The sequence below is a fragment of the Magnolia sinica genome, chromosome 4 (assembly GCF_029962835.1).
Source record: "Magnolia sinica isolate HGM2019 chromosome 4, MsV1, whole genome shotgun sequence".
Classification (NCBI taxonomy): Eukaryota; Viridiplantae; Streptophyta; class Magnoliopsida; order Magnoliales; family Magnoliaceae; genus Magnolia; species Magnolia sinica.
Window position 1 is genome coordinate 3074754 of NC_080576.1, and position 65544 is coordinate 3140297.

A 65544-nucleotide genomic window follows, 5' to 3' on the forward strand; every position below is an offset into this window, starting at 1 on the left:
GTGTGGTAGAATAATACATTATAACAAATTACGTGGAAAGATGGATGGATGCAAATTGAATCCATGATCATTCATTTTGCAATGTAGGCTGCGTAAAAATATCCATCTAAGTTTATTTTTATTTGGGGTGTTAAGCCAAATTCGTCCATGTAAATATGACATCCTGTGGTTGAGATCAACTGTCATCCATACGGATTTGATATAGTAGATCCACACGTGTGCAGACTGTACGGTCTTTGCCTATGGCTGAGATCATGTGGTGTGGCCGCAAATGAACCAGTAGGAAGCGTGCGGTCATCGGCTTGACCTGTGCACTGTATCACACAGTATGTGTGATTGCTTTGTTGAGATTTTTTAGTCCAACCCGACTGTTGTGATCCCAATATCCAAACAGGCATGGGATGGGATCACAGGTGGATTCATTACATCCCATGCCACATCCAAACAGGAGGACCACCTTAGACCGGGATATCGAAGGTGAGCCAAACAGAGGGGGTATATTTATCCCCGGATATGGCGATCCCATGGATCTAAAAGCAATTCGCTAACATCGCCATCATTGCGTTAAAATCCATCCCATCCCTCCTAATCCCATGGGATCGGTCTAGCCTTTAGGGCCTGTTTGATCCTTGGGATTGAATGGTATTGAATTGTATTAGATCGGATTAACACCATTATTAGACAATAATTGCATGTCAGGAAATAACATGTTATTTTAGCCATCCGATCCTATATTTGGAATAAAATTCTTACTATTAGGAAAACACTGGATCAAACAAAATCCTGTTTGGTGGATCATGGAATCATAGTCAATGAGCTAAAGTCACAATGGATGCTAGTCGCTTATATATATATATAATCAGAATATCATGTATAAAGGGTGTTTATAGATGGATGACATGAATAAACACATGCATTAATGTGAGGCCCACATCTGTAGTGGATTTCAAAATCCGCACAAATTCCACGTGGGACCAAATGCAATTTTATCTCACCTAATTCCAACCTTTCCTATCCTTCTCAAACACTTAATGGAATTTGTACGGGACCAAATGTAATTCCATCCCACCTAATCCAATCTAATACCATGCACGCAACGCCCCCTTAGGGCCCGTTTGGCCGGGTGGATTTGAAGGGATTGAATGGTATTAGGGTGGATGCCATGGATTTCTAGGTAATGATGGTGTTGTCAGTGGATTGTCTTGAGATCCATGAGATTGCTATATCCCATCTGTTTGGCATGCCCTGCCAATCTCGAGATTAAACCTTCTCATCCCTTCCAATCCCTTGAACCAAACACGTCCCAGGTAAATTTGAATGGATTAGGGTGGATTTGGCCAATCCCGGGATTTAACTTCCAATCCCTTCCAATCCAACCGGCCAAACGGGCCCTTATTGCCATAGCCCAAAATGAGGGGATTGAAAATTAAAGTGGAACATCCACCATTGAAACCTTTATGGCCCCTTTGATGTTTATATGTCATCCAACCTGTTCACAAGGCAATTCCCATTGGGACATGGAGAAAACACAAATATCAACATAATCCATAACTTCTATGGCCTTAGAAGATTCCAATGGTGGGCGCTCAATCCCCATTATTGTGGCCTCCTTGAGTGTTTAGTGCAGCTCATGTTCAGACCCTCAACTTCAATGAGCCGGCAAAATTGTTGAACAGATTGGATGTCAAATTGGACATTGTGGTGGAACCACAAAGCTTTGGAATGTAGGAATTGGGAGTGGATAAGGTGCGGCTTGCCTCACTCAACACAGCGTCGCTTTGACTGTGGGGCCCACCTTGATGTGTGTAGGACATATATGTTGTCCACCTACTTTTTCAACTCATATTAGGGCCTGTTTGGCCGGGCGCATTGGATGGGATTGGAAGGGAATTAGGGTGAATAGGTTTTTTGAATCTAGCAGCGTCTATATATGAGGTTTGTTTAGGCGGTGCAAGGGTGAAGAAGGATGGGATTAGAGGGTGGATTTGGATGGATTTCGTACTGGATTTGGGATTTCCTTGTTGGATTTCTCATGGGATTGGGGGTATTTCACTACTACATGCGAAATCCCATGAAGATGAGTGCCTATTTCCTGGCCGATGATATAAAACCCCATGTGGAGCCCACTGTGTATATGTATGTAAATCCATTATGTCTATCAGGTGCAAACTTGTATCTAAACCTTAAATACTAAATATAGATCTAATCAAAGATTCCTATTGGTCACACCAATGGGAACGATTCTGGTGTATCATATGGGACATGTTGCAATTCCATGCCCGTCCAAACACGACAGGGGCTGGATAGGGCAAATCCTGTCCGCCCGTCCAAACATCCCAACAGGTGACTCGTTGCATATAACAATCCTATGGGATTGCAAGCAATCCACTGATGTAGTCATTGATTTCTCGAAAAGGGTGCAATCCACCGTAATACAATCCAGTCCCGTGGGATTTGCCTGTCCAAACACGCCTTAGGGTATAAGCCAAAAATATAAAGCAAATAAAAACCACGGGTGGACCACACTATGGAAAATAGTGGTGACTAAAGGCCCATCATTAAAACTTTGTGGGCCACTGCAATGCTGATTTTCTACCAACTCGTCGATAAGGTCACAAAAACCTAAATGAATAGGAAAAACAAATATAAGCATGATCCAAAACTTTTGTTGTCCACAATAAGTTTTTAATGGTCAATCCATTGTTTCCTATGGTGTGGTCCACCCGGGATTTTGATATGCTTCATTTTTTATCTCATGTCCTGAAATGACATGTGAAAATGGATGGGCGTTATGGATATACTATCACACATTGAGGTGAGCTCCACAGTTAGGGCCACACTTGATTTACTCATGCACAAATTTTTATTATTTACTGTGAAACTCACTTTTCATTGCCTGTTAAGCCATTTTTTGTTTTTTGAGGGAGTTTGGGAGAAACACTATATTTACACTTCGTATGTTTGTTAAAAAAATAAGCATGCTCATTTTTTCACCTCCACTTGAAAAAATAACATTTTCTTACACGGGGGGAAAGTGAATTTCAAAGAGGCTGAGCCCAAATATACCATCATTCATCTTCAATCACCTTATGTGTGCTATACCTGTCAATGTGCCAAATGGATTGCCACTATGTTGCATGCCATCACGTGTCATTGAGCATCTTCTCTTTCAACCACACGTGTTAACATACCATGTGTATATTATCAATCTTCTCTTCCACCCCACATGTGTTAATGTGCCACATGTACCACCCTTCATTTCATCTTCACGCCCATGTATGCAAAGTACTCCACACATGCCAATGTGCCATATGTGTTATTGCACATTTAAAATTACTAAAAAAATATACCATGTGTCAATGATGCCAATGTGCAAGGGTACCATTGTCTAGCTTCAAGTGCTAATGTTTAGGGCCCGTTTGGCCGGGCGGATTGGGAGGGATTGGATGGTATTGGAAGGGATTGGATGTTAAATCCCGGGACTGGCTGGGCGTGCCAAACAGACTCGGTGAACTGATCCCGGGATATAGCAATCCCATGGATCTCAAGACAATCCACTGGCAATACCATAATTCAACCCCAACACTTTCCTAGCATGTTCATCTTGCATGTGCTGATATCCACCTTCAAGCGTATAACATGTGGCACATGTGCTAATATAACACACGTGAGTTGCTACTTAAATTTTTTTTTTTTTTATATTAACAAAATATTTTATTTTGCCCAGCAACAAATTTCAAAAAATAGATACAGAAAATTTCGAAAAATTCATATGCAAGAGCAACATTTGCTTTTGTGTAGCTTCTTGGAATGGTTCTCTTGATGAACACTATTTCCTTTATTGTGTTTTTAATGAATCCAAGCAGCAAGAGGAGACTCCGATCCCTCTTTACGAACGCCAGGCAGCGTAGCGTTTCAATCAGGACCGTCCACCTGGTTTCACTCAACGTGAATGATCATTGATTAGAAACACAGATTATTTAAATGATTCTAACCATCCGATCAACAGCCATCAAACCAAATCTAGAGGGTTCAACGGTCGATATTCACCGTCAGACAATAGAGAAAAGAGATTGGTACGAGTTAGGTACACCCTTGATGGATATCACTAGATGGACGGCCCCTTTGATCCATATCCCTGCCATGTACGCTGCAGATGGATGGACCCACCCTACTATGTTTCATCCTTCTGTTCTACGAGGAATTACGTGTTGCGTGCACATCGACCGTAATTCTAACCATCCTTCTGATTCCGACAGGTGAGGCCCATCTCGCAGGACTCGGATTGCGTAGGGTAGCTCGCAACACCCACGCGTGTTATGGTAAAATATCCGTGGGCCCTACAATGATGTATGTGATATATCCATGCCGTCCATCCATTTTCACAGATCATGTTAGGTCATGATCCCCAAAAATAATCCAGATATAAATCTCAGATGGACCACCCCACATGAAACTGTGCCGTGGTCCACCTGAGAGTTCTATCTGCCTCATTTTTGGCACTATTTCCTAAAATGGTCTCAAAAAATGTATGGACAGCGGTCCCGACATCGGCGGTGTGCTATACTACGCAATCCGACTACAACAAAGAGATGGCTCTCCTGCATTCCGGCTCTATCGCTGTTTACCCCTTTCCCTCGCCCGATCCAATAGAAGAAACTCGAACCTCAAACGCCAGTAGAAGTAAAAAAGGAAAAAAATTTCAGATTTTCTCTCAACTCTAGAAAGATTGGTCCTTCTCTGCTAGGGTTAGAATCCTCCATCCAGTCACCTCCACGCCCCTCCTCCCAACCATTCACCTCCGCGCTCTTTCAGAATCTCCGCGTCGCATACACATGCTTGTTCCGGTACAATCTCATCCCTCGATACTGTTCTGAATTCCATTCCAGCTTCCATTGAAGGATTCTTTCTTCTTTTCAAAAGTACTACCGTTTATATGTCGAATATGAGTATTCTGTAGCATGACAATGTCTTTTTTTTTTTTCCTGGCATTGTGGTTTATGATTTGTAAAATTTCAATTATATTTTGTTGCCTTTCTGTATTTTTTTCAGTTCTTGTTTCAATCGAGTTTCGTTTTCCGAAGCTTATGTGCAGCAATGCGCTGATATTCGGTTTAAGCTTTGATTTTTTATGATGCTGAGATTCACTTGTTTCAATCTATGCCCTATTTTTTCACGAGTTTCCGTTTCGCTGATGTTATGATTATGAGGAATTACCGGGTCCTGTCATTGGCAAATGTTTGGTGTGTGGATACACGGATTTTCTACATGTAGTGTGCATGGTTCGGTGATCCAGTCGGTTTGATGGGTCCTCTCCGTGGATGGGAGATGGCTGGAAGATCTCCTAGATTCAAGATATTAGACCTTTGATTGGTGTCCAGCTAGTAAATGATTAAGAGAGGAATTTTGCACGGTCCATATTCAGAAGGCAAAAAGGGCAAATATTGAAGGGCTGGCATCTTCCAGTCTGGGAGATTCCAGGGCTTCTCCCACCTGTGGTGGAGCCCATTAGATAAATGGTTTGGGCTGCGCAACATGGGACCCAGATGTATAGAATGCTGCACTAACAAGCTTTAATGCATTCAAATTCAATGAACAGAAACTACATGCCAAAATAGGGGCTATACATACTAGATTGAATAATCAAAACATCGCAATCAAGAGTGTAGGAGGATTGATGCGCATGAGCAACACATGCAAAGATTCAAGGGGCAACACATGCCACCATTGCAATTCATGCAAAGAAAACAAATTGTTAACTTTTCTCAGTACTCGAGCCCTAAAAGAATTCACACGTTCCATTAGAGATTTTTGTAACCCAGCAATGATTGAAATCCTTATAGAAGGAAAAGACTAAAGCACCCCTACTATAAGCATGGGACTTGCTGTCTACACCCGAAAGAAATCAGCCTCAAGTTATTGGATAATGACGGAACTTCCACAATGCTGCTTTGACATCCTGATTCTTCTTCCTTGGCTCTGGCTAATGTCGGTAGGTAGTTGGTTGTTAGAGTTCCTCTAAATCTAGAAAATGCCTTTACTTCCTCTTTCCGTGCCCTTGAATGTAAATGTTTCTTGATGGCCAACCTTCTTCACCGGCAGTGGCTCGTTGTGTCCTGCTTTCATGCCTTGGGCCAACTGTATGATTGTTGTTTGTTTGTTTGTCACATCTTTTGGCAGCTTAGCATGTGTTGTCTTGTTAATGCTTGGAACGCACTCGGTTGTCATAGAAACATTCTTCATGCCTTCTTTTGTTCAATAAATACTCCTTTTCACTGGTTTGAGAGTGATTTCCTTTCCACCAGGCATAAGACTATAGGTGTTAGTAAACTCACAACATTACATGCGAAGATTATATTGTTGGGTGTGTAAAATGGAGCGGAAAGGACATGATATGTGTGGCTACGATGATAGTGAGAATTGAACCATGGATGAAGTTTAAATGGGGAAGAACTCTAGTGATCCCTCAATCCAACCATTATGTGAAGGAAATGCTGCATTCACCTTTTAGATTCAATGGCTTAGATGGGCCAGGGGGATCGGCCTTGATCAACGGTTGAGATTGAACGAGGAAGTTGGATTAAGGTTTTTCTCCTCTTGCTCTACGCATGAAGGTTCTTTCTCTTTTTCTCTAGGTTTCGGTGAAAGAAGCATCTCAATATATAACATGTAGAAAGAATCTTTTCACGAAGAAATTTTCTGCTCTAAGGAGAAAATTAAAGAGATATTTTTCAAAAGATGACTCCCTCTGGGAGAGAGAGTGCCACATGTACCCTGTGGCTAACCCACTAGGGGTTGCACAAGTGGGCCCCACAGTGGCCCACATCCTGCATTATATTCTAGAGTAAATTGATGTGTCCAGGCTGATGCTGGATGAGCAGCTATGTCCTCAGTTGCGTATGTGAGTGCTGTGTGTAGTCTCATGTATGCTATGCTGTGCACGTAACCTGATATTTGTTATGCATTGGGATCAATAAGTCGTTACTAAAGTGACCCTGATGATTATCATTGTAAGCCGTTAAGTAAATCTTCCAATGCTTTAGGGGGACAAGAGATCTAATTCTATGTTGCTGTGGCACTGAGCTTAGGTTGTAGGAATTTTCTGATGCCACTTGATGAGATGATTTGTATGAGGGAAAATCAGCTTCATGTTTCGTGTTCCTGTTGGGAGGAGGTGCAATTTCGTTGTCCAGTAAGAAGCAGTCATCGTTTGCTCTTTCATTCATGGAAGTTGTGTATATATCTTGTCTGCTATGGTTCAAGAACGTATTTGGATTCAAAGGTTTCTTAGTGCCTTGGATAGTTTGATGTTGTGCCCAGTGCCGGAGATCCTCACTCTATGAGGATAGACAGTAACTCTGCCATAAGGCTTGCAAAGGATCTTAAAAACGTACGATATTAAAGCACATTAAGATGAAGTCATTTTTTGTTTGAGATTAAGTGAGAGGAGCATATTGTGTTAAGTTACATTCACATGAGAGATGTTGGAAATTCTTTGGCAAAGCCCATTGCAAGAGATATATTCATAGTTCATGTTGAGGATATAGGTTTCTGAAACCTATAGATTCTTTAATGGGAGCGGGAGCTTGATTATAAGGTACCAAAGCATGTGCTACCACCTCTGGTCACTTTCATGATTAGGGATGAAACTCTTTTTGTGTCAAATTATGTACTAACAGTTGAGTTGCCCTCCGGACAAAGCATATTCACCTAGTTTATGGCCAGGTTTAGGGACACTAGCTAGACTGCTGCTTGTGAGCAACCCGCCTATTGTAGTTACAACGATATCGATTAGCTCTGAGCACTCCGCAAAGCTAAAAGTTCTGTGAACATTTTTAGATTCATAACCTAATGGAAGAATCTTTGCTTCATCTTGGCCTTCCTCATTCCCCAATTTGGAATAGGTGGAAGGCCATAACACTGCAGATATCTATTTACCTAGTTCCACCATTTTAGGTTGGTTCTTTAGTTTCAGTACAACAGACTGTATCTTAACTTCTTCAACCATCGTAAACCATTCAAAGTAATTTTGCAACTTCTTTATCTAATTGTAGAAACCATTGTGTTTTTGATGTAACTGAACTTTTCTATCTCCACTTTTTTGTGCCTTGTTGGATCTTTAGCACAAGGGGTCTGGACGTACCTAGGATGATCATGATGAGAGCCGACTGATGCCCAAGATCTTTGCCCAGGGTAATGGGGCTGCTAATACCATGTACAGATATCATGCTCATGTCTGTGATTTGCTTCACTTCTGCACGTCATTTGTAACCCAGGTTGCCTAGGAAACTGGTTTCCTGATTCTTGATCAGGGTTAATCTGATGAGCTGTAACACATCTCTTACCATAGCCTCTAAGGTTGTCACTTGAGTGTTTGTCGTGTCTTGTTCGCCCTGCTTCTTGTAGGCATAAGCAATTGATATCTATAGGGGTAATAGATTTGCATATCTGGATTTGGAACTTGGGGTGGGATCTAGGAAAAAGGGGACATCGGGATTTAGTGAGTGAGTGAGTGTGTTTTAATGGGTTCTGCGTACAGGGATGGTTAGCAAATTGATGGATTTGTAGACTTGGGGGTGGATGGTTATTATTATTATTTTCTAATTTTTAAAGTTTTGGGGGAATGGGTACGAGGGCTTTGATGGGTTTGGGATGGAAATGGTAGGGATTGGAAAAGATGGGTTTGGGATGGAATGGTAGGAGATAGAGAAAGCAAATGAAAAATACCTTTTTTTCAAGTTCCCAAGAGGATAGAACTTGCTTTGATAACAAATAATGCATTTAGATTCAGAGCACAAAAGCTAAATGCCAAAATAGATGTCTATGTATTTGATTGAATGATCAAAAGATCATGATCATGAGTGTAGTAGTGTGATCCACAGGCATGAGCAACACATGCAAAGTTTCAGAAGGAAAAAGCTTCTTAATTTTTCTAAATATTCAAGATCTAAAGAAAAGTCACACCTCCCAATTCTAACCTAACAATGATTAAAACCTTAATAAAAGGAAAAGAGTACAACACCCCTACCTTAGGCATTTGTCTAATTGGCCCTTAAGTGAGGGTAGTTTAGACTTTTTACATTTATTTTAAGGCATGAAACTATAAATGAAATAAACAGTTGCTCCATGTGGACCCCATGTTAGGCTTACGTGTGATCATGTGGGACTCAGACTTGTGGTCCACTCCAGTGGGATATACACGTGGGACTTGTGATCTACTTGCATTAAAACTATAACTTGTTGATGAGTACCCAAAGTTCCTCATAAATATTAAATCAAGAGGTACTGTGCACTTCGCATGCTTGGAGAGTCGGCTGTACCTATCTCCCATCGTCTAAGGAAAATGGATGGGATCCCAACATGTTTCAAAATAGGATTTGAAGATTCATTTTGGAGATACATACCATATTCTCATCCACTGTCTTCGAATGATGGGAGATATGCATTCGTGGATTCTAACTAGGCATGATGAGACTTGTTTACTTTATGCCGGTGGCGTTATGCAAGTCTTTTCTTATAGAGAAGCTTCTTGAGGACCTCCCATTGTGGAAGGAGATTTGGCAAATGCCCTTGCTTTGGGCTTTCGTTACAACCACTGCTCCTTGGAAGAGAAGTTTTAATGTAAATGAGATTTACTGCTTGGTCCAGTGTTTATAGCTCTCTCTTCGACAGGTCCCAGGAGACAAATTCCATAGTTGATGTGTAAGTGAAGGAAGGTGTCTCTAGATGTTCACATAGTTATGGAAATGTATACGCATCTTCTCTTGATGACTCTTTCCTGATAAATTCTTTTGTTGCCTGTAAAAGGACTGGGCTCACCATTTCTCATTGTATGCTGCTTGCACTGAAGTCTGACCCGGCAATATATTTTTCTGTGAATTTCAGGTATTTATAATGAATTTATAGATCGCTCCAAGCATATTGTTGAAAGCAAAAGCTGCAATGTATGCAAGGAGATTCAAGTGCAGAAGTCAGAAATGGACTTCCATTTTTCAACAGTTCCATCATTCAAATAGGCTACACCACTGTAGATTTTCCCATTCTAGATCTCATAGCTGGACTAAATCCTCAATAGACAACCAAACACACAGGACTGCGATTAGGAAGTTTCAGTTGGATCCAACTTATATTGGGTTTCATGGGAGTTATAACCCAGGTTGGACATATAATACATTGAGGTTTTACAGCTCAGAAGGTGATGGGCGGAATGCAAATGGGGGTAAACATGCACCCGTAAAAGATGCAGCTAACTTTGATAAGGAGAAGATGCCGCCACTGCGAGAAAAGTTCACGGCAGATGTGAGGCGTTGTGAAGAGCATGCTCGGCTTGGGGAGCATGATCAACAGGAGTGGCTCAATAATGAGAAGTTGTCTTTTGAGAGTAAAAAGAGGGATTCACCTTTTCTTTCCAGACGGGAGAGATTCAAGAATGAATTCATGCGGAGGGTGATCCCTTGGGAGAAGATCACTTTGTCTTGGGAAACATTTCCATATTACATTCAGTAAGTTTTTCTTGCTTTTCTTCTTTTTCCTCATGATTTGTTTTTCAGCTTAATGAAGGTGTTAAATGATCTCACTGAACTAGCGGCATTTTCGATCCAGCAATCATGCTGTAGTGGTCGGGTCTGCCTTTTAGTTATAAAGATAGTTCATATGGTGGAAACCCCAGCTTGTGGATGATGGGCAAAAAAATCCTCCACTGAACAATCTCAGCCAACCTGTGCAACTTTTTCCTCTGCATGTTGTGGACAACCAGATTTATTTTATTTTTTAACCATCCAGTCGCAGACTAACAGTTGGATGGTTAGGACTTGGGATCATCTGATGGGGCTGAATTTTTCAGCATCTCCATCCATGGTGGGGACAACCTGTATGGATGCTAACCTGTACTAGAATGCTGCTATTTTTGGCTGGGCATTGTATGTTATTATTTCCTCTATTATGTAACTAGCTGTGATTGGAATTTCCAATTTCTTTTGATAGTGAACACATGAAAAACCTATTGGTGGAATGTACTGCTTCTCATTTGAAACACAAGAAATTTGCTTCATCTTATGGTTCTCGATTGGTATCTTCTGGTGGGAGAATATTGCTTCAAAGCATTCCAGGTTGTTGCTGAACTGTCACTACAGTTTATTTTTATATTCCCAATTTAAACCAATTTCGATGTGGGATTAATTGTATGTGTGGATTGTGAATGATGCTTGTAGGAACTGAGCTTTACCGAGAAAGATTAGTGAGAGCACTTGCGCATGATTTACAAGTACCGTTGCTGATACTTGACAGCAGCGTTCTCGCTCCACATGTAAGCTGTTGATCTTTCTTCCTTTATTGGTGGCTATTGATTTTTTTTCCTCTGTCCAATTTTCTTGCTCTTCTTATGTATTGTTACTTTATTAGAGTGAACTTAGATGACTTCACAGTGAGCACGATCTAGTTTATTACCCTTTAAAAAAGCACCTTTTTGTTTATTTCTCTTGACATTGTAAGCTTGGGCACTGCCATGCTTTGTTCTTCTCAACCCTTGGATTAGGATAGATGTTCAATCTTACTCTGCAGGATTTTGGTCAAGAATGTGCCTCAGAAAGTGAGACGGATGCGGACAATGCAGAATCAGGGGCAGAATGTACGTCAGAATCAGAGGTTGAGGATGAAAATGATGCAAGCAATGAAGAAGATTGGGCAAGCAGCAGTGAGGTGAAATCTGATTGCAGCGATGAAGATGAAATTGACTTGCAAGCATCTGCTGAAGCCCTCAAGAAGCTCGTCCCACATGGCCTCGAAGAGTTTGCAAAGGTAAGAATAATGAACTTTAGGTATGGATTGGAGGAAGTCTTGATGCTTCAATAAATTTTTTTTTTTTTTTTGAAAGATACTGATTTTAATCAAGCTAGAAAGGCAAAAGGAAAAAGAAAACATAAAGCAACATGGAAAGAAAAGAAAAATACAAATACAATCCAACATGCAATTAAGAAGTTCAATCCTTAATACAACATGCAACCCTTTTGATCACCCTAAGAGAAGAACAACTGCTATTTTGGAGGCAACAATTATTCCTTTCACCCTACATACACATGAAAACAGCAGGAAACACAATTTTCCACCCAGCGGAACTTTTGCCTCTCGGTCTCAGACCTCCTACATGCCAAGAGTGATAGACATCTGCAATTGAAGAAGGCATCACCCAAGGGATAACGAAGAAAAGAGTTACATTGTTCTAGACTTCGGTGGTGAAGGGGCAATGGTTTAGGAGATGGTCGACAGATTCCGTGTCCGAGTAACAAAGGAGGTAGATTTTGGAGAGGATCACCGCTCTCTTGTGAAGATTGTTTATAGTCAGGATCTTGGCTCTTTCGGTGGGCCATGCGAAAGATGTGACTTTTGGGGGAGTACCATCGGACCAAAGCATACCAGTGTGGTTGTAGATTGGCTAGGTTCAGGGACTAGAGATTAGGAAAAATAGAGATTAACCAAAAAGCTTCCAGACTTGGCATGGCACCATGGTGGAGAATCTTCCATGGTAGAGTTGAGCTGAAGACCAGATCTTTAATCACGAGATCTAAGAGATTTCTCTGACCAGGAGGGGTCTAGACTCCTTCGTCCAGATAGAGAAAAACAACTAGCAACTGAGGCATCGGTAGACGGGGAAAGCCCAATAAGAGGAAATACGATCTAAATGTGGAATCCCCACACCAAGTGTCATACCAAACCTCACGTGGACATCGTTCCCAATCGAGAAGCTCATACTTTTTTTTTTTTTGAAAGGCGATTGAGAAGCTCATACTCCTCGACTAAAGGAGCTATTTTTGCGACAACCTTCCAAATTTGGGAAGCGTGGTACGGGCAGTGTTTTAAATATCGACGATATCAGCCGATGTATCCCATGATATATCTTGTATCCCACCTATGTGATACGAAACGCATAGGTAGTGCTGATATATCCCACCAATTCGATCTAGTGAGCATTTTCAATTTTTGATCCATGTTTTTAAATCACGTTAAACTAGTGTAAAATGGTTACAAATCTATGATTCTTCATATTTTCCATAAAAAAAATCATAGATTTGGAACTTCGATTCCGAGATTTAGGGGAGATGGGTCGAGTTGTGGAAAATTGAGAAAAATTGAAAATTCTCAATTTCTCGCAAATTAGTTGCAATCTTTGTATCCAAACACAAAATTAAGCATGTAACCTGATCTAGTGATTCTTCTTTTGCTGGTGATTGTATTGCTGGTGTTTCCATACACGTCTTCTTACTTTTATAAATTATATGAATAGACTTTGAATATACTTGCATCAATTCAGTTGGAAAGCGCATATATTAGGACCCGATACAAAGGAAACCCTTATTATGTGCAATTTTTTTTTTTTTTTGGTAATGTTTTGATTTCTAAGTGTATTGATGTCTTTTTCAACAATTCTTGAAGTTTCATTGAAAAATGTGACCAATTTCCCAATCTTCCCATGTTTCCCAACAATAGCGATACATTATGCGATAAAACTTATATATCCCATGCGATAAACATGTATGTGTATCCCAAGGGTGCGATACATTACGCGATAATGATATTTAAAACATTGGGTACAAGGACTCCTTCGTCCACCAAACCTTAGAAGATGTACCACATATACTTACCACGATGGATTTCCAGAAACTGCCGTCTACTCCCGTAAATCTCCGAGACCATTTTCCTAGAAGGCTGAATTAACTTCGACGAGCCTCTTGATACCAACACCCACCTCGGAGTAGGGGAGGCAAACCTCACTCCAGCTAGGAAGGTGGAATTTGCTCGAAGACGCATCGCCTTGCCAAAGAAAGTCTCTCCTCTACTTATCGAGACGAGTGGAGAAATAAAAAGGACAATGAAAAAGGGTCATATAATTGGGAGGTTGAAAAAGGACGCCTTAATGAGAGTGATTCTACCTCCTAAAGGTAAGAGCTTGCTTTTCTAGGGAGATCTTACATTCCATTCTCTCAATAACCTTATCCCATAAGTGTTTGTTAGGCTTTTCGACGCAAAGGGGAAGGCCGAGGTTGGAGGAGGGAAAGTGGCTAGTGTGACACACAAACACTTCAGCTAAATGGGTGACCTCAGACATTGACAAGTGGATGCCAAGCATTTCGCTCTTAGTGAGGTTGACCCTTAGACCTGACACCATTTTGAAACAAGTGATGATTTACTTAAGATTGTCCACTATAGGACCATCAACTTCACAAAGAGTAAGAGTATCATCAACGAATTGCAGGTGATTGATATGATCAGGGATGTTGGGAACCTGGAACCCACTCATCAGACCCACAAATTACCCCTAGGATAACATCTGACTGAGAGCTTCAGAGACGATGATGAATAGGAAGAATGGGGAAAGGGGGTCCCCTTGCTCAGTTCTCTAGAGGCTTGAAAGTAACCAAATGGGGAATCCTTTAAAAGGATTGAGAATTTGGTTGAGGAGACGCAAGCTAAAGTCCAACCTTTTCATTTGGGGTCAAAGTCAATTCCATCCAACCTATAGTCCAAAAAGGTCTAGTTGATATGGTCGAAAGCTTTTTCCAAGTCTAATTTACATATGATTCCGTTTCTACCCTCCCAGTGGCATGAGTCTAGACATTCATGAGCTATCAAAGCGTTGTCGAGGATTTGCCTCCAAGAGAAAAAGGCACTTTGGAAGGGAGAAATAACACTGGACAAAACAACCCTTAGCCTTTGGCTCAAAATCTTAGCCAGTATTTCGCATGGGCTACCTAAGAGGTTGATCGACCTGTAATTTGAGAGGCTGACAGGACCTTCAATTTTGGGAATGAGGGCCAGAGGGGAACTTCCCAACACTTGAAGAACATGACCCGAAGAGAAGAACTCGTTAACGAATCCCAACAACTCTAGCTTAATGAGATCCCAAAAATATGGAAGAAAGCCAAAGGATACTCGTCTAGACCCGGGCCTTGTCTTTGGCTAAAAATGAAACTGCTTCTTTAACTTCGTCTCGAGGTGACAACTCTAGAGATGCTGCCTCCTTCAAAGATAAACTGTCAAAAGCCAGGTTGTTGAGAGTTGGATGCGGGCATTCCTCTTTGGAGTGCAAATTCGACTAGAATGCAACAACAACGTCGAGGACGGAGTTCTTATCTTAAAGCTTACAACCATTGACTTCAAGGGAGGAGATGAAATTGGTCCTTGCTCTAGCATTGGCTATAATGTGAAAATACTTCTTGTCTTTAAGTTTACAACCATTGACTACAAGGGAGGAAATAAAATTGGTCCTGCATTGGCTATTTATGAAAATACTTCTTTAAGCCAGATGGCCCTGAAGTGTTGGCGCCATTTTATCTCCTCCACCTTAAGCTTAGAGCTATAATCGGAAGAGAGCTTATCTTTGAGAGCTTTGTCCGAAGGCAAGAGAGGGCCATGCTCTTCCTCAATGTCCAGGGTTTGAATTTCAATGAGGGAGGAACTCATCTTGTGCTCCCCTTGACCGAAGACTTCCTGATGCCAAATCTTCAGCTTCACCTCGAGAAGCTTCAATGTCTGGAAGAGCTTGAACCTCGCTCCACCTGCAATCTCAAAGGAAGACCACCAATCCAAAACTAAAGACTGAAAGCCCTCAAAGCCCTCCACCTCAAGCCAAGTTAATTCAAATCGAAAAGGTTCAGGGCCCTAGTTAACTTCATTGGACTCCAAAAGCAAAGGGCAGTGATTAAAGGTTGGCTTGGGAAGATCTCTTTGACGAGCCAGAGGAAAACGGACACCTAGTCAGAAGAAACCATAAATGTGTCCAATTTGGACTAGAGCTGGACACCGAGCCGAACCGAGTCGAGCTTGGCACAACTCGGCTTGGTTCGGCCAGCAGCCTACCTTAGCTCGAGTTTGTTTCGGCTCGGTCCTTGACCTTGACTGGCCAGCTCAGCTCAATTGGAGCCAGCTTGAGCTGCGTTTGAGCTGTTGAGTCGAGTTTGTGTTCACACACAAAATCCAATCCATGGACAACGGTCGAGCTGCCATAGATAACAGTCGACCGGGCGCCCAAATAGAGAGAGAGAGAGAGAGAGAGAGAGAGAGAGAGAGAGAGAGAGAGAGAGAGAGAGAAGGGGGGGGGTTACCGGCTCGAATTCTCAGACAGGGATGACCAACCAGACAAGGAAGCTCAAATGCTCGATTGAGCGCTCAGACAAGGAAGGATGGGCGCAGAGAGAGAGAGAGAGAGAGAGAGAGAGAGAGAGAGAGAGAGAGAGAGAGAGAGAGCCACTGAAAAGCACACACGAAATCTTGGGATTTATATATTAAGGGAGGGCCGGTCGGGCCAGTTAGGGCGAAAAAAAGGAAAGGAAATTTAGGGCAATATTTATTTATACATTATACATTATATATTATATATTTATATTTATATTTAATTTTAAATGCATATAGGTTGAGTTGAGTTGAGCTGAACCGAACTAAGTTGATTTCGAGTCGAGTCGGGCTCGGCTCGAAATTTTTTTGAACTAAAAAAAAGGCTTGACTCAGCCTGAACCCAACTTTCAATCCGAGTTGAGTTGAGTGAGTTAACTGAGCTAGCTCGGTTCGTGTCCAACTCTAATTTGGACATAGCAGTACTAGTAGGCTTGGCTTGACCATTCGACCAACTAAATTTGACTTAGTTGAGAGTGAGATCAACCAAATTGTGCTTTTGGACAGTTAGAGAAGCCCTGTATGCTAGAAGTCGTTGGCCTATGCTGTACTTTTTATGAGTGAAGCGGACCACATTGAAATCGTTTGCAACACGCACCATCAATTACTAACATCAGGGAGTTCTGCCCAAAAAGAGAATAGTGGTCAGGATGGTATGTACCATAGACCCCCGTCAGGACCCAATGAGAACCTGAAGAGACCTCACGGAAAACGACAGAAACGGAGAATTGACCTGAGCAGGAGTACTTAACCCAAAGGCTCGAGTCCCAAAGGATGAGGATGCCACCAACGGACCAAACAAACATCAAGACAGACCCAATCTACCCCCTTGCGACAGTCAACAAGGGATCGATTTAAGGACTTAAGCTTAGTTTCTTGAAGGATAATGAGATGGACTTTAGACCTTTTACAAACATCTTTGATGAGGGTACGTTTAAGGGGACACTGTGGCCCATGGATGTTCCAGCTAAGAATCTTCATTGAATAAAGTCTAACCGTCCATATGAGCAGCATCTTCAAAAGAAGGCGACTGGGGATGGAAGTCATTGCTAAGGATAGAAAGGGGGGAATCATGGGACAGGATAGCAACCAAGGCAAGGGGGGTTAGCCGGACACCTGGACTGGAGAGGTTCTACAGGGAAGATTGGCAAGGGGGAAACAGATTCTAAAGGGAAAGAAGGAGAAAAGCGGGGGTATGGAAGGCTTCAAAACAGGGAGGGGAATATGGGATAATGTCGCACGTGGGATTGAAAGGAGCACCCCCACATGGTCGGGAGGTTTCATTGGACCCACATGTTTGGTAGATAAGACACGAGGGAAATCATCCTCAAGAGCATCCGAGAGGGGGGTCATACCTTCATCAACACCATTGCAACCATCTAATAAGGTGGAGGGACACATGTAGGGATCAGAGTCCACTCCTCTGTCTGCATCATAAGGCTCGAAGCACAAGCCAGCAGCCACATTAAAACCTCTGATGACAGGAGGGGGTGTGGCAGAAGGAGAGCCTTCTCCTCAGGCAGCAATGGCAGAAACAAGGCAGCTGCCTGCTGCGTCATCAGTGCCCCCCATGTAATCGGGGAGGCATTTAAAAGGGGGTTGGATACGTGTCAAGTAGGCTGCAGCATACATACGTCTTCGTCTCCAGACAGCTGTCCTGAGAAGCGAGGCTAATGGGGACAAGCATCAGGGGCAGAGGGCTCAATGCAGGGGGATGTGGCAACGTTTCAGCGATGAGATCAGGAGAAGGAAGTGGGGGCTTAATCTGTCTGTGGCATGTCTCTTTCACTGCCCAAGGAGAAACAATATCATATGAAGTGTGCACAGCTAACAACAGGAGGGAAGTGTTTGCTGGAGCCTGGAGCATATTCAAAGATCGACACTTACATGTATCAATCTTCCCACGGGATCCTTAGCATTTGCCTCCAACTCAGCTTCAGTTGTTTTATTTCTTTTATCAATAACAAATATCTGTTCTTGATGTACTTCTTTTAAGTGACCTCAAGATTGATTGGTTGATTAAAAGTGTAATATTTTCATTTGTAATGTGCTTGGTTCTTAGTAGAATCTAGTTACTCATGGTGGAGAGGCATTTTATGTAGAGAATCTCTGGAGAACCTGAAACTGCTTCGACCTCAGTGAAGCCTGATGCTATTGAGTCTTCTCAGCAATCCAAGCGACCATTTAAAAAGGGTAATCTTCTCTCTTTCCCTGTTACTTTCTTCTTTCACCTTTGTAATGTCTTATTTTGCAATGATTGTTGCTGCCTTTTCTTAATTCTTTAGCTGGTAGGAATCAGTTGGTCTGCTTTATGGTAATTGAAAATTCTCTAAAATGGTAAACACGTTAGGAAGTTTGTGGGTTTTGGTGAAATTCCCAGAGAATTTTTTTTATAAGCTATGCATTGGACCTGTCACTGCCATCAATGGCCATCACCATCATCATCATCATGACCATGTCCCAGCTATTTTGGGGGTTGGCATATTGTCATGGTAGGGCTTGACGAAAGTTTGACAACCATCTACCCGCTTGACATCAACACTCCTTTACCCGGGTGCACTTGCTACTAGGTAGAAGTTCAATACATTTTGACCACCATCAGACCAAAAGAATGCAAAGTACAATGCTCAAGTAGTTGGCTGTAAACAATACAGGGGGCCCCCTGGCACGTTTTAACAAATATGATCCGTATGCCTAACCCTGCACTTAAGGAAATGATTATTTGTTGGATCTTTCCTTTAGGATGATATGAGGTTTACTCTTTAAATTGGGGTATGGGGAAAGTCTAAACTAAATGGCCAAAATTGGCTTGTTCGCTGTGAAAATACTCTTAATGGAAAATTATTAAAAAGGAGTTCTTATGGATATGAACATGCACAACCGTGTATGCGCATATGTTTGCATGTGTTTCAGCCAATGAGTTCACTAAAAAGTAACAAATGACAAATAGCTGAAAGGTTTGATGAGATCAAACTCTTGATCCATTAAACTAGACACCATGTCATCAGTGGTGTTTTAAAGACATTTTGGTATATATTTAATCACCAAGGTCAGGTCTATTGTCTTTGGAGGTTTTCTTTCCATCACTTTAAAGGTTTGGGTCATCCTAGATCTCTAAAGCATGCACATCATGATGAAGTTTGTAGAGATGTGCACTTCAACCTTCATTCATGTGCTTAATGTAGTCATTAGCCTTTAGAAAAATAAATTGAAGTGACTCTCTTAGCGGGGTTTGTGGAAGATCTTGTTCTTTGGGATTTTATGGGATTTGTGGAAAGAGAGGAACAATAGAATCTTTGAGGATAAGTCTGTTCATTGCGTCAATGAAAAGAAGGATTTGTCTCATGGTTAGATTGGTCATCACAAAGATAGGTATTTGAGGTTACTCCAAGGAAGGTGGAAAGCAACGATTTTGTGGAAAAAAAAGGTAATCTTGATTTTGAAACCGCAATAAAGGCAGTGGAAAGAAATGGCATTCAGGATGCCTCACTGTCAGGGTATTCCGTAATGGTAACGGTGGTCTTAATGGCCACCACTGTTACCATTATGATACGGGTCCTAACGGCCACTATAGTTTTTTTTTTTTAAAGAAAAAAAAGAAAAAAAAAGAAAAAACCTTTATTGGTTAGGAGACCTCAAAAGGCCATTATGGGGACATTACAGGTCATTTTCTCTATAACGGCCATTTTGGTACACCTTGCTCACACATTTCTTGCAATCCAAACAGTGGAAAATAGTAATTGTGTAAATTGATTTCTTTTACTATGGATTCCTCCAAAACAAACCGGTCAATGGGAAGTGGTTGGATGGAGGAAAATGGGAGTTAGGTTTTTCTTTTCTTTTCTTTTCTTTTGTCTTTTTCTTTCTTTCTTTCTTTTTGAATCCTGTTGTGAGAAAAGGGAAAAAAGAAAGGTTTGGAGCCTATTAGGGACACCGCCATAGGCTTGGACCACCATGCTGGAGGTGGACGAGTAGCCAAATTTGAAATCTCCCTTGCAAGTATCTTGAATGTAACCTTCTTCTTCTTCTTCTTTTTTCCCTTCTTTCTTCCTTTATGTTTGCCGTGTGGATTTGAAATCTATGAGCTGAGGAAATATTTGTGACTTCACAAAATTGATCCTGGATGAGTTGTTTTTTTTTTTTTTTGGGAGAAATAACAAAATTTTATTAGGAAAACATGCCAAAGCAAAAGCTAGGTGAGCTAATAATGCAACCCTATACTATCACCTGAAAAGAGGAAAGATACAAACATCCACCCCCTTCGCATTGGAGGCCCCACCCACAATTTCAACCTTGATTTTCCTCACCACCTCTTCCATTGCAGCACTCCTATTTTGCAAACATCTATTCCATTCCCCCTAAATCACCCACAACATCACCATAATGATAAGCTGTCGTGCCACCTTTCCTGTTTTCCCAACTCCTCCACTCTGCCAGGCCCACAACAGATTGTCCACCGACTTGGAAATCACCCAAGAGATACTAAAGATGCCCAGGAAGCACTCCCAAACCTTCTAAACGAAGGGGCAATGGATGAAAAGGTGGTCAATTGTCTCTACATGCCTCGCACACATAATGCAAATATTGGGGAGGACTAAAGATCTCTTTTGGAGATTGTCAACAATCAACACCCTTTTCCTACCCACCAGCCAAATGAAAAATGCGACTCTCAGGGCAGCAACTAAATTTGTAGTTCCTTAAATTGCTTCTTGAATGCCAGTTACATTCGACTACGCCAGTTTTCTTACGTTTCTTACAGATGGAATTAAGAATTAAGAGCCTTATGTGAAGTATAGATTCTTTAAATAGCTAACTTTTTATTTATTTATGTATTTTCTTTCCTTCTTTTTCAGGGGATCGAGTGAAATATGTTGGGGCTTCTGTACGCGTTGAAGTTCACAACAGGTATTCACATTTCTCATCATCTTCTGTAAAATCCCTATGGATGTCAATCTTATGCTGTTGGTTGTGCTAAAACCTGAAACTTGCTTTTCCTAGATGCTGTTCTGTACTTCCATTTGAGTGGGCTTCAACTCCATCGCATCTATGGAAATTTCAGCGGGTTTGATTTAATTCAGGTCACTCGATTTGCATGCCATCTCTTGGTGGAGTAACAGTTCCATCTAAGAAAAACAAGTCGCAGGGTTTAGTACTGCAAATAGCTTTAGATTCACTTCATAGCTTGGAGTAACATTTCCATCTTCATTTCATTTTGTGATGTGCATTCATGTTTTGGCGTTGTCTTAATTGTATGTCCAAACCTGGGTTGAGATCTAGATGTAATCCTTGTGGCTCCAAAATAAGATATCCAGCCTAAGGCAGAAGGTCAATTCGCCCCCCGCACCCCACCCCACCCCACCCCCCCCGGAAAGACAACATATTTTTCTTTTAAAAGAAGGGAAACATGGAAAAACACAGTGGAATTATACAGGGGAGAGTGCATATCCCATAGCTAACGGTTAATTTCTTTCCACTACATGTTGTATTGAGTGCTCATTTCTAATATCATTAAGCAATTGTCACCAATTAATTCCCTTTTTTTTTTTTTTTTTTTTGGGTTTAGCTAACATTATGAAAAAAATTCCCTTATATATTTGAGTAGATCAGGTGTATATCCCTTAAGATAAGCTAGTGCCCTCTCGAGTTTGACCATTCATGTGGCTTATACGTTGTATATGGAAAGCTGTACGCCTTTATGCCCTCTTATTTTAAAATTTAAAGTTAGAAAATCTTCAATTTTACCCATTGTCGCTAAGTCATGGTCCCAAAATCAAAGTGTTTGAATGATCCCGACCGTTGATTCGTGGACTGTTGAAACAGGACCATTGGATACTTTTCATTCTTAATTGTCCAATAAATGTCCACCAATCTCATCTGGACGAGGAAATAAACCTAATTTTTGGGTATGAGCATTGTTCGAATTATCCCCGATATTATTGAAATATCCCCAATAATATTTGTACCTCTAGCTCGGCGATATCGATAACATAGGTAGCAATACCGATAACACTGGTAGTATAAAAAATTCCAGGTATCAACAGCTTTGTATCGCCAATATTTTCGACTGTGTAAATTCCAAGTATCGCTTGTATTGCCAATGTTTCAATATTGCCAATATTTTCGACTATATAAATTCTAGGTGTCGCTTATATTGTCAATGTATCAGCAATATTTTGATAATATCACCAATGTACCATTATCACCAAATTTTTGTTCATTAAAAAAAATCCATTTCAAATATTTTTTTATGGACACATGGTTGTATGCAACATTCAATTTGTCGACGATAATATCAATAATATTGCGCTATTATTGTTAGCGCAATATGCCCAATATCAAGACCACATTCTTTCATTTCCTTTCCAGTTGTCGAGGATTTCTCAGCGAAATATTGTGTGTTGTCGATATTCTATAATATTGATGGATGTTCGGATGGATATATAGGATGGATGGGATGGTTGGATGGATAGATGGGATGGATGTGATGGTTGGACTGATTTTTTACGACAACTCAACACATGCTTTTATGCCCCCATTAAATGGAAACTTATTATGTATGTATTCTTTTTGCAAATTTTTTATTCCTAAATATGCAAACGTGTATTTTGGCATCTCCTAAAGTTTCACCGAAAAATTTCATCGTTTTGCCCATGTTTCCCAATGTTTCTCCGCATTTTTGGTTATTGGTGATATTATCAACGATATCAATATTGTTTCCATATCCCCGGTCGACGAAACTTGTAATTATACTGATACTTTGAACACTGGGTATGAGACAATTTGGATAATTTAATTTTGTATTAACCCACGTTTGCAATTTTTTAAAATAATAATTCGGTTGTGTTTTCATACAAATCTTCTATGATTTATAAATTATATGAATTGATTTTGAATATAATTGCATCAGTTCAGTCAAACAATGCATAGATTAGGACGCTATACATAGGAAACCTATTATGTGAACTTGTTTTTTAATGATCTTTTGATTTCTAAGTATGTATTGATGGCTTTTTTAACATCCATTGAAGTTTTGTTGAAAAATTCGACCAATTTCCCAATGTCTCCCCATGTTTCCCAAAAACAGCGATGTATTACGCAATACATCTGATATTTCCCATGCGATAACTTATATGTTTCCGTATCCCAAGGGTGCGATAATCTGTCCATAACAATGTGGAAAACATTGCTCACTGATATTAGAGACATAATGGAAGGGGACTGATACTACAGGAAAAAGCATCAGTAGCAAAATAGCAAGATCTATAGTTGGCCTCATTAACCTCCTACAACCATTGGGGTTCTATCCTGTTGCGGCCTTGGACCTTAGTTTGTAGTTTTGGTAGACATGAAACAACCAAGAAGACCAGACTTAGGATGGTATCTCATTCTCTGTCTATACAAACTCATGAACAGAAGTTCACAGTTCTGAAACTGGCGGGCTTTCGAGAAGTTTGTCTTACTGATATAGTTCTGGGTATGCATGGGTTTTAGGATCATATAGATAAACTTTCTTATAAACTTCCCAACTTACCGAAAAGAAGAGAAAGATAAATTATATTGATACTTCGAAGTGTAAGCACCTAATTCCTCTTTACCCTTCTCCCATTGTTCTCTCACCTAGTTTCAGTTTGAAGTAATTATCCTTCCCACTTTAGCTTCTAATATAGTTCTGGTCCCATTCACTTCTAGATGTTATTTGATGTGGTTTATTTTGTATGGAGACCATTACATCTGAGCTTTAGTTCAGTGGCAACTTGAAAATGAATTGCAAGAATGGCTTTTCAAGCCAGCTTGTTTCTTCACATCAGGCTCAATACATGCCATTGCTTGGACCTCTTCAATTATGGACTTAGTTCAGTAACCATTTTCTGGAGCTTTCTTATAGTGCTAAAACAGCGGAAGTTCATTTAACTGCAATTTCCATCATGATGATAACCTTTCGAGCTTTTGAAGATACAATTCATGTTTTCTTTGGAAATATTTTATTAGGAGACGGCATAGAAACTAACAAAGATTTTTTTTTTTTTTGTTGGCTTTTGTATTTGTGGTTTTCGTAATTTAGTATATATGGTCAGGATTGGGATTGCAAGATATGCTTTTGGTATAGTTCGGGTTTTAGAAGCTTAGGCAAATTTTAGATGTTGACCTTCTAGGTGGTCAGCATTTCTCAATCCGCATGCTGTTACGGCCATCAGAGCCAATTCATTTGGCTTCTGTCTTTTGGAAATCCTTCTTAATCATTAAATCATCCCCCATGTGCTGCATGTTTATCCACTCCTAATCATTGGAAACTATATTGCATCACAGGATTATATTGGGAAAAATACCAACGTCAGATGGCCCAACCAGTGCTTATACATTTATCAGTGGCAGGTGGGTTGGTAAGTCGTCTCTGTGACAACTGTCAGGCAGAGAGCTGAATGGTCTTTTACTCCCGCTGCTTTCTTGAAACTGCATTGTGCTATGAATGCTTTATTTTAGTATAGATATTCTAAAATGATTTCCTTGTTTATTTATGAACCATTGGCGGTGACATCTATGAGGGAGGGTTAGGAGGGACTTGATATCCGGTCTTAAGAACCTTGAAGGAAACTAGCAGTGAAGGTTATTCATTTTGGCATCATAACTTCTTTGTTTATAACTGAGGATTGAAATTTGAATAGTAAAGAGTTGATACTTACCTATTTTGGTGGGAATACCCTTCAAAAAGGTCTCAGATGCTAGTAACTAGTAAGTGCTATAGATGCATTCTCGGGATTGTGGAACAGAGGAGTATCGAGACTGTCTCTGTAGCTGGAAATCTCTTCTCCTTTTCTAATTTCTTCTTTTCAGTAAGTTGCCAAGTATAAAAAGGAAAATGTGTGTATTCCAATGACTCCAACAGGCACATTCATTGGGATGAAAGATTTTTTTGCTATGATTTCTGGGTTCTACTTGAGTGGTTTTAGATTCTCCAAATTAATATCTATGGTCCTAAGTGAGAGAAATGAAGGCTAGGAAATCCAATCATTTATCTTTTTGTACATCTCTAATATCTCTATGGATCGCATGTGAAATGCTCTTTCGGGCATATGCCTTTTATACTGTATGCTTGAGTTTATTCTATCCTGATACATATACTGGAAACTATATTTTCTTCACATTCAGTTGGCAGTGCGTTTTGTGTTGAGTTAATATTATAGTGGTCTGGCTTGTTTCATCTTTCAGAAAAAAAAAGGTCTGACTTGAGCTTTTTTAAAACTATTATTATTATTTTTTTAAAGTCTTTGCTTCGTTTGGTCAGTTGACTTCCTTGATCTTGTATTCATGCTTGTCATATCTACTTTTTTTTTTTTGTTCGTGTGTAGATGATTGGTCTTTTGTCCTTTGCACATGTTTTATTTAGAGTGCGATCCTTGAACTACCATTTTCTTCTGGTTATTTATCCAATGTCTGGCAATTTTGCAGGCCCTTATCAGGTGGTCAGCGTGGGGAGGTATATGAGGTCAATGGGGATCAAGTAGCTGTCATTCTGGATAGTTGTACTAACAAAGCAAAGGATGAGAAAGTTACAGAACAAGCTGGAGAGCCATCTATTTACTGGATAGACAGTATGCTTCTATTCCACGTTGGTGAAGATTACTTTGTTAGATCAAAATCAGTTCAATATTGCTGCTGTTATTCTTCTTTGTTGCCATAAAAGCTTCTTGGGAGTAGATGTGAAAGCTAATATCTGAACATTGAGAAGCCTCTTGCACTATGGTTTTGTTTTAAATGCATTGACACCTCTCCCATCATTCCATTCCTGGCAAATACCGGATGCACTGGGGTTTTTTTTTTTTTTTTACTGCTAGAAAGCTGAAGGAAAAGCCGTCCGAGGTTGCCCCATAGATTATGCTACTTTTGACATTGTCTAATATATTTTCCTTATGTTATATGGTCCTATCAGCAACCTCATAGAAAAGCTCATTCGGGCGTTTGGTGCGGATTTATATCCTGGCTTCTTATTCAATATGAGCACATTTTCATCACCTGAAAGCATAAAACACTCATTGGGATGCCATTTATTTTGTTTGATCTTTTTTGCCAAAAATATTCATCCTCAATACTTTTATTAGTGGTTCACACTCTCCTAGTCAAAGAGGTTGTGGAACTTGGTTAATTTGCAATCAGCATTGATGAATTTGTTAATCTTATTATTGGGATTTCATTCTAAAGATATCGGGATCATGTGGGAGCACGTATTAAGGTGCAGAATAGGGAATGAGCATGCTGGCATTTGAGTACTGTTTGGTAAACATGTATTAGTAGGCTTTTTTTCCTTCTTCCAACTACTCAAGCACAGATCTCTGTGTGTGTGTCCGTGCGCTTCGCAGTAATGTGTGTCAACTGCCCCTCCAGGACACTGCATTATTTGGTTTCCATTGGGGAGTTTGTGACTGTCTGTAATAGTTGGGTTGGGGGGCTAGTACTGGGTTCGATCATCATGCCTGGGTGTGAGAGGAGGTGAATGTCTGGTGCCCCTTTCGGACACTACAATGCTTGGTTGCCATTGGGGAGTTTGTGAGTTTGTGTAATAGTTGGGCTGGGGGTTTAGTACTGGGTTGGATCATCATGCCTGGGTGAGAGAGGAGGTGGATGTCTGGTTGGCAACATATTTGTGGAAGTTTTGCTGATTAACCATTCAAAAGCCGACTCTAGATTATTTGGAGCCTAATGTGATGGCTGTGATAATGTATATATTACAATGTTGTCAAAAGGCATAAGTGATCTCGTGTGATCGCTTATACCTGATTGCTGAACTTTTTTTTTTTTTTATAATGGAAAGTATGTGATCGCCTACCATCCATATGGCATATGCGACCATCGCATATGCCATCAATTGGATTTGGTTGAGAATGGAAATATTAAGTGTTGTTAAAGCATCCTTAAAAAATTAAGTGATGTTAGACGATTATTTTTTTTTGAAGTGTGATTATTTATTTATTTATTTTTTAAATTACGGCAAAAGAAAATACTATTCAACAGGGCAAAGGGAAAGAAAAACAAGGGTCCGCCCAAAAGACCACCCAAACGCCGAAAAATTACAACTCAACCCATTCCGAAAGAAGCGAAGCCAACCCAATAATAACTGCACAACTGGACCTTGAACGGTTCTGGAATTGCCTCTGATTCCTTTCCCCCCAAATACACCACCAAATGGCTAGGATAGAAAGGTGCCATTTAGAGTGATGGGAGAACCTGCTGCCTCCCTCGTGCCAAGCCCCAAGGATGCTAGAAACTGACTTAGGCATCACCCAGTCCACTCCAAACAGCACTAGAGAGTGATCCCAAACCTCTTTAGCAAAAGGGCATAAGATGAACAGATGGTCCTCCAATTCGGCGTCACGATTACACATGCATCACATATTAGAAATCACCATATTCCTCTTCTGCAGGCTATCAATCGTCAAGACCCTCTTTCTTCCCACAACCCAAGCAGAAGCGACTACTTTTGGAGGAGCCCCGTAGGATAAAAAATGAAAGGCGAACCGCTCCGATTGAGCAAATACATGAGCAGAGAGTAGCTTATAGAAGGATTTAACTGTAAATCTGCCTGAGCTGTGAAGCTTCCACACCATAGCGTCAGAACCTCCTTGAGGATGGACCCCCCTAAGATGACTCAGAAGGTTGATAAAATCTGAAGTCTCGTCATCAGACATGCTTCTCCTATAAGGCGGAGACTAGATAAATGATGACCCAATCTTTGTGAAGAAATTAGCCACTACCAAGTTTGAGTGAGCCATTGACCTGCTAGAGCTAGAAAGTCAGACCGTAGCAGGGTCTCGCCGCACCATCAATCATCCCAGAAGCGAATCTTGGAGCCGTTACCCACCTAAAACGCAAACCCTTGCCAAAAGGAGTCCTGAATCGACATAATGGACTTCCATGCATGGGAAGCCTGATATAGAGAGGATTTGTTTGTTCCCCCCCCCCCCCCAAGAACCATACTCAAAGAAAACTACGTCTCACCACGTGACCTTCCTCAGTTCCAAATCTCCAAAGCCATTTGCCTAGAAGAGCCAAATTGATAATCTTAAGCAGACGTAGGCCAACTCCCCCTGGATAAACATGCTTACAGACATCTTCCTAATTAAGGAGATGAAACTTGAAACCTTCTTCAGATCCCTTCCACAAGAAATCTCTCCTCAAATTCTCTAATATAATTAGAACTGCTTCCAAGCATCTAAAAAGTGACATAAAATAGAGTGGCATGTTGGAGAAGGCCGGCTTGATCAAGGTGATGCGGTCTCCTAAAGAAAGATGGTGACCTCTCCACTTGCACAGAATACCCTCTATCCTCTTTACCACCTTGTCCTATAGAAGGGAAGCCGGTTTCCCCACGCATAGCGGAAGACCGAGATAGTAAGGAGGAAAGGAGCCGACTTTGCATCTAAAAACAATTGCCAACCGATCTAACTCTGCCTGAGAGAGGTGGATACCTAGAAGCTTAGTTTTCGCCACATTAATTTTCACCCCAGAGGCTGCTCGAAACAAATCATCACCTTCCTCAAATCTTCCACCATTGCGGCATCAGCCTCACAGAAGTTGACGGTGTCGTCTACAAATTGAAGATGAGAGACCGGGGACAACAAACTACCCACTGAAAAACCCTAGAAGAAGCCAACAGCTTGGGCTTTGGCCAACGTTTGACCGAAGGCCTCCGCTACTACGAGAAAAAGATAAGGAGACGAAGGGTCCCCTTGCCGAAGACCCCTCAAGGCTTTGAAGTTGCCTTTAGGGGAACCATTGACTAGGACCGAAAAAGAAGGGGATCCAACACAAGAACAAATCCAAGATCTCCATATCGCTCCGCAACCTAAGCGGTCCAACATATAATCCAAGAAGTTCCAATCTACATGGTCATAAGCCTTCTCCACGTCTAGCTTGTACACCACTCCTGCCTTTTTCTACTTGTTCCTAGTATGAATGCACTCGTGCGCAATTAAGGCCATGTCCATAAATCTGTCTCCCTTACATGGTCCCCTATTTGGTTGTTAGAGGATCATGCGTGATGTAAAAATGGGAATTACTTTGAGAAAGTATAAGAGATCTTACTTTGCAAGGAAACCAAGGAGTTCAATATGAATGCAACAACGTTTGTTCATGTGGATCTATAGGTCTAAGGATTTATGTTTATCTATTGAGAAAGAGCGCTTAAAGAATGCGCATGATATGCAAGATTATGATAGAGGGATGCGATCTCCTAAAGATGAGCTCTGATGATGCCCTTATGCAATGTTGTCATAATTGTTATCATATTGTAAATGGTAATCGGTTTGAATTGTTTTGTATCATGAATCGTAAGATTTTTTCAAAATATCATAAAAAAATACAATTTTATTTATTTATAAATAAATAAAAAATTTGACCAAACACATCGATGTTCAGTATCACTTTGTTTGCGAAGTGGTGGAAATGGTCAGATCTCATTGTAGAAAATTTACACTAATGACAATGTAGTAGATATGCTGACGAAGCATATTGCAAGGGAGAAGTTTGTTTGGTGCAGGACTTCTCTTGGGCTTGTTGTTAGCTAACGATTGGTGACGTTTGGACAACTGTTATAGAGAGTGTTTTTCACACTATTAGAAAAACTAGTCTTCAAATTGGAGAATGTTGTGGCGGTGGAGTGAGATGTGGAGACGTCTCCATGTTGGAAACGATCTCTCTCTCTCTCTCTCTCTCTCTCTCTCTCTCCACCGCCATAAAAAATCTACATCGGCTGGCACTATATCTTGAATATGCTTTCCCTTTGTGGTCGTGGAGAAATTGCTACCTTCTCATTCCTATGAGATAAATATTGACCTCAAGCTAATCCCATTCTCATAGATGCTTGTCAATGTGAAGTAAACACGTAGCAAATCATGTTACGACCAATCTTATTAACTCTCCCTTTGCATGCATTCTCATTAAGTTTAAAACCCAACAATGCTTGTAAATGTAGACCGTTATAGCCCTTGTCTTCACAACGGTCTCAGAATGAACTTGCAACTTTTCAATGTTAACGAGCATAAGGTCTATACAATGGACTGCATATGGAGACCAAAACAACTTTTTTTTTTTCCTTCTCCATTAACATTTGACCCGCTTTGACATAAGCGAATGCACCATCCTTGACGACTTGGATTACATTCTCTTTACCCGCCTCATCAATAATGGACGTAAACCTAACAAATTGTTTGCATTTTTTGAAATATCGGACGTATCAATGGATCTAAAAAAAACCCGTACAGGTTAAGACTATCAACCAAATAATTTGTAATAGACCGATTCACTCCATTGGCCCCCACCCATTTGACGTTATCGTGCATCCAGTCTTGGCCCATTCCTTTTTGTAAACTTGAGTGGACTTCTCTATCGACTTAACCTCCAACTTAAAACAATCATTCCTCATGATATGACGGAAGCTTCAACCCTGGCCCAAATGTAGCAATTGCTTCCATCATAGGTGCAAAGAAGGGGCTCTTCACAAGATTAAAAGGTAAAACATTTGCATACATGAAGCAAGAAAAAGAAAGGCATACACTATCTCTATCTTCTTTCTTCCAAATTTTGTTTAAAGTGGCTTGTTGCTTTTCTTTCGGCCCATTTTTTCCTCTACCCAATTCCTCCACACCATCGATTATTCAAACTCTTTCAACGTTGTATTCCCATTTTTCTTGTTGCTCCTTTTCACATACATTATAATTGTTGAAGTGATAAATTCCCTTGATATACATTGATACACCACACTCTGAGAGCTTAAACTTTTGGAGTGAATGGTTGTTTGACATGGTATCAGAGCAGAAAGTTCTATGTTCGAATCTCGAGAGCAACAAATATGCCTCGCTAATATTTTATTCTCCCACGGGGGGTCAGGAAAAATCGGGTCTGGCCCAGGGGACCAGGAAATCAAGCCCGACCTATTTATGGTGTGAGTGTCCCTCCACCTTCGTCAAAATGTTCCCGTCCGGAGTTCCCACCTCGCATGTGCGGGGGGGTGTTAGAGTAAAAAAGTCCCTTGATATACATTGATACACCACACTCTGACAGCTTAAGCTTTTGGAGTGAATGGTTGTTTGACAATAATCCAATTTCTTGAATCTATCCACGACATCATCGCCTGCTTGGGAACTACATTCTTCTTAATTCAAGCAAGGTGTTGTTTAATAAGCTTTCTAACAAAAATTACATTGTAAGTGAAGGTTGTTGTTCTCATCCACCTTCGAACGATAATCCCATGTAGGGTCATTATCCTTGGACTTCAATTTCTTTCCCATCTTCAAGACTTCAATAAGAATCAATTCTCAAGACTACCTATTAAGGAAAAACAACTATTTATGCTAATAAAAATAAAAATTATAAATCATTAAGAAAATGACAAAAATCTTGAAATAAATGAAAAAGGCACAAAACAATGCATGTTTTACCCCAAAAATGGAAGAAAGGAAAGAGAAAAGATTAAAGAAGTATTTTATATTTATTTTTAACTATTTTGATGTAGAAATCCAATGAAACAAGCACTGTTCGATTCCATTGACCGATGAAAATGATATGAGAACTTCTTTCTATAAGTTTTCTAGGTCCCACATTCTCCATAACACTCCACTTTCTCTCTCTCTCTCTCAAAAGAACCAAATGAAGTGATATTCTAATGTGGGTGGGCCTTAAAAGGGTTTTAAAAACAAAACCCTAAAAAAATTGCACAAAAAAAGAAGAAGAAGTATTTTATCTCTATTCGTACCTATTTTGATGTAGAAATCCAATGAAACAAGTGCCGTTCGATTCCGTTGACCGATGAAAATGATACGAGAACTTCTTTCTATAAGTTTTCTAGATCCCACAATCTCCAAAACACTCCACTCTCTCTCTCTCTCTCTCTCTCTCTCTCTCTCTCCCCAAAGAACCAAATGAAGTGATATTCTAATGTGGGTGGGCCTTAAAAGGGTTTTAAAAACAAAAGCCCTAAAAAAATTGCATAGAACAGAAATATATATATATATATATATATATATATATATTTTTTTTTTTTTTTGTAGGTAATTTCTGGTTATTTACACAATTCATTCCAATCGTACGATTTGTTCATGTTTGCGATTTTGGTATACGATACGAATTGAATCGGAGGAAACTACATGCTGCCAAACAAGTCTTGCATCTCGTCCCTCCCCCCGATGTGTTAGGATCATGTTCACTCACTAGTGAAACTAGGTGTAATCAGAAAAAGCCCTTGACTCCAGTTAATAGATCATTCACCCCAGTTTCATCAAGTGCTACAAACCAAGCAGACCCAATTGACTTTTCCCATGTCATTCTGGATTATGTTGCCCATTCTTGCTAGGCCCAGGTTACAAAGCCAACAACCATCAAAATAAAACATTGACGTTGTAGAATGATGCCACTGAATGGTTGGTGTATTCAATTTCTTCTATCATCAGTGACTTAAGCACCCCCTATTTAGGTTAATCCCATTAGATGGAGTTAAAATCCTTGCACACTAATGCCCAAGAAATGATCCCGGGGGTGATGACAGGGTCATTGAAGATTTTCTTTGGGCTTGACATGTAGGAGGGGTTGGAAAAGAGGACAGGAAGGTGTGGAGGCTAGTCCTAATGGCAGTTTTATGGTCCATTTGAAGGAGAGAAACAACCAATCCTTCTGGAAAAAGTAGTGAGTTGGTGATGGGGACATCACGCGCACACGCACGCCCCCTACCCTATGCATGTACGCAAGGAGGAGGAAGGCCCCACCATCGATTTGGATCAATGACGACATCCATGAAGGACCTCTTAGTTAGAGGGTTGTGCTATGGTTCATTGGAGTGGATCCGATCATCATGTGGATCCCACCATTGGATCTCATGATCGTGGCTCACTATCCTATATGATCTAGGACTTTGAGTTTTGGTTATTATCGTTATTAGGAACATTATAAACGGTTTTGATTGCATTGATTAGTTGTTATTTTTGTTACTTCGTCTTTTAAGTAATAATGTGCGCACATGGTACGGCTTTTGGGGTTTAGAATTTTCTTATAAATAAGCAACCCCATGTAGGTTTTTTCTCATTGAAGATTATGAATAAAATTCTGTTTTCCTGCTTCTCTAATTCTATGAGTTGAGGAAATCTAATTGGGTGCGAAATCCTCCCTTCTTCGAAGGGCTAACTACCGTGGTGCGAAGCCACACCCATCCCAAATTGCCCCCACCTCCTACCCTCCACATCCATCATCTCCCACAACCATCCAATCTTCAAATCCACCCCCTTTTGCAACCAATCCTTTTCTCTACAGCAGGTTTGTAGATCCAACCTCTCCAGGAGAGCTGAAACTTTGGCGGAGCATTGTGCACAACTGGACAACTGATCGGCGTGAAATTTGGTGTGTGAGTGGGCCATCCTTGGCCGACCACACCCTAGGTGGCCAATCTCGGTTTCGTAGGCCCCACACACGTGTGGCAGGAACCCATGCATGTGCTTCTGGGCCAGATCGCTATCCGCACGTGCGGACTGTTTTCAGGTTCTTCTCTCTCCTCTAATCCTTTCCTCTCTCGCCTTAAATCCCTAACCCTAATCCTAGATAATCCTAAATTCCAAGTTCTATTCTACTTTTGCAAACCCTAGGCTTTCCTGAAGTGGAATATGGTGAATCTCTTGGATTGGGGAATTATCCTTTGCAAGAGTGGATGAATCTACAATCCTTTGAGCATTGTTTGGTTTATAATTTTTAATTGATTCAACCCTAACGTGTGTAGGCTTGGATCCTCGTTGATTCCCCTTATTGAATGCTTGAACATATGTGGGACGTGGAATTTTGTGATTGTTTAAAATTAGTATGATCTAAAGCTTGAAATCTTACATGTCATGTTTAATATCGTGTCTTGCATCAGTTGGTGGCAAGGGTGGTGAGAAGGGTGAAATGGGATGTTCTAGACTGGGCATCCTGTTTAGAGGCTGTTGATGTATGTAAAGTTTCTTTTGCTTTATGAATGTAAAGTTTTTTTTTTTTTTTTTTTTAAAATAAAAGTTCGTCACCTTTCAAAACAAAAATGCCCAAGAAAAGATCTGTCCATCTATTCTCTCCAGTATTGTCTCTAAGACTTCTGCTTTGTTTTGAAAGTATCTATTATCGTGCTGCATCCAAATTGACCAGAAACTGCACCATGAATGGTTCCAGAGCAGATGGTCTCTACGAGGTGAAGGGTAATAGATACTGGATGCAAATTGACTGCATCTAGTTTTGCTGAATGCTAGGTTTTATAGGTTCTTTACAGAGGGATAAAAAAAGATCTGTTTGTCTGTAGGGATGCTGTTAAAGGGTTGGACTATTGCTATCAGCACCATTGGTTCAGCACATATTGGAACTTTCTATTGCCTCTTGCTGTTTCAAACTTTGAAAATAATTGTTTTCACCAATGCTGCACATTGAGAATGCTTTTGGACTGTTAATAGCATATGATGAGTGTTTTGCCATTAGTGTCTCTTGACTGTCAGAACGTTTTGAGCTCCTTCGAATGCTTTCTTATTTTGATAATCTCAACTTCATTTTGTTTTGAAAGGCAGGTCATCTCAGCTTCATTATATCTTCATAAATTTAAATGGACCATCTTATATCTTTATTATGCATGTTTAAGTTTCCAGCGTTAGGGTTGTCCTAAAAATTGTCATTGCATATTCTATGTACATAGTCATGAAAGAAACTTATTTACTGTCCTCTATTCCAGTTAAGGACATTGAGCATGACCTTGATACCCAGACTGAAGATTGGTTCATTGCAATGGAAGCATTATGTGAGGTGAAATCTTAAACTAAGCTTATTCATTTAACTAGTGGATGACTAGTAGACTTCTTTCTATGTCAGACTTAAGGATACAAAAATGTCTGCCCTTTGCAGATGTCTGGTAGATGGTCCATTTCACATTATTCTTTCTCATTTATAGATTTTTCTTGAGAAACGTGTACATTAACACCCGTGGAGTTTGATTTACTTCATGTGCAGGTTTTGCCATCCTTGCAGCCAGTTATTGTCTACTTTCCAGACTCTTCTCAGTGGTTGACAAGGGCCGTTCCCAAATCAAATCGTAAAGAGTTTGTCCATAAGGTGGAGGAAATGTTTGACCAGCTCTCAGGACCTGTTGTATTGATTTGTGGACAGAACAAAGTTGAAACTGGGTCAAAGGAGAAAGAGAGACTTGTAGGCTTCATTTCTGTCTACTGAGAATGTTTATATTATTAAGTTGTTTCCTCCGTTCAGAACATCAGTCACATAACTCGCATATGATTTTTTTGTCTTAGATATGTATATGCTCTCATGCTTATACCTTGAATTTCTCCAGTGCTAATGCTTTTTCCCCTTTTCTGGTGCATGCAGACAATGGTACTCCCTCATTTTGGCCGTCTTGGTAAACTGGTAATGTATCTTACTATTGCAAAATCATGCATTAATTATGGTCTTTTTTACTATTTGGAACATCTTTATTATTTCGACTCTTGCTTTCAAAGCAAGAGTAGGAGTTGGAAATCACCTGTTTTTGAGAAGTTAGAAGTTCAAAGTGTCTAGGAACCATCTGTTTATACATTTATTTATTTTTTATGTGTGTGTGTGGTTTATTATACACTTCAACTTATGAAGTTTATCCCCAACCTAAGCTACTTATAATGATTGTCATCTCTATGACCACATTATGGGAGTGATGCAATTCATTCGTTTGTTTATGGATCTCAAAGCCATCATCTCTGCCACAGTTTCACAATCCCAAAGGGGCAGCCTGTACAGTTGGGGGAGCTGCAGGCATCATCTCTGCCAAGTCTATTGTCCCTGCGAAACCTCCACAAAATAAGTTGGAATCATTTTCTGCCTAAACAAATTTTGGTTGAGATGGAGGTTACGAAGGAGCAAGAGAGTGAAGGTCTTAATTTCTTTGTAATATTGTGATGCATATAGTCGAGGTGTATTATTATTAAAGGGTTGGAATGTTTTGTGCAAATTTGGGGCATCTTGGCCTTTCAGATATCATAGTTGTCAATATGGATTTCTCATCTTGCCTGTGTAATCAGCTCTCTTTCATTGCTATTGTGTTAATGCAGTACAGATTACCAAGTAACCATCTTTCTGTTAGCAAAATCTGTGTTGGCCAATCGGCAGGTTGACTTAGGATCACCTGATCTGACTCAGTTTTTTTGTGGGTGAACGAGTCGAAATTGATGCATATTCGGTTCGGCTGAAAACAATACATGAAGTGGGCTAGTTTTTCTGAGTGCTCCTATGACTCGGTAGTTAGACAAATCATGAAAGACAACTGAGTCATGTCTTTTCATGTTTCCTTTTTCTTCTGCTGCTCCTCCTCCCTTCTGTCTTTTCTTTCATCCTCTTTCTTCTTCTTCTTCCAGCGTTGCTACTGCTGCTGAGGCATGCTGCTATGACTTTCAGTTGAGGGAGCTAGCACCCAAATAGTGGGGTACATTGTGGAAGAATCATGTCCTAGCATCTCATAGAATGAAGCAATCCTGATAATCCAAATGATAGTTATAAAGTGGGTGGTTTCTACCATCTTTTCAATGTTGTCTTTTTGGTTATGCTGTGCAGATTTAGATGGCTTGGATTGTCATGCAGATATGCCGTGTACAGTGGAAGAATTCCCATCATTTTTTAGTTAGTGTTGCACTAAAAAAGAAGATGAAATGGGCTTTATTGCTACACACTGTCAGCATGACGATTCATATGCAGGTGTAGCAATTATATATGACACAGGCATTTAGAAATTGTGTTTGCAGCAGATGCTAAATCAAAACAAACCATTCAAAATTCGGGTCCCACTGAAGATAGGACATCGTTTTTAAATTAGGGTTATTGAGCCTTCTGAATGGAATTTTGTTGGTTAAATTTGGGCCATTGAATGCTTCTCATTCAACTGTTCACTTAATGTCCACCAATCATCCAATCATTGAATTCTATGGGAAAAATCTGCTCAATCTCTCCACTCTCATAAATTATTGACCCAAGGTATTGAAAGTGGTCATTTTGGAAACTTGTTGGTCAACAATCTCAACTAATTCCTCTTTTTCACTCCTATTGTTACCAAAATTTCGCTCCATATATTGATATACTCTGTTTTAGTCCAATTAATTTTAAATCCTTTAAATTCGGAAGCGTCCATAAATCTAGATTTGTGTTTACACCCTCCATGTCAATCAAAATATCATTTGCAAACAACATACACCATGGGATCTCTTCCTGCAAATGCCTTGTTAACTCATCCATAACCAATGCAAAAAGGTATTGGCTTAATGCGACCCCTTGTGCAAGCCTATGGTAATGGGATTGGGAACTCATTTCTCTCTACTGGTGCTCCTCACATTTGTTACCCGCACCCTCATACATATCCTTTATCATGCCAATATAACCTTTGAAGCTCCCTTTTTTTTTCCCCAACACCCACCAGATTAACTCGTCGTATGGTTTGTCGAAGTCAATAAAGACCATGTGGAGATCCTCTCCCTATATTTCTCTTTCGACGCAATGACTTGGGCAAGTCATGTTTTGTAAAATTGGGCCTATTGTTTTATAAATAGATATAGAACTATGGGCCCAATTTTACAAAACTTGACTTGCCTGAGTCACCTCATGGACTCATTTGAATAAAATTTTGTAGGTTAACCGAGTCGAGCCTGAGCCCCAAGTTTGCCAATATTGATTTGTATTGCTTTTGGATTTGCTTTCTTGCCTTAGGTTTGTTTGTTTTAGGCAGAATCTGTATAAAAAGAATAGGTTTTTTACAAAATCACTGTTTTCCATGGTTTGAATTGCTAAAAACAGTGAGGAATTCTCAATATCATTTCTGTCACGACACATGAAGAGCGTAATTAAGTTTCTCTAAAAATGACGGTGGTAGCCAGGATTCTTTGGTAGAAGATATAAGGTGATCATTTGGTTTATTAAGAAGTGCACCGGTACATTTTTTGAGGATTCTAGTTTCTATGTTTTGCAATCTAAACAAAAGAAAGAAACAGATGTAGATGATACCTCAATTCAATACCATTTCCATCATGACACATGACAAAGTGTAATTGAATTCTCAAACAATGACGACAGTAACTAGAATTCTCTGGTAGAAGATTACAAGGTGATCGTTTGGTCTCTTAGGAAATGCACCGGTACATTTTTTGAGTATTCAATCTAAATAAAAGAAAGAAACAAATGTAGATGATCCATCAGTTCGTACCGCACTTTTGGTTTCTTGCAAAACAAACTGTAGTTTTGATTTATTTCAAAACAAACTGCAGTTTTGATTTCTTTCAAAACAAACTGCACTTTTGATGTAGGAGCCCACTGCATTCTCTTGGTTTGTAAATCGTGGCTATCTTTTCCATGTCTTCACCTTGAATTTCTCCAAAAGAAACAAGTTGATGTAGGACAATTAACCACTTGCTCTAACAGCTCGAATTGATAAAGCATGGTGAATTAATCTCTTTATCTGATAGCCTAGGCCCCACATCGCATGGGTTAGGACCTCGGCCGAACCCCCCTCGCGGGCCCCACATCACATGGGTACCGCCTCACATGAGCCACCCGCCTCACACGGGCCGCCCGCCCCGAGTGTGTTCCCACATCCCACAGGCTACCCCACTCGAGCTCAGTGTGAAAATGCCCTTGCATTACAAGCCCTTATTGTTTATTGGTCCCTTTTTTTTTTCTGAAAACATGGGGTTCTCTCCCCTTTTTGAGGTGAGACTATTCCCTGCGGATGCACGCAATCACCCCCAACCACATGCATCAGGTAATGCCGGGGAGGGGAGTTGAACCCACACCTATAGGGAGCAAATCCACGGTGCTGGCTGCTCGCCCAAACCCTGTCTGGTGTCTTTTAGTTGGTTGTTTTTTTTTTTTTGAAAAATGACGATATTGTATTAAGAAGCAAAAAGATTACAGAGAAAAGGAGAGAGTCCGCTGAGAAGGTAGACTCAACTAGACTCCCAAAAAAGAAAATCACAACCCTTCAAGGATTCTACATGAGTAACCCAATCTATCATTAAGCACTTTGCCTTGGAAGCGTCTGCCTCTACAGAATTCGAAATATTCCTAAAGCATCTTCCATTTCTTTCTTCCCAAACCGACCACCAGACAGCAAGAATGGCCATCCTCCACAGCCTTGTCCTTACCTTGCTAATGTTTACCCCATGCCAAGCATGATGAAGATGATTAACCACACCAGGAACACACCAACTGATATTAAACCGAGAGCAAAAATCAGACCAAATTGAAGTGATAAAGGGACAATGCACTAGAAGATGGTCAACTGTTTCTTCTTCCTGTATACAACATAAACAAATGTTTGCGAGGACCATCCCCCTTTTCCTTAAGTTATCTACTGTGAGGATTTTCTTCTTACCAACTAGCCAACCGATGACCACAAACTTAGGGGGAGCCGGATATTTCCAGAAGAGATAAGACTGCTGAAGATCTTTAGTACCCAGGTTGCTATGAAGCAGATTATAAAGAGATTTGACCGAGAACCTGCTGGACTTTTCCATTCTCCAAATTAAGCTATCTGAGCTAGACTGATTTGGATTAACTGAATAAATGCACTCCTAAAGGTCCATGAACTCGCTGATCTCCCAATCTTGGAGATTTCTTCTGCCAACCAAATTCCACTCTATCTTACCATCAGAAACAGAAAAACATCCAGCGACAGAAATTTCTTTGTTGGGGGCGAGGAGATAGATGTTCAGGAATCTAACTTTGAGTGGCACATCCCCCACCCAAATATCTTCCCAAAATTGAATGTTAATCCCATTACCAAGATCAAACCCAATACCTTTGAGAACCTCCTTTTTCATCTTTGAAATACCCCTCCAAATAGCCGACGCCCTATAGGAAGAAGAATCTTTAGTCCACCACCCACCCACTGATATCCCATATTTGCATTTAATTTTGTTGTTCTAGAGATTCCCATCTTCTGACCCTAATCTCCATATCCATTTAGTTGGTTGTTGTCCACTTGTCCTAACCATTCTCAGTTTTGTAGGCTGAATTTAAGTAATATAAACATTGTAAGTGGGATCTGGACCCAACATTTGGTATTTGCTTCTGTTGAGCTATTTCATATGCCTTTTTCTGGTTGTTATTCATTGACATATCCATTTTAGAGGACTTGAACAGTATGCCAGAAAGATGGCCTTTGGTGAACACGTAATTTAATTCAGTTTCTTTTTTCTCAGCATCTGTGGTCTTTCACATTTATTTTTTATTTGACTATGTAGATGTTCATTTGACTATCCTTTTCAATTCACGCTTACAACAACCATGTCCACTGTTTCTCTTAATGTCTCATAATACAATCTGCTGCTAATATAGTATTGTGATTAGTTACAATTTGAGTACTAGCCACGTACACTATTTATCCTTGCAAGGAGTGAAATTAAAATGAGATGCTTTTTATTATAATTAAATGCTTGATACTTTCCTTTTTCCCTATGTGATTGAAAACTAAATCATTGTGTTTTTTTTGAAGCCTGTGCCACTTAAACAACTTACGGAGGGATTGAAAGCGACTAGGACATCAAAAGATAATGAATTATACAAACTATTCACTAATGTTTTGTGCATCCATCCCCCAAAGGTAAATTGCTGGATACTTGGTGATCGTGACCACTGCCATGTTTTCTTTAAACCAAATAATTTGTGTTTCGTATCTACTAAGAACATTACTGGTTTTGTTGGATATGTTGTTCAATTGAGGAAGAACTTTTTGGTTGGGCTTTATTGCTCCGCAAATAATGGAAACCTATTCTTTTGGATGTGAAGTTGTTAACTCAAGTGACTACATTGTGGAAGATGTGGAGAAGCAGAGAAGAGAGGCGAAGAGAATATTTTCTTCATATCTCTCCCTGTACCAGCTCTTATTTATACACTGTTTCCTATATCTAATAAGCTCAATGTAAATGCAAATGAAATCTAAAAGATACTCCAATATCTCCAAGGCAAGGTGCACCACTGGGCAACTGAATATATGTGCTCTTACGCTCAAATACACTGCAACTCACGTACACCAAAGACTGTGTACTCTAACACTCCCCACAAGTTGGAGCATATATATCATACATGCCAAGTTTGCCAATGATTCCGGAGACAACATAAGAGGTTGGCTGCACTTCCGATGACTGTAATGGTTGGGATTTGAATTGTAGGTACTTTTGGTGGCTAGGATGTGAATCATTGGCATTTCCTGTTGCTGCCAAAGGACTAATTACTCTTCTGGTGGCTGGGAAAAGGAATAATCACTCTTCCAGTGGCTGTTGTATCATGCGATGACACTTTCTGTAGCTGGAGCACATTCCAGTAGCTTTCGGTGGATGGATGATGTTCTGTTAGCACTTCCGTATGGCTGGATGATGTTCTGGCAGCACTTCCAGTGGCTGGATGATGATTTGGTGGCACTATCGGCTGCTGGATGAGGATTCAGTAGCACTTTCAGCGGTTGCCTACACAAGGCAAAGCATTTTTTATTTCCTGGCAGATCTAGGGAAGCCATTAGATTTACTGGTGAGGGAGAGCCTATTAAAACTTAATGACATGGTTGTAAGAAAGGAATAGAATGGGAAAGAAAAAAAGAAGAAGAAGAAGTAGAGATAGGAAAGGAGGGTATGATCGCTTTGATACCATGTTACTCAAGAGACTACATTGTGGAAGATGCGGAGAGGAAGAAAAGAGAGAAGAGGAGAATGTTTTCTTCATCTCTCTCTCTCTCTCTCTCTCTCTACTAGCTCTTACTTATAGACCATTTATTACAGTTGATAAGCTCAAAAAAGAAAAAGAAAAGATAAACTCAAATAGATGCAAATGAAATCTAAAAGATACACCATTATGTCCGATGATATGGTGCATTATAGAACAACTGGATATATGTGTACTCTCACACTCAAATACACTGCAAGGCGCATACACTGAAAATTGTGTACTCCGACAAAGCCAATCTTTGTTTGTTGTGATAAATGATTTCAGTCTTGGCTTCAAAGTCTTTATGTTTTTGTATAGAGCGTCTGTTGATACGGATTTGTCTCGGGAAATTCATTTCTTATTGGTCGTATGCTTCTGGATGATCCTGTTTTGTTGTTATGGAACCTTGATACTCTCTTTGATTCTTGTAGCTTTGCATGCCCATGTAGATGCTAGCTTGATATTGTAGATGGTTTAAAGGATTTATGATTTATTTATCATACTTCCATTTTACTATCCCATTTTTATGACATACTTTATTTGCTAGAGATGTGGTTTCTGGATTGTTGGTCTTTTGGGTCACGGTGTACCAGCTCAACTATTGTGGTAGTCCACTGGGCAACAAACCCTCCTTGGAAGGTCGAAGATATCTGGCAAGGTTGCCAAAGAGGATACTGACTCATTAAGTAGTTTGCGGGTGTGTTGTGGTCTCGTTTCTCATGTCATTTGCCTGGCATTTACGTGCATTTTTTTTTTTTATATACTGAAAATATTAAATAAAAAACTGTGTCAGAGTTCTCAGCAGGAAGCAAGGAATCTTGGGTTGCCCTATTGCAAGGAACCGAGAGTTGCCCACTGTGAGAAGAAACTGATCTTTTATATACTATTTACAGAAAAAAGCTAATGTTCCTTGTGTCTTCTGAGTTCCTTATGGGCATTTGGTCTTCAATTCTTCAAAAAAAATGATACTACATAAGATACTTCTAACAATAATAAGAATTGGAAGAAACTTCCTATTTACAGATATGAACCTTGCCATAAGGAACCTTCTAAGTGTCTGATAACCCATTCTGCATCCTGATCAAACAGTTGTACGTATAATGCTACATCCTTTTACTAGCTAACTTGCCATTAGAACCATTGGTGTCATTTGCCACTACTCGTCTCCATAGTAAAACCAGCAAACTTCTTGTTGTACTCAACAGTTCATCTTTGCGCACATCTTAGTGTTATTTTGGAATATTGTTAGTCTTGCAAACCCATTTAACTCATTTGCTAAAGCAAGAGGTTATTGCCTGACTATTCCACCATCTTACTTGCACAAAAGGTTTCAATTTCACAATTTCAAAGCATTTACATTGGCAAAAGACTTGCACCTAGCTTTCTTTTTTGAGTTAGTGGTTAAGTGTCACCCCTAGAGTTATGCATAGACACTTGACCTCTGCATGCATAAGCCAGCTAAAATCTCCAACTTCTACAGTCTGTTAGACCACTGCAAGCATATTTCTATCCACACCACTGAGTATATGCAGTATTTTTGCTCTAAAGATACCCGACCCTGTGTATGGCCTTCACTTTTCCAAACAGACACCCAACAAATGCCTGAGGCCTCAACCAGTGCCTGGTTCTCAATAAAAAAACAGAATTATGCCGCCAGTTTAGAAACCAAGATGCAGGAGCCTGCAACCTCAATGTGAAAATTGTGGTGGTGATTTTATGTCGTCAATCACTTCATCTACCTCTGCTATCATGTGTAGTTTTGGACAATGCCAATGTGGAAGGTAAAAGTTCCTTCGTTTAAAACACCTATACTTGCTAAATATAGATGATAAGTGGAGGGTAGAATGTTGTGGATAATCCTTCTGTAACTTCTCCACAGTGTATTCTTGGTTCTTCAGTAGAAGGCAGATCCAAGAGCATTGACTTCTTGGCTTGTAATGGAACCATGGATGCTGGTGTTTACTTTCAGTGAGATCGGGGAGTTAGTTTGAGGCTACACACACACACACACACACACACACACACACTCACACACACAGTGTTTTAAATATCGACAATATCGGTTGATATATCCCACGATATATCTTGTATCCCACATATTTGATCTGGTAAGCACTTTCGAATTTTGTTCCTTTTATTTTCTGTAAATCATGTTAAATTATTGTCAAATTGTTATAAATCCATGATTTTTCATGTTTTGCATGAAAAATCATGGATTGGGAGCTTCAATTTCAAGATTTGGAGGAGATGGGCCGAGTTGCGGAAAAATCTGTCCAAACATCAAATCAAACATGTATGTAACATAATCTAGTGATTCTTCTCTTGCTTTTGAATGTATTGTCTGTGTTTGCACATGTCTTCTTACATTTATAAATTATATGAATAGATATTGAATATACTTGCATCAATTCAGTTAGACCGCATAGATTAGGGCCCCATACTAAGAAAACCTATTTTGTGTACTTTTATTTTTTGTAATGTTTTGATTTACAAGTGTGTATTGATGTCTTTTTTAACAATCACCGAAGTTTCATTGAAAAATTCAACCAATTTCCCAATGTTTCCTTATTGTTCCAACAACAGTGATACATTACACAATACAACTGATATATCCCATGCGATAACCAATATGTATCCGTATCTCAAGAATGCGATACGTAACACGGTACCGATATTTCACACACACACACACACATATATAGTTTCTTTTGGATATAAATAGTTAGCCAAAAATTGTGTATATATGGAAATCCTTCCTTGCATTGTATGCTGATTTTCGTATGAATATCCACAAATTGATTCGCACCATGCTCGTATCATGTCATCAAAATTGGTTCCTACCATGTTCAAATGAATATTCTGTCATAATTATTTCTAGCTAAATGCATGCTGTGCTTTTACATTTTCTGTACTTGATGTAATTGGTCCTTTTTATGCCAGGAAGAGGAGCTCCTTAAAACATTCAATAAACAGGTTGAAGAAGATAGAAGAATTGTGGTAGCTCGTAGTAATCTTATTGAACTACACAAGGTAAGGAAGTGGCTCCTTTATCATATTTTAATCTTTTTTTCCTTAAATTATTTGTGAATTTACTCTGTGAAAACTAAACCTCTTTCAGATCTTCAATAGATTATTATTATTATTATTATTATTATTATTATTTTCACAAATTACGTATTGTAGGTGCTCGAGGAGCATGACCTATCATGTATGGAGCTTCTGCATCTAAAAACTGATGGTGTTATTCTGACAAAACAGAGTAAGAAATTCAAGTCCATTAACTTCTGCATGATTGTCCAGACAATGGTTCTGTTTTAATGTACCACCTTGCTTTAATGCCAGGTTAGTGTTTAAATGGTTGGTGTGTTACATATAATCAAGAACATTTCTATCCTTTACCTACGACTTTCCTTGTTAAAAGCCCTGGATCACATATTTGAGTCAATTTCTTCTTTTTAGCAAGCTAAATGGATTGCAAGTTGTTGTTTTCATATGCATTGTAGCTACACACAATTAGCATAAATTCCGATCACTTTTTCCATTGAAATCATGTATTTGCATTTATTTATGATTTTTGTTGACTTTTTAATTTTCATTGTACTTTTCGGGTTGATTATAAGAATTGAGGGGTTTGTTTAGAGGCTCAAAGGTTTGAATGCAATTTGATGCAGGACCGATGCATGAACCAAACATCATGTGAGATCAGGTAGCAAAATTAAAGTAATTAACAAAAAAACACAAACCTTGCCATTATCATCACAAATACCATGAAAACCAGAAGAATATCATGCATAATCCTAGCCTAGGTTACCAAACAACGTCGTACAAGATCATTAAATAAAGGAAACTAAGATCTAATGGATGTAGGGACATCCAATTAGCATAGGAGAAAACCTATTTCAAAGTAAAAGACCTAATACTACCTAGGGTGAGATTAGGGTTTATGAGATCAAATTGGGTGAAGGGGTTAAAGGGTTTTGATGTTAGGATATGAGAATTAAGGTTTAGGATAGATGGGGTGTAAGGATTTTGGGTTAATTGAAGAATGAGAGAAGTTAGGGTTTGATAGTTTGGGAAAAGAGGAAAGTCGGGGATTTCTAGGGTTAGGTTAGGGTTTAGGAAAAGGAAGAAGGGGTTTGCTTCAAGTGTGATGGGAAACCAAAGGAGACAAGGGGGTGTCCATACGGCCAACCTGGGAGGTTCACATGTGTGGCCGTACGGTCACACGTGTGGCTTGGTTAGATGGGTTTAGGTCTTTTAGGGTTTTGATTGTGGATGAGTATGAGAAAGTTAGGTTTAATAGAAGATGAAGACTTGGGATGGGAGAATCGAAGAACTTTGAAGAAAATACCTTGATGCAGAGAAAATGAATGATGATGTGGAGATAGATGGAGACCTTTCACTTCCGTTGATGAAGATTAGCCTCACACCAATCTTTTGTTCTTTGTTCTTTGTTTTTTGCTTTTTTTTTTTTCACAAAATCCAATGGGGGAGAGAGTCACATGCCCATCCTCTTTTTATTGCTCCAAGAAGTTTCAATAATTACAATAATCACCATCTTGTGAATTTTAACGAAAATAGCCATAGTCTAAATAAAATCAACTAAAAACACTCACAATGATGTCCAAACATAACATGAACAAAACTAAATCCTTTAAGCTGATAAAGTTTAAGAAAATTAGTGAGGGGTCTTAGAAATGCTCGCACATGCACATGGGGTCTTCAGCACGATCACGGGTACTCGCCTAGCTACAGGAAAATCAGTGTGGCCCGCTGCCTCCTCTGATACGTACACAAAGGTGTATGTGAAGTGATGTCCTCATCACAATTGCACCACATTTTCTGGTTACAGGTTTCTTTTATTTATGGCTAGATTGTTCAAGCATGTTATTTTTGGAATACAATAACAAGTAGGGTTTTAAATATCAGAAGGAACTGAGTGAACTTGCTTTCAGTCTTGAATTAACCGAGTCATTCTCCCAATTTGTTGCTAACAACTCTCTTCTTTTGATCCCTGTTGCCACGATGTCTTTTGTTCTGTAAAGCACAAAAGCCTAGAGTGCATATAATATAAATCATCTGATCTGGGCTATCATAGCCAATCTCCATAGGTTGGTTTCAGCTGTGTACGTTTGTTCCAGATTTTCCATTGGCTAATTACAATTATAAGAATTACTGTCAATGGAGAATTTGATAAAGGTTGCATAAATGAAAGAGCCTTATGTAATGTTTCATCTGAATCTGAGTGCACATATAACTGTATTGCATATCTATATCTGAATTCAACTTGTCATGGTTGCATGTAGAAGCTGAGAAAGTTGTCGGTTGGGCCAGAAATCATTATTTGTCGACCTGCATTCTTCCTTCTATAAGGAGTGAAAGGTTAACTTTGCCCCGTGAAAGGTAATTGCTCTCAAAACTTACATAGCATCACACCTTTTGTGCTTGAATAATCTGGAAATTGATTTCATCTCCTTTTACATGAAGCCTGGAAATTGCAATATCGAGGCTAAAGGAACAGGAGAAGATATCTACAAAACCTTCGCATAATTTGAAGGTATGCATATTTGTTTTTCATGGGTCAACTTTTGGAGGGTTGCTATGGGATGACTGCATGTTGTTTTTTCTTTGCTTTACACTCCTTTGTAACATGCACATTATACAGAGCCTTGCGAAGGATGAGTATGAGAGCAATTTCGTTTCAGCAGTGGTTACTCCAGATGAAATTGGTGTCAAGTTTGATGATATCGGTGCTCTGGAAGAAGTGAAGAACACATTAAATGAACTTGTAACTCTTCCAATGAGGAGACCAGAACTTTTCTCTCATGGAAATCTGCTGCGGGTAAATCTTCTATGTTATGTCTTATACCTTGCAAACATAAATTACTTGCGCTTGTTACAAACATTTTGGATTCTTTTTTCTTGTGACTTGTGACCATTTTATTTTATTTATTTATTTTCAAAAAGATTTTCATATGTGGTTCACATTTCTTCCTGATTCATGATTTTGAAACTGTTGTCAGCCTTGCAAAGGGATACTGCTTTTTGGCCCACCAGGAACTGGAAAAACCCTTCTTGCTAAAGCACTTGCAACAGAAGCAGGAGCGAATTTTATCAGCATAACTGGTTCTACTCTTACATCCAAGGTAACTGTACATATCTTTATTTATTTATTTATTTTTGAATTGAGAGAGTGAGAGCGTGGGAGGGTCAGCCAATAGAAAGCAACCCTCTCATTACTTAAACTGTAACTGTTAGCTATCATTAAGACAAAAAGCACAACATAGGTGAAATGGAAAATAATAACCAAAAATTACATTTACAACTGCATGGCACTCAGGTAGCAACCATAAGCGATTTCCTGCTTCACTGAATCTATTGAAACTGACTTGTGGTAAATAAATTTAAAAGAAAAAAAAAAAAAATCTCCTCTCTCCCTCCACATGCCCCACATTAGTCTACACAGAAGCATGAGAAACAAGTGATTCACACCTTCTTCTTATGTGCAACACATGACACATCTGTTAGTCACTTGAATTCAGTGTTTCTTCATGTTGTAAACATTTGATCTGCCTTCGCTACCTAAGCAAACACTTGAAGTCTAGGTAGAATGGGGGGCTAACCACATCTCTATACAAAGACACCTTCTAATGTTGATTGAGAGGATTTGCATCATAGATTTCTCTGAAAATTTTCGTTTGCCAAATGTTTCCAGACTTTCTAGTGCTCAGAAGAGGGATTTATTTTAACCTTTCCCTGCACCTCAATCTTCAAAAATGTCTGGTTTGATTTGCGTAAAGATTTCTGTGAAGTTTGATATTCCAATCAACAGCTCCACCTAGGATTACATAGCAGTCAGAAACCTTCTCCTCTTTATTCAAGAGAGAAGGAAGAGCTCATGGAATGCCTTGGCAAAGGGGGCATCATCAATCCTCGCATCTTCCAAAAAATGGATCTTGTTACCTTTGCCAACAAGAAACCAGACTCCTTGTTTGAATTCGTGGATAGCTTTACGCAAAATGATTTCATTTGGCTCCCCTGAATGCCATTACCAGCTAACTTCTTTCCACACTCCTGATTTGGCTTGCCTAGGAGTACCCGGATAGGGGTGCAACTTGGGTTGGGTCAACCTGAACCCAACCTTATATATGCAGTACATAACATACGAGCTTATGATCGGAAAATATGATTTATGCTTGGATCAGTGGTGGCTAGCGGAGTTGTTATTATGACCTGTTTGTCTTTGGAATAGTCCCTTTACATATTAGCAAGTGTGTGTGTGTGTATAAAATCTTTAATTTTCTGTCTGGTGATTGTAGACTTTATTTTGCTAGTGTTATTCAGTAAGTTACAGGTGTTACTCAATGATTAGATGTTTGATTTTATGTGCTAGATTACTAGTTACAGCTGTTAACTCAACCCAACCTGAATTATGTAAGGTTGAGCGCTTAATACGTTGGGTTGGGCTTGGGGTGGGTATCTTGGGTCATGTCTAGGGTTGGGCTGGGCATTGGGCTGATTCCTCTTGAGGGTTAGGTTGGGCTTGGGTTGGCCCTCAACCCAACCCAAGTCAGCCAGCCTGAGTCACACCCCTATCCCTGGAAACTGTCCTCCATCCAACTCGCCGTATTTCTTGCAATGACATTCCTCCACAGTGCATTCGGCTCCTCCACAAATCTCCACCACCATTTACCTAGGAGAGAGAAATTATTCTCTATAATTTTGGCTTAAACATAATGGCAGGGTTTAGGTTGAAAGGAAACAAAATTGACAAATATGGGTACAGATTATATCCTAGCTCAACTATCTAAGGTAGTCTTTCCTTCATTACTAAACAAAGCATCAGAGTGTTATCTGTTCATTTCCAGTTAAATTCATATTTAAGTTGATATGTTTCAGTCCATCAGTAAAAAGGTATGGTTGAATCTCTGCCAAAGTGTACTGTTTACCATGCAGCATTTTTATCATGTCAGCTTGGAGTAGATTCCCCTCCAAATAAATTAGTGATTTGAACTTTTTTTTTTCCTGTGCTGTGGATGTATTGATTTTTTCTACTTTTTTTTGGATTAGTGGTTTGGAGATGCAGAAAAGCTTACGAAGGCCCTTTTCTCCTTTGCTAGCAGGCTAGCACCTGTTATTATATTCGTTGATGAGGTAAGAACTTTCTTGCTCATACTTGAATGTAGATAAACAGCTAATTCAAAAAAAAGAAGAAGATAAATAGCTGTGTTTCCTTCATGATAAAATTTTCACTTATTAATGATCTAATGCTGCTACGCATTACTTGTATTGCAAAAGGCTGTGGATTTTATATGAGGTATTAAACAATGCTTGAGCCTAGAATTGGTACAGGGATGTTCGAGTTCTCAGTTTGTACAAGTGGGGCCCATGGTTTAGTGATCCAAACAGCTGATATGACAGGCCCCATTGCGGATAGCCCATAGTTTAGCGTAGTGAAGGAAATCAAACTAGAAGCCTAAAGAAGCCTAAGGAAATCCAGTTGCAAGCATGGTATTAAAAAACAGTTAAGTAATGGCCGTTATGTAACAGTAATGGTGGGAATCGTTACGAGTTATGGGGAAAATTGGCCCATAATGGTGCATTACAGTGCCGATACAAGTTTTTTTTTTTTTTTAAAGGCTGTAAAGGCCATTATGGCCCATTTCGTAACAGTAATGAGGGTGGCTGTTACGGCCACCACTACCTTTATTAAATACCTTGATTATAGGAAACAAAGATTAAATTGCTAAAATAAATGCATCATTTAATTAGTGTTTGGAGTACGAGTATTGCACCCTGTATCACACCATTGGGATATGGAAATATTAGCGATGTCAATGGGCCAGGTTGGCCTAACAGGCTTTGGGTTTGGCCTACTTCGGGCCAGGCTTGGGCTGAGATACTAGGCCCTCATCCTCTGAGGGCCTAAAATTATAGCCCTTTTATTCATTAGGCTGGACTCGTCTGTGATTAGAGTCTGTCAGCCCGCACTGAACTTGGCCCAGCCCAGTCCATTTAAGATTTCAGGGTTATTTTTGTCAATTTCATGCATGATTGGGCGCGCTTAACAAACAACCTAGATCTTAAAAAAAGACGGTGGTTGGGCTTGAGCTTGGGCCAGACTCAAACCTGGGCAATGCATAATCATCACGGGTTGGGCTCAGGCCTGGGTTTTCCTTGGCGGGCCTGGCTTGGACAGACATCAACCCAGCCTGTTGACAGCCCTTGGAAATATCATGGGAAATATCACATGAATTGCGTAGTGTATCACAGTCTGAGTGAAACATTGGGAAAACTAAGTGCCTGTTTGGATTATTCAAAATTGAAAAGTGGATTTTTCCACAGAAATAAAATTTCCTCTATTTGTTTTTTCTGCGGAAACACGAAGACATGACAATGAAGTCATAATTTAAGTGATTAAAAGTCACTTGCATGTTTTGAAGACAAAAAGAAGATGAGATGTAAAGTAAAGATGATTGATCAAGAGAAACCAGTTTCTTTTAGTTCTCTGTTGGAAGATACAAGCAGGAAATATCTTATGTATCTCTGGAAATATAGGAATATTCGCAGATATTGAGTTATATCAGCCTGTATTAAGTGTTAATGGAAATATAGGAATATCGCAGATATCGAATTATATCTGCATGTATTAAGTATTAACGATATTATCATCAATATATTTTTGTATTCCAGGATGGTTGTATCACTAACTAGCGATACCAAATAATATCGGCTGGTAATTGATATGTAGAACATCATTTAATTATCATCGTCCAATGCCCTTGGGCCGTTATATTAGTCTACTATCTGTAGAATCCTCTTAAAGAAGTTTCTAGATCTTTCTTCCCTACTTAATCTCATTGGTTTGCATATCAGGTTTTCAGTTTGGACAAATGGGGCAATGGTTCAGTGATCCAAACAACTTGATCTGATAGGCCTCTTTATGGATGGCCAATAGTGTAGCCTATTGAAGGAAATCAAACTAGAAGCCTAAATATTCAAATACATACCCTTTTCATTGATCAATTCCAACTCTAGATGCCTTATACGGCTCCAGTCACTTGAATAATATGCAAAAAGATTAAAAATAACAAATATGCGGAGTTGCTCTATTCAAACACAATGAAGTCACACCAAAGGGCCTCAAGAGGCATTGCATGCACCACTAGAAAATTGAATCCCATCATAGGAAGCAAAGATTAAAATTACTAGAATAAATGCATCATTTAATAATCATCATCCATGCTCTCTATGTATGCCACTTGGGCCTTTATACAACTATCTTTAGAATCCCTGAAAGAAGTTACTAGGTCTTTCCTTCCATACTTATATCTCATTGATATGCAACCGTATGGACTGTTACAGCTATACGGTTGATCGTATGTGCTGCATGTGCTGTTTGGTTGCAAGCCTCAATAGTCAATACATTGATTATATACAACCATAAGACTGTATATGCTGTACTGTTACATGCATGAATAACTGGTTGAATATAAGTGCTGAAATCATCACCAGAGTGGACTTGTGGACCCCACAATCCAATTGGCTCTTTATATTGGACTATCCGATTGGATTTGTGTGCCAACACAGTTAAAACCGGATTACTTCTCTTATTCAATCTTGAATTGGCCAGCTTGTATAGCCCTTCTGTGGATTCTATGCATGGATCAGGATGGTCGGCTGGTGCACCAAAACAGATTGAAGATGATGGGTACAGCATTTTTTGGCCTTTTCTTGGTTGAGTGTTGACCCATGACTGTTTTATTTATTTATTTATTTTTATTTTATTGTTGGAACGGTGTAACAGGATGAGTGTAGCTGATCCCAATTAGTTGGGATAAGGCTTTGATGATGATGATGATCTCTTTTGTTGGGTACCTATTGATAGCTTAGGATTTGTATCTCAGAGCTTTTTGATGCATGGACTGCTGCACGTAGTGAGACCTGTGATATGAGAAGGGTTTGGATTGTTGAACCATGGGCCCCACTTGTATAGACTGGAAAACCTGATAGCAGTGCACAAAGCTCTGGTGCGAGTATTGTATAAGACCTTATTATATGTTCTGACGCCACACTTCAATCGGGAAGTTTCTCTGGAAAGTGGTTTAATTGAGCAGCTGAATTTGGTTTCTTTAGGTTGACAGTCTGCTAGGTGCTCGTGGTGGTGCTTTTGAGCATGAAGCAACTAGAAGAATGCGAAACGAATTTATGGCAGCATGGGATGGACTGAGGTCCAAAGATAGCCAAAGAATCCTCATTCTTGGTGCCACAAATCGACCATTTGACCTTGATGATGCTGTCATTCGTCGCTTGCCGAGAAGGTACTGTTGCAAAAAAGATATAATTCCTTTTTTTTTTTAAATATTATATTAATTCCTTTTTTTCTCTGACTAAAAACATAGAATGTATGATTCCTATTTGTTTGCAACTAAAAACATAAAAAGTACATTTGCAAAAAGGATATTTGGTCTTGTTTTTTCCATCTAAAAACATAGGAAGTAATATTGATGCAAGGACATGTGATAACCTAACCCTAGATGCATGTATAATCAGGTTAAAGATTATTCAAATAAATAAACCGATTAACTAACTGTTTCTAATCAAAGGGATTAGGTAAATCTCAACACAAAGATGAAGTTATTCCATCAGGATCATGCCCCTTAGCATAAGATCATGTAAACAGTAAAAAGGGAGGATCTCGGGATATGGGGATATCCCAGATCTAGCATAAGTCAGTCCACAAGTAAGCTTGGATCTGATTCTACTGACTAACCATCCCTCTTTTCTGTTCGAACTAAAAAGGAGTATCCAGAGAGAAACGAAAGGGGTGAAGGATGATAGGTTCAAGATGAAGAAGGTATAGATCCTTTGTCGTCAAAAGCAGTGTTTTAAATAGCGGTAGCGTGATGCGTAGCGTTCAGCCCTCTATAGCGTGTAGCGTAAATATGTAGCATGTAGCGTAAGCTACACGATACTTCTATTTTTTAATTTAAAAATAGGACAAATATAATAGATGGTGAAAAAAAAAAGGGGAAAAAATGTAAAAATGCCTAAAAGATGATTCATTTTATCAATTATAAGCATGTTCAAAAAAGTTATTAGTTATCATTTATCAAAAGCCTATCCACATATATAAGCCAAATCAAATAATTATCACATCAACAACTTTGTAAGCAAATCACTTTAATTAATAATGTCTAATTGAAACCACAAGTCACAATTATGAAAAGAAATAAAAATCCCATAGGTTAAAAGTATCAAGTATGATACAAGTGTCACATTCCTCAACATTAGAAACAAAGAAAATGTGAAAAAAAATAAAATAGTCAAAAAATACATTGTAGCTTACGTTGCGGACGCTACACGCTACGTAGCTGTAGCGTATGCTACGACCCCTGTAGCATACACTACATGGGATTTACGCTATTTGGGACGCTACGTAGCGCTATGGTCACGCTACGCTACATAGCGTATGCTACAGGCGCTATTTGAAACACTGGTCAAAAGAAAAGGAGGAAGATGATTCTTACTTTTTCCTGCACCTCGAAGATTTTAGAAAGAGAGAAATTCGAAATCGGGGTGGAATCCTCAACACCCAAGACCCAATCCTGAAACCCTAATCTCTTGAATAAAGAGGAAGAAAATAGATGAATTCTTATTCATTCAATAATAATAAAAATAGGGTTCCTCACAACGTATATATAAGCTATGGAAAAAGTAAAAGTGCACTAAGGCCCCTGGAAAGAAGAAAAATAACAAAAAGACGAAAAATAAAGAAAGTTACAATAAAGCCCCTAAAACAAGAAAAATAACCAAAAAGTCCAAAATTAAAACACCCATGTGGTAGAGTGTGAAATCCGATCGATGGATCTATGGTCGAGGTGAACACCCATGTGGTAGGGTGTGAATTCCGACCCATGGATATATGGTCGAGGTGCGGTCATGCCACTCCTGCACTCGTAGCGAGTCATAAAGTGGGTCCGATGGACCCGTCGTCCATCCACATCAACTTCTCCGCTCTGGTATTCTGTCGGCAACGCCTCCTCCTTTGGTACACTCTAAAGGGCACACCACTGATGTCCGTAGCAAATACGCTTTGGTCTGCCTAGTTATTAACTTATGAATAGTATACTTAGCATGTCTGCTCCCTTACTCTCATGATTCCAGGATGTTTCTAATAAAAAAAATAGTTGAATTTCTACTTTTCACTACCATTTCCTCTTCCTTCTGCTTCTAGTGACTAAAATTTTGGTATGTAGGATATATGTGGACCTCCCAGATGCTGAGAATCGGATGAAAATTCTAAGAATATTTCTGGCCCAAGAAAACCTTGATTCTGTATTCCGATTTGATGAACTTGCCAATGCCACTGAAGGATATTCAGGGAGTGATTTGAAGGTGAAGTACCAACACCTGTTGTCTTTCTTGGCCATCTATTCCTCAATTTCTTACTTTCTTTTTGTGCAGAACCTATGTATCGCAGCGGCATATAGGCCAGTGCAAGAACTTCTAGAAGAAGAAAAGCAGGTATGTTCCTTGATTTGTAGGTTACTGTTGATGTCTGTTTATTTCCTTGGACGCAGTTAGAGTTGAACCAGATTTATGTATGCTTTAAGGAATAACTTCATTTCTGAAAATATATGAACCAGTGCATGGGCATTGGGCTTTGTGGATAGGCGTTGATGTGTCTACTTGTGCATGTTTACAATTCATCTGATTACTCATTACTCTCTCTCTTTCACTTTTTCACATATGCTAAATTGCCATTGCTTTTTGGTTTAGGGAGGTACAAATAATGCACCACCAGTATTGAGGCCTCTGAATTTGGACGATTTTATTCAAGCAAAAGCTAAGGTATGGAAATAATCTCCTTTTGTAGTTCAAATTCCCATGGTAATTGATTGAAACACTTGAAAGAGAAGTGCCCAGTGTATATTCTCTCAGGTCAGACTAAGCGTTTGATAGGGTGATACCGTTGAAACCAATATTGATTTCTGTACAATTATTCTATAATGTTAAGAGAATAGGGGGAACGATCACCACCTACAACCAGTGGTACGCCACAGCCTAGTTTCTGCTTCAAAATTTTGGCTTCCATTTCTGACCTTAGAAAACTCATCTTCAAGGGCAAAAAGCTTGTAAAATTTAGTCATAGGTTAAACTGTAACACTTGCAACAGAGATAAGGAACTGCACTAGTCTGAACGAGATAGTCAGTTCCAATTGAAAAGATCTAAAAGGGCAAGGGTAATACCCAAAAGGACTGTGGTGGTGGTAGTAGTTAATGCTTGAAGGTCAGTTTAAGTGAGGATATGGTCCGTGACAGTGTGGAGTGGCATAACAGGATTTGTGTAGCCGATTCTAATTAATTGGGACAATGCTTTGATGATGATCATGAGATTGAGGATGGGGATGATTATGTGCATATGTATCTCGGTTGCAGGTGATCAGTAATCTAAAAATAAAATTGACAGCAATTGTAGAATATGACTTGGGATGGAAGGTATAGATCTTTATCATCATAGAGTCTTGTCCCAGCTATCTGGGGTCGGTTGTTTTCATGAATGGTATTTTATGAAGAGACATTTATTTTACACTCACACAATTAAGCAAATCTATACTCTATACATAGAGAACAGATCAGGTCATCTGTGCCCTTCATTTAGTTCAAAATAGTAAAGATATAAGAGGGTTCTTTGCTAATTTATACTACAAAAATGCCAAAGCCTCTTCTAATTTGAACCTGAATTTACTGAAACGAATTAGAAATCTAGAAATCTATCAGGATATACAACACCTAATTTAAACCCCAAACCCATTAGATTGCAGATTTGCAATAACCATATACTAAAATGCCTCACCCAAGTTGCAGATCTGCCACCTTATTTGTGGTTTTTTCTACCGGAACATTTCAAAGTTGCAATCTAATGGGTACATTTATTTCCAAAATGCTGGTGTCCTTCAATAAAACAAGTAAGACAAGGTACTTTTAAGGAATTTTTAGTTGACATTCATTTATATACCGATGTAAACAAAGAATTTCAGCATTTTCTGAGGGGTTGAAATAGCTCAATTGGAGTGTGATCCACCATAGTACCAAACCAGTACAACTCATTCCAAATCAACTGAAAACATTGCCAGGATTTCCAGCTCAGTCGGAAATTATTCTTGATTTGGGTGGATTCTCAGGACAGTGACTAGCGAAACCAAAGTATATTCATCTCTCATCTCCAGCCGAGTTCGGCCGAGTTTTATTTCCATGGTTCGATCTGAAATTACCCACCAGAAATATGTCAACATGTAATCACATGCAAGTTTGACATGCTTGCTCGATATCTTAAATAGCTTTGTTTAATTTGGCTCTTATTACATATAAAGTGGAATGCTAGGTCAGTTGATTTTCAACAAGTTTCCTTTGTGATTTTGAGCCTCCAATTTCATGGTGATCAGGTGTTGTTACCACTCTTCCTCCTCTTTACCCCCTTTTTTAGCAAAGGTGGATGGTACCACAGAGATATTTATTGGTTAAAAACAAAGGCACAACCATATGAAGGGTTGTTCAAACCATACACCTAATAAGCCACGATTGCATCTGGAAGAGAGAAAAGAATCCGAAAGTGGATGTCTACACAATTCGACAATTGACCAAGAGTTTTATCTGGATGATCAAACAATAGTTTCTTCTTCTACATGAGCTAGGCTTGAACCTGAAGGTTGCGGATGCATAGCGCCGTCCCAATCAAGTTGTGGATCAACCTTGAAGGGGTCAAACTTTACTTTTGATAGTAATTTACATATGCATCCCAATCAAGTTGTGGATCAACCTTGAAGGGGTCAAACTCTACTTTTGATAGTAATTTACATATGGATCCCAATCAAGTTGTGGATCAACCTTGAAGGGGTCAAACTTTACTTTTGATAGTAATTTACATATGCATCCCAATCAAGTTGTGGATCAACCTTGAAGGGGTCAAACTTTACTTTTGATAGTAATTTACATATGCATCCCAATCAAGTTGTGAATCAACCTTGAAGGGGTCAACTTTACTTTTGATAGTAATTTACATTGTGCCATTTGCTTCATTAGGTTGGAGCATCAGTTGCCTATGATGCCACAAGCATGAATGAACTCCGGAAGTGGAATGAACAGTACGGAGAAGGTGGCAGCAGGAGACGATCCCCATTTGGCTTCGGAGTGACAGGCTGATTCCTTGCTGAAAATTCTTGTGTAACCCTAGGAATGCCCATCTTTTTGCTGTTTTTCCCTTCATCCCTTTAGGTGTTTTAGTGAGAATGTCTGTAACATATGAGTGCGAGGCCCTTACCCATTTCTCATATTTTCTCTGTTTTGATTATGAAGTGTATATCCAGCTCTAATTATATGTTTTAGCTAACAGCCCTTCATAGCATATATTAATGCCATTTAATTTATCTCAAAACACTAATGAGGAATTTACATAAATTGTCTAATGATTTCGAATGAATTCTTTTTAGCTTACTCCTCCTTACAGCACAAGGAGGAATAACTCCCAAACGGGTTCTCAAGCTCATTAGATTGGTATTTATTGTGATTTCTAGGGGTAGGGTTGCAACTCGAGTGTGTTGGGTCAGGTTTGCACGTGTGGGATTCAGGCCATTGATAGTAAGGTGAACCAAGAGAATTTGTTGAGTAGAATGCATTGCCCATCTACTCCCTTTTGCTTGTCTTAACGCACTTGTGAAGGTGGCAGCCTTATCTTTTCGCCACAAAATGTTCATGATGGCCCCCATCTGCTGAATGGACCAGATGGTGCACGTGACCTGCTGGAAAATGTGCAGCAGAGATCAGTTTGGTCATTCCCAGAAACGTTCTTTGCTTCCAAATCAGCAGCTCTCATAAGACCATATCAAACTGTAGCACTATAACTTGAAGCCTTGATTTGGTGCACAATAACTCCTAAGCGCCATCGGTGCAGTGGGACAGTCCGTTGAAAATTATGCAGATTCAAAGCTCAAACGAGCTTGGGATGGAAATACCTACCAACCTGTTGATAAGGTGATTCCCACCAGAACGTAGAGAAAACACAAATATCATCGTCAGCCAAAACATCTTTGGGGCCCAATAACATTTCAACGGTGGCCCTTCAGTCCCTACTGTTTCTTGTGGCGTGGCCCCCTTGAGTTTTGTACCTGTCTCATTTTTAAATTCAGATATTACAATGATACGGTGAAAAGAATGGACGGAGTGGATTTGGACATCGCCATGTCCCTACAGAACTTTGGGTTACATGGACTAGTAACAGGGGTTTCTCGCAACACGCCTGGGCTTAGCTGAAAAAAAAAAAAAAAACGTGTATCATGGTCGCCCCACAACGAAATTGGAAGATCAAAATTCAAGCTGGGACAATCATCAGTTTCACGGTAGGTTAACAGTGACGAACGTTTTGGATGCCATACACACTCCCCTCTGTAGACCGAGACAGCCAAATCTCAATTGGACCACACTGCAAGAAAACGGTGATGATTGAACGCCTACCATTAAAAACCTCCTAGGGCCACTGTAATGTTTATTTGCCATCCAACCTGTTGATTAGGTTACACGGACCTGGATGATGGGAAAACACAAATATCAGCATTGTCCAAAACTTTCGTGGCCCTCAAATTTATTTTAATGGAGGGCGTTCAATCACCACTATTTCATGTGGTGTGGTCCACATTCAATCACCGCTATTTCATGTGGTGTGGTCCACATGGGATTTGGATCTGCCTCATGGCTGATGACCTAAAATGGTATGGAAAAATAGTTGGACGGTGTGGATGAAATGCATACATCATGATGGGGCTCACAGAGCCTTGTCCATTAGCTACTGCATGTTGACATGGCAGTAGGCAATCCGTGTCCGGTCGGTTGAGCGGACGCGGATTTCCTATTGCGAAAGCCTTTCGCAGAAACTTCCTAGGACGGGAATTTACGTGGGGCCGACCGTGATGTTTATTGAAATCCATCATGTCCATCAGTTTTTCAAGATCATGTTAGGTTAAGGGCCCAAAATTAATGGAATTCCAAAACTCAGATGGGCCACACGACAGAGGATTGAACGTCCACCGTTGAAACATGCATCCCAGTAGGAATGATCTCATGAATAGTGTGGATGATGTATAAACAACACGGTAGACCTCAGGAAGGTTTCAACGGTAGTAATTTACCAACACACGTTTTCCTTATATATATAGTTAACTTGAGTTTTGGATTTAGATCATTTTGGGCCCATCACCTAAAATGATCTTGCAAAGCTGATGGACCTGGTGGATTTCTCATAAACATCACGCTGGGCCCCACCTAACTTCGTCCTGCAAAAGGTTTTGGGAGGGAATCCGCGTCCCGGTTGAGCACCCCATTTACAATATCCCCAATCTTGGTACTTTTCCACTTGATCGTAGACCACCGTTATATTTAAATTTGCAACCGTCCATGTGTAGGCCACAAGTCTAAAAGTTCTACTTTGTTCTCTTGAAAATAATTTCGGCGAATAATTCTTCCCCAGTGATACTGAGATGCATGAGACGGATGGTTTGGATTATTAAAACAGAGTCCCACCTGTCAGAACCGAAAGCTCGCGTATACGTGGAAAGATTCGTCTCTCATGATGTAATGGCGCGAGGATTAGGTCCTACCCCCGCCTGGTCAGAGCTCGGGACAGTAGGAGGCTCCGAGTGCCACTGAGGGGGCCACCATGATACATGAACTTTATCCGCACTGCCCATTCATTTTTTTCATATTATTTTATAAATCATTCCAATTATAGAGAAGATCTAAGTCTCAAATGCGCCACACGGTGCTGATTAAATTCCTGCCGTTGAAAATTTCTTAGGGACTACGGAAGTTTTAGATCAAGATGATATTTGTTTTTTCACTTCATCCATGTGTATATGATCATATCAAGGGGTTGGATGGAAAATAAACGACACAGTGAGCCCTAGGAAGGTTTCAACGGTGGGAGTCCTTAGCACCGCTGCTTCCTATGGTGTGGTCCACTTGAGATTTATATATATCTTATGTTAGTTCGAGGACTCTAGAATTATATGAAAAAATATATAAACGGTGTGGATAAGATTTATATATCATGTTGGCCCCTCAGTGGCCCTCGGAGCCTTTGCCTGTCCTGAGCTCCGAACAGGCGGATGTAATGTAATTTTCCGCAATGAATTCGAGTCTAACGTGTGAATGAGTCAGCCGAACAAACGTAAGCGCCAACGTGGAACGTGCGGTAGATAGGGCATGCTCATCGGCCATGTTACCATAGACCTAGCCTAGGTAGTCCCGTCCACTCATCAGTTTGGCCAAATTTATAAGTTGAATCTAGGCCGTTCACTATCCTTTCTTCTAACCGTTCAAATTTTAATTTTTTTCCCACCTTCCTCATAAGTGAACCGATTAAAATTTAAAATTAATAGGTACTTACAGTGAAGCCCGAAAACTGAACGGCCCCGATCAAGAAGATCCATTCCACATCAGCAAATGCATGGCGCTTGTGTTTAGGCGTGCGTTTCTGAAAGTAACATTATAATAGGAGTTATATGATACTCAGGCACTAAGAAATTGTATACGTTTATATTAACTCAAATAAAACTGACTAGATTCTGGATCCCATTTTTTAAAATTCGTAATGCTAACATCATATTGGTTGAAGAATTCTAACCTCTGACTTGTGGATACTTTTTTGTTAAAATATGACCGTTGGATACTTTTCAGTTTTAACAGTGATAAATGTCCACCATTCCGGTTGTAAGATAATAAAATAAGCTTAATTTTGGGATAACGATACACCTATACTGGTTAACATAATTTGAACAGTTTGATTTGGATAATTTTATGCCAGGTATGCAATTTCTAAGTAAATTATAAGTGCCTGTGTAGCAAGGTTTTTATATGTCAGAGTACTGAGTTTTTCTTTTTCTCGTGAAATTTATCCAGCGGACACACTTTCGGACGGACGTTCCAAAGGTCAATTGAGCAAGCAAAAGCTCTGCCCGCAAGGACAGACCATATATATAAACGCCACTACATCAATAGAAAATTACCAAAGGGTCCCCTCTCTATCTATGCATCGAACCCCGTTGCCCAACTCACGTCGTTTGGCCGTTGTGTCAGTTTGGAAAGCATGTCCAGTCATTATCAGCCCTTGGATCACTGTTTTGATGGGCCCTTACGAGGAGAAAGCTAGAATTAGAATTTTCGACACTCCCCAACTTTTTTATTTATAAAATAATTAATGATATATGGTAGATCACAAGGCCACTCCAAAAGATGCACCTACACCTGAAAATCATAACAAGATAAAACATAGGTACTCATCATGCCTTACTTGGATATAACATCAATAAGATAGATTCAAATACAGTTTCGGTGAAAATGTTGACCTACTGGGATTTTGAAGACAAGTGAGGAGTGTTGATGACGTTGGATACTAGCTTCTTATAAATGAAAGGATAGTTAGCTTCAATATGCTTAGCATGCTCATGAAAAATTGAGTTGGAGGCAACATGGATTACTGCCTAATTATCCAAGTAAAATGGTAAACGAGAACATATATTGATATTAAAATTAGAGAAAAACAAACAACGCCAAAGAATTTCGGCAGTATTATGAGTTCGTGATCCCATAGAACGATGCTCAACCTCAGCAGAAGAGTAGATAACAATAAACTGCTTTTTAACTTCTCTAAAAAGTAAGATTTCATCCATTAAACATACAAAAGCCTGTGATAAAATGAAAATCTTCATATGAACATACTCAATCTGCATCATAATATACATGCACATTAAAATGATCATAAAGAGCATAAAGAGTATACTTTTCTAAGAGCATACTTGGGGCCTGTTTGGGAGCGTAGATTTGAAACCCCTTTGATTCGGAACCCCCTGGATTTGAAATCCTCTTGTTGTGTTTGGCACCCTAGATTGAGAATCAACTTTAATCCAAAAGTAGATATTCATAATATATTTGCGGGAGTTTGAATTTAATTACTAAATCAACTTGAATGTCTCTAATTAGTGAACTTATATAATTTTTAACACAATGGTTGTAATAAGCCCATTGAAATATATATTTTGCCAAAAAATGATGAAATTCTAAGTCTCGGATGGGCCACAAGCACAAAATCACGTCCGAGTGACTAACCAACAATTTTTAACTGTTGATTTACATGGACAATGTTTAGACGGTGTTGATCATCATATTAAAGTAATTATAGTGATGCAATTGATAATCTAATTATTTTATGATATCATTAGTGGGTCATGTGTCTAATATATTAATAGTCTAGTGATACACATGTTACACATGCAACTATAGGAATAATAATCTAAGGTCTCCATCCATGGTGCCAAACGACCCCTTTGTATTTTTTTTATTTTTTTTATACACGCGCAGGCATACCCCCACTCACGCACACCGTAGTGGGATTTCACCACCTATGGATACTCAAACCCTTAACCGGGAGTTGAAACTCCTGCGAGTCTACCACCGGAGCGGGGGTAAGGATCATTGGGATAACAAGGTATAACAAGGTATGTGAAACACTGCATTAATATGATGTGAACAAGGATTCTTCATAAACCAGCTCCCTGCAATCATAACCCTTGTCAAATTGAGCAAGGTATGAATAAAAAAGCTTGGAATTGTTAAGAGAATCATTGGAGAAGAAAATATTCAATGATTGACTTCAATAGGGGACTCAGATGACACAAGGTAAATTGCAATAAGTCAAAAGCATATTTTTTCTGAAAAATAAAGATGCCTTTTGAAGAATAGATGATTTCAATCTCAAGAAAATAATGCATTAGCTCTTTATCCTTCATCTCAAAATCTATTATTAGAATGATATAACTAGAGAGATCTAAGCATCATCATCATCAATAATGAAAATATCATCAACATATACAACTAAAATGGTATTAAAAGGCCCTATGTTGTTTGACAAAGATAGAATGATCAACTACACAACGTTGACATCCAATTAGAAAATATAGTCCTACTAAACTACTAGAACCACACGTGTAGAGATTGCTTGAGGTCATACATTGCCGTATAACATTATATGTACAAAGTCAAGAAGGGGCCGCATGTAGATTTCCTCTTGAAGGTCCCCATTGATAAAGGTGTTTTTATGTTCCAACTGACAGATAAAATATGTATTGGTAATTAACTCCAAACTTCTACATAAAGTCTTTCACATCTAACTCAACTTTATAATAAGTAATTTAACCATTCAGATAGCATTAATTTGTTTGTACACATTCACTTGCAACTGACCATATGATGATAGATAGCTCATATCTAGAAAATCGAGTTGATTGGACGATCATAAAAATCCAATTAACAGCTTACAAAAAAAAAAGAAAAAAAGATTAACAATTCCACATTCAACTAGAAAAACTTAAAATAATGGATGGTAAAGAATTGTCTAATCACTGATATTTCCATCCTCCATGGCCTCATGGGATACATGCTTTGATGTAAGTAATTAAGTTTTTTTTTTTTTTTTTGCATGGGTCCTTACTCTTACCCGGGTGGTAGACTCCCAGGAGTTTCAACACCGGGTCAAGGGTTTAAGTACCCACCAATGGTGAAATCCCATGGCGTGCGTGTGTGTGAGGGGTGTGCGTGTGCATGTGTGGAAAAAAAAAAAAAAAAGGGTAAGTTTTTTGCCACATTTACAATGGCATAGATTTGGTATGAATTGAAATTCAAATTACAATAACTTTGAAATAAAGATGAATTAGAATCCCAATTTGCTTTGCACAAGAGTGAAACCACGAAATTCTCATTTTTTTCATATCACACACTCACACACTCAGGCCATAGTGGGATTTCACCACCTATGGGTACTCAAACCCTTGATCCAATGTGGAAACTCTTCTAAGTTTACCACCGGGCAAGAGTAAAGACCTGTCCACCTTGATAATTATGTGAAATTCACTCAAACTATTAGATGTCAAGCTAAAATTTAGGGTTTGAGATTAAAAATATATATATAAATTAAAAATTAAGCCCGTCAATAACTCTTATGAGCACACGAAGGGAAATAATTTGGAGGGCGAGCATTGCCTTGTATACTATTTTCCTTCATATGGCCCACTTAAATCATTGACCTAGCCGGGCCATATGGCTAAAATGGATGACGCACTAGTAATTGAGTGGATGTCATTAGAGCCCACTAATTGTTGAAGTTAAATTCAAGTGATTTCACACAGAAGTCATTGATGAGAACGAAAAAATTAAAGTTCTCACACACAATCCAATATGATTTTTTAAGTGAAGTTTAGCCAAATCACTAGGTATGTCATCTCGTTTTAGCTGTAGAGTTTAAAAATCAACCTAATTTGTGATTCAAGTGAGTTATATAAAGTAAAATATTTCCCTTTATGTGGCCCATCTAAATCACCGATGAACCTAATTTTTTTATCCCAAGGCCTAACTATTAGATTGACATATGTGTTTAGAGTAAATTTCATATAGTCATCAGAGTCTGCTTTTAAGTTGAAGGTGGGCATCTCTCCCTGTTTTTTTGCCTTTATAGGACTCACCCATGTCAATGAGCTAGTTTATTTTTAACCCTTATTGTTAAAATGGAATAATGCGACGGTGATCAGGATAAATTTCACTTAAACATCGTAGTGGGGCTCA

The 65544-nt window shown here is 39.4% G+C and overlaps 1 protein-coding gene across 5 annotated transcripts; it reads left to right on the top strand.

The window, feature by feature from the left end:
* The first annotated feature begins 4581 nt into the window (after positions 1-4581).
* On the top strand, positions 4582-58338 carry LOC131242160 (uncharacterized AAA domain-containing protein C16E9.10c-like). Of its 5 annotated transcripts, XM_058240614.1 has the most exons (25): positions 4586-4847; positions 9886-10502; positions 10984-11108; positions 11211-11305; positions 11560-11796; positions 18267-18357; positions 21018-21069; positions 24472-24537; positions 25612-25754; positions 34886-34956; positions 35161-35355; positions 35533-35571; positions 40673-40780; positions 44818-44907; positions 45061-45136; positions 47184-47280; positions 47365-47434; positions 47543-47719; positions 47901-48023; positions 49948-50031; positions 53014-53198; positions 55137-55275; positions 55345-55404; positions 55660-55731; positions 57964-58338. In XM_058240614.1, exons 2-25 carry the CDS (start codon positions 9943-9945, stop codon positions 58081-58083), a joined length of 3075 nt encoding a protein of 1024 aa, XP_058096597.1. In that variant the 5' UTR covers positions 4586-4847; positions 9886-9942; the 3' UTR covers positions 58084-58338. The 5 variants fall into 5 exon arrangements, with proteins under 5 accessions (XP_058096602.1, XP_058096600.1, XP_058096601.1 ...); XM_058240617.1 differs by lacking the exon at positions 55660-55731 and having other exon boundaries at positions 4585-4847; XM_058240618.1 differs by lacking the exon at positions 49948-50031 and having other exon boundaries at positions 4585-4847.
* Positions 58339-65544: the final 7206 nt, after the last annotated feature.

Excerpts from the sequence above, each read along its gene's own strand:
- LOC131242160 (XM_058240614.1), top strand. The coding sequence starts at position 9,943 with ATGTATGCAAGGAGATTCAAGTGCAGAAGTCAGAAATGGACTTCCATT. Across the intron at positions 18,358-21,017 it reads CAAGCGACCATTTAAAAAGG|GGGATCGAGTGAAATATGTT; the intron begins GTAATCTTCTCT and ends CTTCTTTTTCAG. Across the intron at positions 47,435-47,542 it reads AACCTTCGCATAATTTGAAG|AGCCTTGCGAAGGATGAGTA; the intron begins GTATGCATATTT and ends CACATTATACAG.